At 37.9% G+C, this 72,089-nt stretch overlaps 2 protein-coding genes across 7 annotated transcripts; both read right to left on the reverse strand.

Moving 5' to 3' along the window:
• Nucleotides 1–28,283: 28,283 nt before the first annotated feature.
• On the reverse strand, nt 28,284–35,537 carry LOC107830592 (serine/threonine protein phosphatase 2A 55 kDa regulatory subunit B beta isoform). 3 transcript variants are annotated; one of them, XM_016658209.2, is made up of 14 exons: nt 35,032–35,537; nt 33,321–33,424; nt 33,084–33,191; nt 32,845–32,964; nt 32,161–32,334; nt 31,955–32,046; nt 31,614–31,732; nt 30,670–30,793; nt 30,424–30,547; nt 29,620–29,688; nt 29,373–29,464; nt 29,170–29,247; nt 29,007–29,083; nt 28,284–28,673 (listed from the first exon to the last, which is right to left on the reverse strand). In XM_016658209.2, exons 1-14 carry the CDS (start codon nt 35,102–35,104, stop codon nt 28,546–28,548), a joined length of 1,482 nt encoding a protein of 493 aa, XP_016513695.1. In that variant the 5' UTR covers nt 35,105–35,537; the 3' UTR covers nt 28,284–28,545. The 3 variants fall into 3 exon arrangements, with proteins under 3 accessions (XP_016513695.1, XP_075079070.1, XP_016513696.1); XM_075222969.1 differs by having other exon boundaries at nt 32,845–33,011; nt 33,329–33,424; nt 35,032–35,221; XM_016658210.2 differs by lacking the exon at nt 35,032–35,537 and having other exon boundaries at nt 32,845–33,011; nt 33,321–33,337.
• Nucleotides 35,538–39,104: 3,567 nt separating this feature from the next.
• LOC107830591 (anthranilate phosphoribosyltransferase, chloroplastic) lies at nt 39,105–42,447 on the reverse strand. Of its 4 annotated transcripts, none has more exons than XM_075222973.1 (10): nt 42,095–42,446; nt 41,857–41,995; nt 41,422–41,583; nt 41,245–41,328; nt 40,780–40,968; nt 40,476–40,544; nt 40,309–40,368; nt 39,847–39,967; nt 39,539–39,660; nt 39,105–39,456 (listed from the first exon to the last, which is right to left on the reverse strand). In XM_075222973.1, the coding sequence occupies exons 3-6, from the start codon at nt 41,560–41,562 to the stop codon at nt 40,527–40,529; spliced, it is 432 nt and encodes a 143-aa protein (XP_075079074.1). In that variant the 5' UTR covers nt 41,563–41,583; nt 41,857–41,995; nt 42,095–42,446; the 3' UTR covers nt 39,105–39,456; nt 39,539–39,660; nt 39,847–39,967; nt 40,309–40,368; nt 40,476–40,526. The 4 variants fall into 4 exon arrangements, with proteins under 4 accessions (XP_075079074.1, XP_075079073.1, XP_075079072.1 ...); XM_075222972.1 differs by having other exon boundaries at nt 40,476–40,547; XM_075222971.1 differs by having other exon boundaries at nt 39,539–39,645; nt 40,476–40,968; nt 42,095–42,447.
• Nucleotides 42,448–72,089: the final 29,642 nt, after the last annotated feature.

The following is a 72,089-nucleotide window of genomic DNA, read 5'->3' on the forward strand; positions in this document are numbered from 1 at the left end:
TATTACTGTGCATGCCCAAACTTGGTCCCTACCTAAGGATATATGCTCCTTGCAATGTATTTCCCAAACCCCTGACCCCTTCGTGCAATTGCTGATTCTGTGATTTTACCTCTACTGTTACTGTTTTCAACTCACCCCTCTCCCCTCTCCATTCTCCACTCATTTCTAAATCTCTACTCATGCACTTCTACCATATTCTTAGATTTAAGTTTTGCCCCTCTTGTGTGAGCCTTGCCTTGGGATCCATGAGCTCTCTCTGAACTTGGACACATAAGGGTTGGCCCTTCCATACTGCACTCATCTCTATTTGGTGATGCAACTTGGGTGTGAGCACTTCCCGGGGTCCTCTTGAGACCCTTAGGGAACTTTGACACACTCAAGTCTGAGAAAGGCTTTGAAACAATGGCATTTGAGGTGGTTTATTCCATAACTCAAGAGGAAGTCAAGAATCAGGCTTCCTCTGGTTGTAACTTTTCTTTTGTGCTTCCTTGATGTAATTCATTATCTAGTCTATAATAATTTTGTAATAAATATTTGGGGGCTTGGCTAGTGAAAGGGGCTGGGTAATTATGTATGCTCAAGGGTAGATATCACGTCTATAGGATCTAAAGCTCTGCATGTTCAATTCTGCAATTTAAATATCATCTGTTGTTCTGCATGTTTAATTCGACATCTAGATGTCATGCCTATAAGATCCAATTTCATTAAATTCCTGAATGCTCTACATTTAGAGAATATGGCTATAGGACCTAAATTCTGCATATTGAATTCCGCATTTAGAGAACATGTCTATAGGACTTGTGTTAGTTTCTGCATTTTCACACTTAAACACCATGCTTAGGAACTAACGGGCTAAAAATCAGATATCATTTTACGTACCCCCTTTCATAGAAATCATGCCTATAGGGATACTGCATGCTTGAATTCACGCTCGACTAGATATCATGTCTATAGGAATTAAAATGAGCAACACTAGATATCCTGCCTATAGGATCTGAAACCAATTTAAAATCAGTTTGACTCTGAATCAGTTTTAAACAACCTTACTCTTTACTTTAACGCGGTTTAGAAAGCATGCCTATAGGATCCAAATCGTTCGTCTTCAATTGTTACTGTTTCGCTTCATTCTGAATAGATACCATGTCTATATGATCTCTCCTAAATGCTTAGGCAAGCCTTAGGTGATAACAACCAAAGAATTGAATCTGCCTTTGTTAATTGCTACAACCAGCGCACAGGTCAGTTCTTCTTCTCTATTTCCACAATTTTTTCACTCGTTCTATGTGTTTTGTGCTTAAGTTCTGTGATCTCTACCTACACAAGAAAATATGATCCTAGGATTGTTAGCTTTTGAGAACCTGTTGTTTTGTGTTCAGATCATACTATATTTACAGGAGTATTGTCGAATTCTATGCATTTGAACATCTCCTATTATATCTAGATCTCATGTTTACTCTAAAGCTGCACTAGTCTACTAAGGCTCCAGTCACAAAGAAGTAGTTCATAAGTTCTGCCTAAAACAATACATGCTGCCTTCTATGTCTTTGATTGCTTGAAATTGCTGCTATACTCAATCACTTAGGCACCACGCTCCAGGATTGACGAACGTTGATATTCTGTTTGTCTATCCGCCTATGTCTAAAATGTTCCTCACCTAGTTGTTGTGTTTACAACAACAACAACAACAACATCCCAGTATAATCCCACAAGTGGGGTCTGGGGAGGGTAATATGTACGCAGACCTTACCCCTACCCCGAGAGTCAGAGAGACTGTTTCCAGGTGACCCTCGGCTCAAGAGAGCAACAAGAGACAATATATTAGTACTATCAATAGACTCATAGTAAATAACATAAAATATATAACATAAAATAACAAAATAACAACAATATAAGAAATATAGGAAATACGAAAATGATGGAAAAAAGGATGTAAGGTATACTAATATCCAACAGATACAGCCCTGCATCAGTAGATGATCAGTAGCATCCTAAGTCTAACTCCTAAATGGCTAGTCTCCCTCTAGTGCGCTGTTGTTGTGTTTACAACTGACTAAATATCGCATGTATATGAAGTCGTGTTAAATCTATTTAGTCACGTTATGCTCATTCTAAGCCTACTTGATTTAACAGAACATTATTAATGTTATAGAGCATGTCCCTATATTATAGCACAATTTGTATTATTAATCTAGTAATCCCAAACTTTCTGCACTTATATGTTTGTAAGGGTCGACATGAGAAATTCATGTGTAAAAGTTATAATGTGCTTGAGGAAACGATCCAAACATGTGCTTGTGTGATTTGTGAAAGTTGTAGGGATTCAAATCTATTTTAGCGCCAGAACTTGGGTCGTGGGTAGGGGCAAGGCTCAAAAGAGTCTATGAGAAGTCTGCCAAAGTTTGAAGTTCAATTAGTTGATTTCCTAGGCTCTAGTTATAAGCTCTATTCAGATAGCATGTAATAACTGATTGTAATAGTGAAATGGGGCTGCTAGGATTAGGGACTTGCTGACTACTTCTCTTTTAAGCTTGTTTATGTGTTGGGTGAGAATTTTTATATTTATAATTGGTAAAAGTATTTCGACCACCACTAACATGTTTCAGTAGTTTAATAATTTTAATATAACTGAATCAGATTTTTGCCTTGCATACCTCTATTTATTTTTCTAATAATAATTTCGTGTAGTATCATCGGCTCTGAAAAGTATGTTAAACCTTCTAAATATAGTGCTATATCAGCCACGTTTCTTTTCAATATTTTTATCGTTTCTCTACTAGCAATGCTTTGCTCAAACGTGTTTCTTTTCAAATTTTTATCCTTTCTCTATTTATAATGTTTTGCTCAAACCTTTGGACTTTTGCCTATTCCAGAAGACACTCTTCTATTTTCCTATTTTGGCTAACTTCAAATGAAAGAATCCAAGCATGCTAACTTATAATACCTCTCTCTTGCAAGAGTTAGGGAATAAATCGGAAGTCTAGTCCTTTGACCATTTCTACATTGGTTTCTTTCACAACTTTTATTTAGTTCTCTCATCTTGTTCGGGTATTGTATCAAGAAATTTAAAATATCGACTTCTTAATTAATTCGGAGGTCAACATGAGCCCTTACTTGCCTTATGTGTTACTTGTTTAAGTCCTAATGTGCTTCCTTTTATGTGACGCTAATAAGAATAGAAATAGAAACTTGAGATTTTCTTTAAGTCTAGAACCATCCCTTTAGAATAGTGTCCAAAGCCTCCTGGACTATAGGAAGGGACGGGTAGTTTTGAATTGAGACGTGATTTAGAATTAATTAGTGCGCTCTTAGGTTAACAACTCAAAGATAGTAATGAAAGTAGCGGACATGATACACAAATTGCCCTAATATCCTTAGCACTATTGGCTATAAAAGTCTTAGCAGACTTTGCACGAGAGTTGATCCATCAGGCTTAAAAATTTAGGTCCCCCTTTTATGTAACTAAGTAGGCTTTCTACGATTTACAATTCTTATATTTTTTCCATGACTAGTTTTAACTAATTGCTTTGAATTGATGTATATACTTGACCACTTAGGATTAATTCACAACTTAGCAACCTACAACCTAGTTTAATTCAATAATCCCACATAGTTTAAATTCGTTCGGGAACCATAGTTGTGGACCTCAGAGAGTGCTTAACACCTTCTTTTTGAGGTAATTTGAGCCCTTACCCGATCTTTGGCGACATTGACTAGTTAAAACAGAGTTATTTGTAAATAGGTGCCCTAACACACCTTAAAAAAAGGGTGTGATAGGGACTGCACTAGGTACATTCCCCCAGTACCGAATATTTATATTTGGGACTATGGATCGGTATTCCGGGAGATCCACGCGCATTATGAGTTGAACAACGGGACGACACCCGGGAGATCTACTAGATATTTATATTTGAGACTACACGACGGTATCCTGGGAGATCCCGGATGTTATCTCTGTGTTGAGCTGTATTCCTTTTGTGAATATTTTGTCTCTTTTGTAGTTGTTGTTGTTCTTACTATCCTGTGTTACTTCTTACTATCTGCACTTAATTATACTGTCTTATTCTGTATTGTTATACCTTGTTTTTCATCTAAACTTAGTAGGGCCCTGACTTTTCTCATCACTACCCGACCTAGGTTAGGCTTGGCACTTATTGAGTACTGTTATGGTGTACTCATGCCCTTTCTGTGCATGTTTTTCATGTGCAGATCCAAGTACTTCGACTCAGCCCTACTACCCTTGAGGCGAGGCGATTCTCTAGAGACTTTGAGGTATATCTACCGCGTCCGCAGACCGAGGAGTTCCTTTCCATTCTCCCTTATAGTATCAGCCCTTCTGTATTTAATTTTGTTTAGACATTCTGGAGTTAGTCACTTGTAGTTATCCAATAGCTTGTGATTTCATGAGATTCCGGGTTTGGGAAATATTGTTTCAGTTCGAGAGTTTGTATTGCATATGCCTAGCGGCATCTTAAACGCTTCATTATGTTACTTCTGCAATTTTTGGCTAGTTTTATTCTGTTGTTTTCTGTTTCCGCAATTTGTTAGGCTTACCTAGTCGTAGAGACTAGGTGCCGTCACGATAGTTCACGGAGGGCAAACTGGGGTCGTGACACTACAAGTCATAAAACATCAAACGAACACACAGTAAGAATCAAATAGGGGAACAGGGTTCTAATGCTTAAACCAATAGGTCGGTTGCTGCATTCTTGCCAATTATTTTGAATTTCAACATCATAACACATATTTAAATATTCAACATAAAATAAAAAGAATACACAATCAGAATAAAACTTGGGTTGCCTCTCAAGTTGCGCTTGATGTAACGTCGTGGCACGGCAATTATTACCAATTTCAGCAAGGCTCTTGCAAAGAGTGCTCCTCCTCCAACTCCCCATCATCAGTGAAACCCAAGAATCAAACCCTTTTCTAATTCACCTTAACAATCTTGTTATCCTCGGGTTTGATTTCAAATGCTTCAGCCCTTGCCCTTTTCAAGAACTTTTTGTCATGACTATACATCATCCGCTTTATAAGAATCACTCTATTTTTTTTACATCAAGAGGCAATTTTTTAGGGTGGTAGATATAGGAACTTTTATCCTCAAGTGCATCTACGTCATCCTTGTACCCCTATACCTTTTCTCCATTGCAATCAACTATCACACTTTGGTCCACAGTTTCAGCTATCAGCTGAACTACCGATATCACCTCCATGTCACTTGGTTACCTCATGGACTCACAAACATTGAAAGTTAAGAACCTCTTCACTTTTCAACATCACAAATTGATATCTTTGTAGCTAGGAATGGCCTTCCTAAGATGATAAGAACCTCTTTGTCTATCTCATAATTAAGAATCACAATGTTGGTAGGGTAGATAAAGCGATCTACTTTCACTAGCACATTATAGATGATTCCTATTTGCCTTTTCATGGTTTGATTAGCCATTAGTAACCTTATAGTTGTGAGTTGAGGAGTCCCCAAATCCAACTTTTTAAAATAGCATATAGCATTGATGCTTGCTCCAAGGTCATAAAGTGCCTGGGTGAATTTGTGGCTACCAATGGTATAAGGAATAAAGAAAGCGCTGGGATTTTCTCTTTTCTGAACCAAGGTGCTTGTGACAATGGCACTACATTGATGAGTAACATCCATTTTCCCCAAGGTCACCCTGCTCTTTCTTGTAACAATATCCTTCATGAACTTTTCATAACCCGGCATTTGCTCAAGAACTTCTGCCAAAGAAATGTTCACCGTCAATTTTCATGACATTTCAAGAATTTTTTGAACTTGCCTTCTTCCATCTTCTTTTCAAGTCTTCGGGAAAATGGAGGAGGTGGACTTGGAATTGGCTTCAAATCTTGGGGGACCCGCTCATCCTTTTCCTTCTCTTTAAAATTTTCCTTCCTTTGAATAGATGGAGATTTTGAACTTTCGAGCTCCTCCTCAATCACAATAGGAGCATCAACACACATTTTTCTCTTCTCGGAACTCTTTTCTTGTTGCATATTCTCATCAACCACATCTTCTTCTAACACTTTCTTTTTCACTAGAACCTTTCCACTTCGGGTAGTGATAACCAAACAATGGGATGTCCCACTTCCATCATTATTTAGGTTCGAGATGGTCACTTAGAAGATCTATTTTTTTGTAGTAGGTTAAATGAAGTTGCAATTTGAATCAATTGAGTCTCAAGTTGCTTGATTGATTTTGAGTGAGAGCTCACACGTTGGTGAATATCTTTCAATAAAGCAACAGATCGGTCTTGGTTCTTCAATACCCTTGACAACATATCCCCAAGTTTTGAACTAATGGGATTACTAGTTGATTGATCACGGCTATGGTAGGGAGGAAGTTGACTCTATTGTTGATACATGGGGCCTGTTGGTGGAACATAGGGATTTGAAATCCTTTTTAGGTAGTTGTTGTCCCTCCAATACCTTGATTTCTATCTCTCTAATGCGAATTTTCTTGCCCATTGTCCAATATTTTTTCCCTGGACCTTGTGCATTTGACCTCCATGGATGGTAGGACCCTTGGAAATTAAGTCGGAACCCCCACCTTGATAGTTGTTTAAAAACTTAGCCTCTTTGTCTTGAATTTTATAGCATTCTTGATCATATGACGAGTTCCGTTGAAAACCTTGCTCGAAATTTGTGGCATCAACTATATTAACCTTTTTGGTCCCCTTCTCCATGAGATACTTGGTAAGAATTGACATTTGTGTTGCCAAGTTGCTCCATCCCTTTCTTCTTTTTTCTTGATTGCTTCACGAGACCTTTGGATCCACTTCCTCTCCTAACCTTACTAGCTGTAGTGTACCAAACATGGTTGTTTTTTGTTATTTTATCAAAAAACTTGCAAGCCTTCGAAAAAGTCTTCTCTATGATAGACTCATTCGCCGTATTATTTGCTACTGAATGATTGATCGAATCAAGTGAGCGAAATAATATTTGCAATAGGATCACATCGCTCAACCCCTGATTTGGACATTGCCTCAACTTCTTCTTAAATCTAACTTATGTCTCATGCAAAGCCTCATCTGATAGTTATCAAAAATATATAATTTTATCACGGAGTTAAAGTGTACGCACCGGTGGAAAGAACTTATCAATAAATTTACACACCAACTCTTCCCATGTTGTTATGGATTGAGCCAGCATATCATCCAACCACGTAGTGGCCTCACCTGTAAGTGAAAATAGGAAAAGCCTTAACTTTAGTATTTCTTCAGAAAAAATTGTGTTACTTATGCATATACACACCATAATGAAATTTCTCAAATGCATATTTGGGTTCTCATTTGCTAAAGCCGTAAATTTAACCCTTATTTTGAAGCATGTGGAGGATAGTGATGTTGGCATGAAATTTTGCAGTACCAGCTATCCTTGGCAGAACAATGGCATTAGCAGAACACATATTTGTTGCATTTTGATTCTCCCACGTCATCCTCCGCATCATGTCGTACCTATACCAAAACAAATAATAATTCATGATAAATAGAAATACATACCAGAAGTGAAGCTCGCACTGATTTGTAATTTCTAGACCGTATTTTCCGATATTGACAGTAAAATTTGATATGCCCAAATTATACCCTTTTAAATGGCACAAGCAGTCATTGTCAAATATATAATCCAATAGGTTTGGGGCAGAATCTCAGAGAGAATGCTGCTTAGGATGAATTACTTGTTAAGTGTGAAACCCAACTAGAAGTCTAATATTTTTATGGTGACAAGTAAAAAGATTGGGTTTTATGACTACAATTAAAAATTGATTAATAGTTTAAAACTAAGTAAGAAAAGATTATGATGCTATTTTATAACAAGATGATAAAAGAACTAGGGTTAAGTCCCTAAGTGAGGTAATGCCAATGGGTATATAATTTAGCTAATTTACTGAAGCGAAGTAATGAATACTGATATTTAAACTTCGATTAAAGATCACTCAACTCATTCAATATTTATCACTCCTAGTTTTCGAATATGAAGTGTGTGAATGTGAGCAATAAATAATTTCCAAGCTAAACTCTTCTTATCTCTAGGTTGCATTTATTATATGAGGCTCAAAGCTCCAATCCTTGTTGTTCATATTTTCCAAAACCCTAACTCTCGTTCTCTAAAAAAGTTAAAGTAATGATAGTTGTATTTGATGTTTGCAACCACCAAATAAACTTTAAAGCATGAAGAGTAAATATATAATACCCACTTTAATAAAAATAAGCTTTTGTATTCATACTCATTCACATAACCAAACAGATGTCTCACAATCCTAGCTAAAGTATTTAGCTAGATAATAAAGAACAATACAAAATATAAAGGCTAAAATGAATCATTCTTACAAAGTAATAAGGAAGAAGGAGATAAAATATGAAATATTCTTGTCTTTCAAGCTTCCAACAACTTAGAGAGAATAATATTGAACGTGGGAGGCAAAATCTAAATATGGATGATCTACAAAATCTTAAATAATCTATTTATAAAGTCCCAAAACTGTGCCAAGAACTAATAAATATGTCTTCTAGGGAACATTTGGGATCGCATAATAGATTACAGAATGGATCTGTGGTCCGCATATCTTCCATCTTCACCACAAAACGACTTTTCACATCTAGAACATGAATTCGAAGAATGTTTACAAATCGCACAATGGACCACAGAATAGACATGCAACCGTAAAATGAATGATCCTTGGTCAATCGCAGATTGAATTTTTTTATTTTTTTACTTTCTTTGCGTTTGCAGCTCGCAAAGAGGTTACGCGGATTGCAGAGAGGACCGCAGAATGATCCTTTAGATTTTAAAAAAATTTCTATTTTGTTTTTCTTCTACTTGCTAGACTTTTGTATCTCTGTTTTGCTATTTGCAGAATTGCTCGTAGACTTGACTTCAAGAACTGGTAGCATCTGTCTCTTTTGTGGTTCCCATCTCTACTTATGCGGCCTGCATTTTAGTTTTGTTGTCTGCACAGTTTATCACAAAATGAACGCTAAGCTTATTTTGACACTTTTGCTTGTTTTTTATACTTCGGCTCCAAGTTTTTATAAAACAGTAGAATAACATAAGAAAGACAAAAAAATATGCTTGATAGCGAAAGCTTATGCAAATGGCATAGAAAGTGCCGCATTTCCACGGCACATCATTTGGTGAAGGGTGGTGAAATCAGGATGGTGGGTGATGATTTTTGGTGGTGGCAATGGTAGTAGGGTGATTTTGGTGGGGAGCAGTGATGGTAATGTGATTTTGGTGATGGATTTAGTGATGAGTGATGAAATCTATCGTGGTGGTTGTAATTTTTTATGGTGAAATATATGAGTTTGGTAATGAGAGTAAAATTAGTGGTGGCCGCATGGCGATTTTGGAGGTGATAATCTGGCAGATTTGGTGGTGGCTAAAGAAGGAGTTGGTAAAATAGAAATAACATACCAATTTTTTTATTTTTTAATTTGATATAGAGTTATGTGACGGGAAGACATAGGAATACTGTGGAACAGATATAGAGCGAGTATAAAATGTCTTTCGTTAAGAAACTGATTATATTTGTTCAGTGGAGGTATTAGTTCCACCAGAAATAAGAATAAGGGGCTTATCAAGTCTTCCGTAAAAATTAGGTGTGAAACTAATTGTTTTGGATAATTACAGGGTGCAACTTATATATTTTTCTTTATATTGCGTTTACACATCAAGTATGTAGTGGCTATGTAATATGTGAGACCCAAACGGAGAAAGCGATGATGAAACTCACACTCATATGGTTTTTGTCACACTCTGACATCGGGAGCGCGATCGATACTTAACTAAGATATTCTGATCAAGCAAGCCTACTTGATGCTTTCTACCTGACCTTACCCATGCATACAGTGAAGATGCATTCCATTTATTAGACAATGAGAAGGTTACATGAACAATAGCCGTTTCATTACTTTTAGAACTTCATTAAAGATTACCCAAATTATTGCATTACACATTCATAGTTTGAAGTGGAACATGTGATACAATTACAACAATTCTAATTTGACTTTCCGAACACCAATGTATAACCCACACTATATCTATGAAGCCTCTAACCAATACAAAAAAGTACTATGATAGTGCCGGCAACAAGACCCCGGCTATGCCTCAAAACATTAAACATAAAGAACAAAAGGTACAAGATACCAAAATAAAGTGGGGCTCACCAAGTCAGTTGGGAAGAGGGTGTACCACTATCACTGGTCGATGCCGCATGTCGTGAAACCACCTACATCCATTAAAGATGCAGCTCCCCCGACAAAAGGGACGTTAGCACATATTGAATAGTACTAGTATGTAATACTAAATACCCTCTCAATAGAACGAGTAACAATTCAATAAGAAAGAAATATGAAAACCAATGAGAACCTCAAACCATATAACAATGTCAAGTTAAGAGAAAGATAAATTTCAAGTAAATAATAATGTTTTAGGTTGGGATATCTTTAGTACCGATATGCCGCCGTGTTTTTAGCATAGAGTCTGATCACGACCCGATTGGCTAAGCCATCTCACCCAAAGACGTTCAATCATAACACCACCGTGTGCGCGGCATGGCGTTTGTTCTCAGCCCGATCAGCTAAATCGTCTCACCATAATGTTGTATGGGTCGACATTACATCACATTTCGCTAGCAATTATTTCATCCTAAATAAGGGAAATAATCTCAATACACCAATCTCATCCCATTTAAGGGGAATAATCTCAACACATCATTACGGAGATTTACCCCTCAATCACTCCTACATCAGCACGTGTAATTTCGAGATTAGGTTATTTCAACCTACCCATCCTCAGTGACTTAACGATACTCCAAAAATATTTATATAAATAATTTTCAGCTCATTTCATAATCTTTCACACGTTTTTTAATTTTATTTGCACTAGTGTCACGACCCGAAAATCCCACCCTCAGAACCGTGATTGTGCCTAACGTTTCACTTGCTAGGCAATCTAACGTTAGAATAATTTATCTATTTTTAGCAGTTCATATTAAATGATAATAAAGAAGCTGAAATAACTACAATAAACCTGAGGTAAAGTACAGAAAACCCATAACAACTGAAATATCTAATACAACCTCGAATCCGGTGTCACAAGTGCACGAGCTACTAGAACAGTACAAATAAAGGTCTGAACAAAAATATAAATCTGTCTCAGGGATAGTACACAGCTAAGATAAGGAGGAAGGGGACTTTAGGGTTGTGGATGCCGAGTTGTTGTACCTCAAGTCTCCACTCAATAGCCGACCAAGCAATCTATGAACCGCCGCAGGGATCAACTCCAAAATTTGCACAAGAAGTACAGAGTATATTATGAGTATAATGTACTCTGTAAGTGCCGAGCTAACCTTGATGAAGTAGTTACGAGGCTAAGGCGGTCAATTACAATAACCTTACGCAGTATAAAATAACAGCAGAAAAGAAAATGTGGAAACGAATTAAAATAGTTAACACATGAAGATAACTCAGCCTTCGAAGGAAAACTAGTAAATGCCAGAAATACCAATCCTTGCAGTCTCATATGAAAATACCGAAGCCAACATAACACAATAAGGAAATAGAAACATATAGACTGTTGCGGCACACAACCCGATCCCACCATACAACATAATTCTCCCTTATTCCACCACAATAATATCAACAATAATAAATAATATATGTTGCAGCGTACAACCCGATCCTACCATATAATGAGAATCAATATCATAATTTACCCTTATTTTACCACATTAATACAACCTTATTTTACCTGTTGTGGCATGCAATCCGATCCTACCGTGTCAATATAAATTCACCCTTATTTTCCCATATCAATCCGACCTTATTTCACCTGTTGCGGATCGCAACCCGATCCTACCGTATCAATATAAATTCACCCTTATTTCGCCAGACCAATCCACCCTTATTTTACCTTTTGTGGTACGCAACCCGATCCCACCATATACATATACATAAATAAATTAGTGTATTTAACTTAACAACTAAATTTACAAGAGTCCCTACGATTAAGGGATATGAAGCGGAACTAGAAAGGAAATCTCATCACAAATTAAGAATCCACTATAATGAATACTAAACAGCAAGACAATTCAAATAAATGGCAACTAATGGTACAAGTAAGTCATTTAAGGCAAGTAGCAGTAAGTCATGAAAGCATGGGAGAAATCTACATTTTTAACACGAGAATAATAAGTGACAAGTAGCAAATAAAGGCATGGGGAGCATTTAAAGCACATAACAGCTAAGGCATGGAAGGAAATAATTAATGAAATACAGAAAATCAGGGAAACAAGTAATTTGGCCGTATAAGCACTCGTCACCTTGCATATACGCCGCAAAACATGAATTTCACATAGCACATAGTTCAAGGGTTCCTAATTCCCTCAAATCAAGGTTAAACCTAACACTTACCTCACTCCGCAATCAACTCAAAGTTTAACCATGACCTTGCCTTTCAAACAAGTCTCCAAATCAACCAAATCCAATAAATTATTGACCAAACGATTCAGAATAAGCTTTAGAAACTACTCACGAATGATAGAGATTAACTTAGATCATTATTGAAAAAAGTCAACAAAAGCCAACCCCCGGGACCGCTTGGTCAAAACTCGAAATTCGGACCAAAACCCGATTACCCATTCACCCCAAGCCCGGTTATGTAATTTGTTTTGAAATTCGATGTCTAAATTCTAATTTTTTAAAAATCCCTAATTCTACCAAATCCCCAATTTCTTCCATGAAAATACTATATTTAATGATGAAAACTTAGGAAATGTAATGGGTAATTAAAAGAAAGTAGATTAAAGTCACTTACCAAAGATATTAGGAAGAATAGCTCTTAGGAAAATTGCATCTAAGGTGTTTAAAGTTGAGAATTTGAAAGAATGGGCTAAAATCCCATCTATCTCAGCTTTTGACCAGGCGCAGATGTCGCAATTGCGACCTGGGGTTCGCAATTGTGAACCCCACAAATGCAAGACATGCTTTGCAAATGCGAAGAAGCTCCATCTCTGCTATCATTGCATTTGCGTTGATTTGTTCGCAAATGCGAACTATGGTCCTCCGCAAATGCGACATTTTTTATCGCAAATGCGATCTCAGCTGATCCACCCCCTCTTCGCAAACGCAAATATTTTCTTCGCAATTGTGATCATGACAACAAATTTTATTCTTCGCAAATGCAAATACTGACCTCATAATTGCGAGGTCAAAGACCTGCACTAGAACAGATTTTTCACCAGCTATTTCCTAAGTCCAGAATCACTTTGAAGCCAATCCGAAACTCACTCGAGCCCTCAGGGCTCCAAACCAAACATGCACATAAGTTCATAATCATCATACGAACATGCTCGTGCGATCAAAATACAAAAATAACACCTAGAACTACGAATCGGAGACCAAAACAAATGAAATTTTCAATGATAGTTAAGAACTTTCATTTTAACAACCGAATGTACGAATCACGTCAAATCAACTCCGTTTTGCACCAAATTTTGCAGACAAGTCATAAATACAGTAATGAACCTATAACAAGCTCTGGAACAAAAATCCGGACCCGGTAGCAATAAAGGCAAACTTCGGTCAAACTTTAAATTTCTTTAAACCTTTAAACTTCTAATTTTCAACAAATTGTGATAAATCAAGCTAGGGACCTCCAAATTTGATTCCGTGTATACACCCACGTACCAAATCACGATACGGCCCACCGTTACCGTTAAAATACGAATGTGATTCTGTTTGCTCAAAACGTTGACCGAAGTCAACTCAAATGAGTTTTAAGACATGATTTCACGTATTTATAGATTTTTTCACATAAAATCTTTTCAGAAAAAGTCACCGACTATGCATTGATCATGTCCAACTCTAGTCCTAAAAAAAAATAAGCGGTCGCTGCAAATATAATCCGGTCTATAAGTCCGAAGTCGAATCCTACAGAGAACTAAGGCTTAACTGCAGTTGTTCAATATTGCTAAGAACCACAAGTTTAAATAATTTTCTAATTATAGAGATTATAATATTTATTTCTAACTAATTAACTAACACTATTATGAAGCAGTAAAATTATCAACTAACAATGATGAAATTTGAGACAAAACTAAGGAGGTCTAAAGTTATGATTTCCCCAAATGTTGGAATCCTTCCCGCTATGTTCCCAACAGTTTCGCCTATGTATTCTTTACTGATCGTGAGCACATTAGGTGCCGTAATTCTCTCTTGAGCAACTACAACAATTTACTAGACATATTCTTTTGAACTATGCTAGTTGGCTTTATCTAACAACTTATTATGACCACGTCAAGGCTTTGTTACTTCTAAACCTACCTTTAAACCCGCTGAATTGATTTTTCACATACGTTAGGAGTGATGTTGTTCAACAACCACCTAAATATATATCCTTTCTCAAGCAACACATCACAGTCAATCGATGGCCATTCAATCAACAACAATAAACACGTAGTTGAACAAATAGAGAAATCCAACGGCTCAATTATATAAAAACATAACAAGAGTTTATCCTACAAAAGGTTCCATCAAAACCCTAGATAACAAATTAGCTATTCATAATAGTATGTAAAATTACAATACTAAGATTCATAACCAACAATGAAAAAATAAGAAGAGGAAGGAAAAACTCGTAGAAGAATTCTCCGCCTTGCTCCTATTATGTCTCTGCCTCCTTAGGTCGAATCTGTGTCAAAAGTATATCCTACCTCTTAAAATACCGTTTTCCATGTATATATACCAAGTAGGGTCGGGACCAAACAATTATACCTTCTCATATGCGAAAAAGGACAATTTTTTAGGTCTGGACGCTCGTGGTCGCGGTCTGGGTGCGGTATTTTCCTAGTGCACTGCCTCTCTCCGCGTCCAGGTCCGCTATTACGGTTTCGACCATGCTTTTTACACTTTTCCGTATGGCATTTGGAAACACGTAAAACATGAAAGTTGTAACCATTTAAGTTAGCTTTCCAACCATATATTATATTACCCAAATGGAGTTCGGAGAAAAAGGTTATGTCTATTTTACTAGACAGTGCACAATATGTCTACTCGAGTCTTTGTTTGTTCTTAACTATCAAATTTGACCCCTGAACACGATCCCGACTTAATTTCTTGGGCTTTTACTCAGAATTCAAAGCTCAAACTCACTTGAATTCATTCCATAACATCTATATAGCTCGGAATCACTCCTACAAGGCATAAAACACACAATTAGTGCAAGACACTAGCGATTAAAGCTCAAACTCAACTAAAGTGCAGTAAACAAAATTTATATCCTCAAAGTCCTTGGCTGGCTCTAGTCTCACTTCTTCAACATTGACATCCTCAAATTGTAGTTGGCTAGGTTGTTGATGTTCTACTATGACCTCCCCAATTAACAACTCAAATTCATGCTCTTCTTGGCTACTATCCTCAATATGGCTTGTTGAGCATTAAAAGCTCCAGCCACTTGACTCAATTGAGCCTCCAACTTGCGAATAGTTGCCTCTTGCCTTTTTATCTGCAATTGTTTTTCATTATTTTGTTTCAGAAGGCACTTTAACATATCTTTGATCTCCTTCAGGTCTTCATCCCTAGGTTTTTTGTTCCTGTTAACTTCACAAGAAAAGGTAGAACCATCATAGTAAGGGGTTGGGGGAAGATAAGAAATATAAGCACAACCATAAAAGTGATCATTTTTACCACCACACACATCATACACATTCCACAATTAAGATAGAGTTGGTGCACATAACTCGCTCTCAGGAACGTTTTAAAATTTTTTCCACGGGTAGCTTCCTTTACAATATGTATGGAGATCAATAGTAGAATTATCTACACCTAAATTCCCATAATTCTAAGATGTCATGTTTCTCAAATCAACAGTTATAAAAAAAATACAAAAAGAACAAAAAAACCAAATAAAAGTTCAAACTTTAACCCTAGCAATATATACAACTACAACTACACCGTTAGTTCCCCGGCAACGGCGCCAAAATTTGATCACGCCCAACTGTAGTCCTATAAAGGATAAGTGATCGTTGTAAATATAATCTGGTCTATAAGTCCGAAGTTGAATTCCATAGAGAACTAAGGCTTAGCTGCAGTTGTTCAATATTGCTAAGACCACAAGTCCAAACAATTTCCTAATTATAGAGATTAAAATATTTATTTCTAACTAATTTACTAACACTATTGTAAAGCAGTAAAATTATCAACTAACAATGATGAAATTTGAGACAAAACTAAGGAGGCCTAGAGTTATGATTTTCCCAAATGTTGGAATCCTTCCCGCTTTGTTCCCAACAATTTTGCCTATGTATTCTTTATTGATCATGAGCACTTTAGGTGTCGTAATTCTCTCTCGAGCAACTACAACAATTTACTAGACATATTCTTTCAAACTGCGCTAGTTGGCTTTATCTAACCGCTCATTATTACCACGTCAAGGCTTTGTTATTTCTAAACCTACCTTTAAACCTGTTGTATTGATTTCTCACATACGTTAGGAGTGACGTTGTTCAACAACCACCTAAATATGTATCCTTTCTCAAGCAACACATAATAAATAGGCACAGTCAATTGATGGCCATTCAATCAACAACAATAAACACGTAGTTGAACAAATAGAGAAATCCAACGGCTCAATTATATAAAAAACATAACAAGAATTTATCCTACAAAAGGTTCTATCAAAACCCTAGATAACAAATTAGCTATTCATAATAGTATGTAAAACTAGAATACTAAGAATCATAACTAATAATGAAAAAATAGGAAGAGGAAGGAAAAACTCGTAGAAGAATTCCCCGCCTTGCTCCTATTGTGTCTCTGCCTCCTTAGGTCGAATCTGTGTCAAAAGTATGTCCTACCTCTTAAAATACCATTTTCCATGTATACATACAAATTAGGGTCGGATCAAAACAAGTATACCTTCTCCTACGCTAAAAAAGACAATTTTTCAGGTCTGGATGCTCGCGGTCACGGTTCGGACGCGGTATTTTCCCAGTGCACTGCCTCAGTCCGCGTCCAGGTCCGCTGCTGCGGTTTCGACTGCGGTTTCACCCTGTTTAGTTTGGAATTTGGAAAAGCATAAAAAATGAAAGTTCTATTCCTTTGAGTTATCTTTCCAACCATATATTATATATCCCAAATGGAGTTCGGAGTAAAGTGTTATGTCTATTTTACTAGACAGTGCGCAATATGCCTACTCGAGTTTTTGTTTGTTCTTAACTATCAAAATTGACCCCTGAACACGATCCCGCTTAATTTCTTGGGCTTTTACTTAGACTTCAAAGCTCCAAATCACTTGAATTCATTCCACAACATCTATATAGCTTGGAATCACTCCTACAAGGCATAAAACACACAATTAATGCAAGACACTAGCGATTAAAGCTCAAACTCAATTAAAGTGCAGTAAATTTGAGTGTAATAAGTGATTAAAATATGTAATTATAGCCTGTCATCAATGCAAATCGAGAAAGGCTAAAAGGAGCTACTTGGGATTTTGAAACACAGAATTAAGGGTTAAAGCTTTAGATGACCTATCGGGTTATCACAACTAGTGGTCACAGTGGTAATCCTCATTCTTGGCACGATGGCCACATTTTACATCTCATATTCACTTCTTTCACTTTAAAGCATCATCATAGATTATCAACAACAAGGAATTTCTAGTCAAAATTTTAAGTATACATATGAGCAAATAATGAGCTTATCTCCACAATTTGGCATGATAACTTGCAATTGAAACATGATTGAACTCATAATATTTAGACACATTGGTCACCTTCAAGTACATTCTCGAAGGAGAACATAATATGATTGGAGCATTTGGCACACATCTTTAGTATATATCTTTCAACACAAGCTTATTCAGAATGGTCAAATTTATAAGGAGTAACTCGGAACATAAGGACAAAAGCTTGGCCCATCATACTTGAAACTTACGAAAACATCGTGGGATTTGATTCTAAGAGAGAAGTTCAGCCAACATACCTCGCTTGAGCTTTTCTTAATTTACTACAACATCCAAATAATCCTAGCAATTTCAATCTATAGGAAGATGATAATAATTGAATCAAAATTAGAAGGATTCTCAAGATATAAGTCTCTTGGGAATTTCGTCGAACACATATTATGCAAAATTGAATACAAGGCTTCTACAATGGTAATTCTTTCCTCCCTCAACCAATTTCAACAAAAATCTACCCGGAATAGTTCGACAACCCCACATACTACCCCCTAATGGAACATGCATGGTCTATCTACAACTTACTTTAACTCATAACAATTGCATGAAGGTTTTAGAACAAGGTCTTACCCAGATAGTTGATGGTCTAGTGAGTTATTCTCTTGAATCTTCAAGATTGGGACAAGATTTGATGAGCAAAAGGGTTGGGGCTTCCTTCTCTCATTCTAAGATACTCCCCTCTCTCTAAAATAGTCGTTTAAACCAGACCAAATGATCCCCCAAGTCATTTTATAAAAATGGCATCAGGTGAAACTTTTCCAAATTTAAGCCTACGAAACCAGGTCTACAGTCGCAAATCGGACCATAAAACGAATATGCGGCCTGCGAAAGACCACAAAAATAGTCCCGAAACTGGACAGGTGTGGTCAGGTCTGCGGTCGTTATGCGGCCCACAGAACAGTTATGTGGTCGCATAACGCACCGCGAAATGTCCCTCCGAAAATCTTCATTGTTGTTCTGCGACGGATGTGCGGTCGACTAAATGAATATGCGGCCGCATAATTGACCACAAAATGTACTTTAATTTTGGCTTAGGTTCTATTGTATTCTGCGGGTGATCTATGGTCCGCGAAAGGGTTCTATAAAACCCAAAAATTTTGTACCACAGTTCTACAATCCTCAAACACATTAGCTTACCTCGGTATCACGAAACCCCGAGTTATAAGTAAAATTCTACGGGGCCTTATAGTTTTCATCATTGTTAGTAGGGGGGGGAATAGGGAGAGTGTCATCATGTATCTTCTCCCCCTTCCATTAAATCTACTCATATCGAATTCTGCCATCATCTCCATCCCTACTCATCAGAAAAATACAAATTTATTTTTGGTCGCCACTTTATTTTTCATAAAATCCAAAGCCTAATATAAAAACAAACAAGAGAAGACAACTTAAAGATTATTCCATTTTGAAGTAGGTCAACAAGATTTTTTGCAATGAGATTTCCGATTGAAATTCTGAAGGTCGAAAGTGAGGCAGATAGGGGACTATCTCGAACAAGACAGAGAAAAAAAAGTCAACCATCTAAAATTTCTGATTTTTGAGACCTAAATATCTATTTAAGGCAGTTTAACAAAATATTACACAAAATTTTCTTCTTTATGTTTTATTCCAACAAAACTATATCATCATCGACAAATAAAATAGATAATTTTATCATTGTTTGACCAAAAAGGTATGAGACCTTTTTGTTAAACTAATTAAATAAGAATATAGAGGGTAAATCCTAGCTAAGGATAATTAATTCTAGATTTGAGATAAAAAAAAAACATGAATTGAAAAATATAATTGAGTATAAATGCTGGCAGTAATTATGGCCAGATTTAATAGTAGGAAAAAAGATGCATTAAGTAACATTTAATGGCAATAAAGTGTAAATAAAGGAAAAAATTCACCAATCTTGAGTGAGGTGGATCCTCTTTCATTTGATAAAGAAGAATGATAGACAGATACAAGAACCTTAGGACCCTTTTCGGATCTGGTGGAGGGTATGGGATAACAGATCTTCTAATCCCTTTAGAGAGATGTGTTTATATATTTTCTATATATATATATATATAGAGAGAGAGAGAGAGAGAGAGCCCCTCTTTTTAGAAATCCCCTCTTCCTATTTATAAGGGATATCCCTAGAAAACCCTAAAAAAGTAAAATTTAGAGGGAATATCCAGTAGAATATTCCCTTTGAAGATTCCAAAGTAAAACTAGCTATTACATCTATCTACATTGCTCGACCTCGGCCTTATTGATCATTGCTCGACCTTGGCCTTATAGATCACTGCTCGGCCTTGGCCTTATTGATCACATCTCGACCTCGGCCTTATAGATCACTGCTCGGGCTTGACCTTATTGATCAATTCGACTTGCAGGTTATTCATGACAATTGTCTCCGCATGTCGAATTTCTCTAATTTGATTTTGGCCCATACAATTAGTCCCTTTGCTTATCGAGGTCGTCTTTTGGTCGAGATCGGTGATCAGACTTCATTATTCGAAGTTCGAGAAATTTGGATGGGGAGGTCGACTAGTGAGGATCACAGCTGAGGGTGCCGATCTTCAGGTCAAAGTGGTATCCTCGCTGGCTGAGGAGAGTTCGATTAGGGCCAATGACTTGAGTGATGAGTTGATCAAGAAAATGGTAGAGTTGAGGAAGGCCGACGAGGCCAGGATGGAGACTTTGGTAGGGATGGCGGTGGCGGAGTAGGTCATCCGCATCCTTAGATCTGGACGGGCGGTTCGGCCCTTATAAGATGCCTTTTCTGATACTTCTTTTGATTTGAAATTCTACTTGTGTTGCTTATTCCTGATTCTATTTTTCTTTTTCTTGAATGTTTTCATCGATTGATGATTTCAAAGGAATTGTTGGTAGGTGTTAATTCGAACGTGATCGAGTGTCTTTGATTAGTCTGAGCGAAGTCAAATGTTGCCATATTTAACTCGAACGAATCTTAATTCAGGCGAGGAGGATGAATGTTAATTCGAGCGAGGTCAAATGAGAGTTAATTCAAGCGAGGTCGAATATTAGTTAATTCGGCGAGGAGGCCAAATGTTAATTCGAGCAAGGTCGAATGAGAGTTAATTCTAGTGAGGTCGAATATTAGTTAATTCGGGGAGGAGGCTGAATGTTAATTCGGGCGAGGAGACCGAATGTTAATTCGAGCCAGGTTGAATGTGATTCAAGAAAGAAGGCCGAATGTTAATTCGAGTGAGGTCGAATGAGAGTTAATTCGAGCGAGGTCGAATATTAGTTAATTTGGGTGAGGAGGCCAAATGTTAATTCCAAAGAGGTTGAATGTGATTCGAGCGAGGAGGCCGAATATTAATTTGGGCGAAGAGGCCGAATGTTAATTCGGGTGATGAGGCCGAATGTCAATTCGGGCGAGGAGGCCGAATGTTAGTTTGAGCGAGGTCTAATGAGAGTTAATTCGAGCGAGGTCAAATATTAGTTAATTCGGGCGAGGAGGTCGAATGTTAATTCGAGAGAGGTCGAATGTTGATTCGGGCTAGGCCGAGTGTTAATATTCGGGCGAAGCCGGGCGTTAATTAGGGAAAGGCCAGGTGTTAATTCGAGCGAGGCCGAATGTTGGTTCGGGCGAGGCTGAATATTGGTTCGGGCGAGGCCGAGTGTTAGTTCGAGCGAGGTCGAATGTTAATTCCGGTGAGGAGGACGAATGTTGATTCCGGCGAGGAGGACGAATGTTGATTCCGGCGAGGAGGCCGAATGTTAATTCGGGCATGGAGACAGAATATGAATTTGGGCGAGGTGACCGAATGTTAATTCGGGAGTAGAGATTAAACGTGAATTCAGGTGAGGCCGAGTGTTAATATTCAGGCGAGGAGGCCGAATGTGAATTTAGGCGAGGAGGCCGGATGTTAATTCGGGCGTGGAGATCGAATGTGAATTCAGGTGAGGAGGCCAAATTTTGATTCGGGCGAGGAGGCCGAATGTGGATTCGGGAGAGGAGGTCGAAAGTGGATTCAGGCGAGGAAGCCGAATGTTAATTCAGGCGTGGAGACTAAATTAATGTTTTTAGGGTGTGGAGACTGAATGTGAATTCAGGCGAGGCCGAATTTTGATTTGGGTGAGGCTGAATGTTGATTCCGGCGAGGCCGAATGTAACTTGTGAATTGATGCAGCGTCGCTTTGGCGAAAATACAGATGAGCTCAATGCCTTTATGCATTGCTTACACATATCAGAGTGATTTACATGTTTTCCGGGCTGGCAATCCAGTCTCAGTCTATATATCAGCCAGTGATAAAATATTCACATAGTTGTATGTTATTTGATTTTCTGATAAAGAGATAAGGTCACTTTTTTTGTAACGGGGCTCGTTATAGTCTCACTAGCTCTCTCTCTCTACTTGTCTCTAACTTAAAATTGACCAGTTTGTGCCTATAATGTAAAACAGAATTAAAGATATCTTTAAAGAGATAACAGGAAGTGTAAAAACATAATGGGTTAAATTGTTTACTACCAACCTAACAACCCCATTCTATCTCAAGAGAAAGTAACAGATAGTGTATGATTGGTGGTTGGAATTTGGAAAGAAATAAGATGGTACAGATCAAGTGGTTTCCTTTGCCAATAACCCAAGAAAGGGAGAACAAAGAATATCATAGTTCCTGGGCCAAATCCTTTATATGTTTTTTCTGTCTTCATATCCGACGAATGACAATTCATGGTGGTCCCTTTTCCCTTTGTTTCTCCCTCCAGTACTAGAATTGAATTTTAGATCTAGAGGAAATTAAAATTTTAATTAGAAAATCTCCACTGATAGCGCCAAATTGTTTGACCAAAAAAGTATGGGACCTTTTTGTTAAACTAATTAAATAAGAAGATAGATGGTAAATCCTAGTTAAGGATAATTAATTCTAGATCTGAGATGAATAACATGAATAGAAAAATATAGTTGAGTATAAATGCTGACAGTGATTATAGCCAGATTTAATAGTATGAAAAAAGATGCATTAAGTAACATTAAATGACAATAAAATGTAAATAAAAGAAAAGATTCACTCAATCTTGAGTGAGGCGGATCCTCTTTCATTTGATAAAGAAGAATAATAGACAGATACAAGAATCTTAGGACCCTTTTTAGATCTGGTGCAGGGTATAGGATAACAGATCTTCTAATCTCTTTAGAGAGATGTGTTTATATATTTTCTAGAGAGAGAGAGAGATCCCCCCCTTTTCAGAAGTCCCCTCTTCCTATTTATAAGGGATATCCCTAGAAAACCATAAAAAAGTACAATTTAGAGGGAATATCCAGTAGAATATTCCCTTTGAAAATCCCAAAGCAAAACTGGATGTTACATCTATCTGCACTGCTCGACCTCGGCCTTATTGATCATTGCTTGACCTCGGCCTTATAGATCACTACTCAGTCTCGGCCTAATAGATCACTGCTCGGCCTCGGCCTTATTGATCATTGCTTGACCTCGGCCTTATAGATCACTGCTCGGCCTCAGCCTTATTGATCAATTCGATTCGCAAGTTACTCATGACAATTTGTGTCCGCATGTCGAATTTCTTCGATTTGATTTTGACTCATACAATTAGTCCCCCCACTTATCGAGGTCGTCTTTTGGTCGAGCTCGATGAGCGGACTTCATTAATTGTAGTTGGAGAAATTCGGATGGGGAGGTCGACTAGTGAGGATCGCGGCTGAGGGTGTCGATTTTTAGGTCAAAGTGGTATCCCAGCGGGCTAAACTTGAGCAGAGTTTGATCAGGGTCAATGCCTTGAGTGATGAGTTCATCGAGAAGACGGTAGATTTGGAGAATGCCAACGAGGCCAGGATGGCAACTTTGGAAAGGATGGCAATAACAGAGGAGGTCATTTGCGTCTTCAGATCCGGACAGGCGGTTCGGCCCTTATAAGATGCCTTTTCTGATACTTCTTTTGATTTGGAATGCTACTTTTGCTGCTTATTCCTGATTCTATTTTTCTTTTCCTTGAACGTTTTCCTCGATTGTGGTCTCAAAGGAATAGTTGGTAGGTGTTAATTCGAACGTGATCGAGTATCTTTGATTAGTCCGAGTGAAGTCAAACGTTGCCATATTTAACTCGAACGAATGTTAATTCGGGTGAGGAGGCCGAATGTCAATTCGGGTTTAGGCCGAATATTAATTCGAGCGAGGTCGAATGAGAGTTAATTCGAGCGAGGTAGAATATTAGTTAATTCGGGCGAGGAGGCCGAATGTTAATTCGGGTAAGGTCGAATGTGATTCGAGCGAGGAGGCTAAAAGTTAATTCGAGCGATGAGGCCGAATGTCAATTCGGGCGAGGAGGTCGAATGTCAATTCGGGCGAGGAGGCCAAATGTTAATTCGAGTGAGGTTGAATGAGAGTTAATTTGAGCGAGGTCGAATATTAGTTAATTCAGGCAAGGAGGCCGAATGTCAATTCAGGTGACGAGGCCGAATGTTAATTCGTGCATGGAGGACGAATGTTAATTCGAGCAAGGGCGAATGTTGATTCGATCTAGGCCGAGTGTTAGTATTCGGGCGAGGCCGGTGAGGCTAGTGAGGCCGGGTGTTTGTTCGGGCGAGGCCGAATGCTGGTTCGGGAAAAGCCGAATGTTGTTTCGGGCGAAGCCGAATGTTGTTTCGGGCGAGGCCGAATGTTGTTTCGGGCGAGGTCGAATGTTGGTTCGAGTGAGGCCGAAATTTGATTTGAGCGAGGTCGAATATTAATTCTAGCGAGGAGGCTGAATGTTAATTCGGGCTAGGTCGATTGTTGATTTAGGTGAGGAGGCCGAATTTTAATTCAGGCGTGGAGACTGAATGTGAATTCAGGCGAGGCTGAGTGTTAATATTCAGGCGAGGAGGCTGAATGTTAATTCGGGCGAGGCAAAATGTCAATTCGGGAGAGGCGACCAAATGTTAATTCGGGCGTGGAGACCAAATGTGAATTCGGGCGAGGAGGCGAGTGTTGATTCGTGCGAGGGGGCCGAATGTTAATTTGAGCAAGGACGAATGTGAATTCGGGCGAGGAGGCCGAATGTTAATTCGGGCGTGGAGACTCAATGTGAATTTGGCATGGAGGTCGAATGTTAATTCGGGCGTGGAGACTGAATGTGAATCCGGGAGAGGCCGAAATTTGATTCGGGCGTGGTTGAATGTTGATTCGGGCGAGGCCAAATTTTGATTTGGGAGAGGCCAAATGTTGATTCGGGTGAGGCCAATGTAACTTGTGTAATTGATGCAACATCGCTTTGGCAAAAATGCGGATGAGCTCCATGCACTTATGCATTTCTTACACATATCGGAGGGATTTACATGTTTTCCGGGCTGGCAATCCAGTCGTAGTCTATATATCCACCAATGAAAACATATCCACATAGCTTTCTGTTATTTGATTATATGATAAAGAGATAAGGTCGCTTTGTTTTGTAGCGGGGCTCGTCTATCGTCTCTCTAGCTCTCTCTCTACTCGTCTCTAACTTAAAATTGACCAGTTTGTGCCTATAATGTAAAACATAATTAAAGATATCTTCAAAGAGATAATAGGAAGTACAAAAACATAATGGGTTAAATTGTTTTCAACCAACCTAACAACCCCATTCTATCTCAAGAGAAAGTAACAGATAGTGCATGATTGGTGGTTGGAATTTGGAAAGAAACAAAAAGGTACAGATCAAGTGGATTCCTTTGCCAATAGCCCAAGAAAGGGAGAAGAAAGAATATCAAAGTGCCTGGGCCAAATCCTTTGTATGATTTTTCTGTCTTCATATCCGACGAATGACAATTCATGGTGGTCCTTTTTTTCATTGTTTCTCCCTCCAGTACTAAAAATGAATTTTTGATCCAGAGGAAACTAAAATTTTAACTAGAAAATTCCAACAGACGGCGCCCAATTGTTTGACCAAAAAAATATGAGACATTTTTGTTAAACTAATTAAATAAGAAGATAGGTGGTAAATCCTAGTTAAGGATTATTAATTCTAGATCTGAGATGAATAACATGAATAGAAAAATATAGTTGAGTATAAATGCTGGCAGTGATTATGGCCAGATTAAATAGTATGAAAAAAGATGCATTAAGTAACATTAAATGACAATAAAATATAAATAAAGGAAAAGATTCATCCAATCTTGAGTGAGGCGAATCCTCTTTCATTTGATAAAGAAGAATGATAGGCAGATACAAGAATCTTAGGATCCTTGTCGGATCTGGTGTAGGGTATGGGATAACAGATCTTCTAATCTCTTTAGAGAGATGTGTTTATATATTTTCTAGAGAGAGTGTGTGAGTCCCTCTTTTCAGAAGTCCCCTCTTCCTATTTACAAGGGATATCCCTAGAAAATCCTAAAAAAGTACAATTTAGAGGCCTCGGCCTTATAGATCGTTGCTCGACTTCGGCCTTATAGATCACTGCTCGGTCTCAGCCTTATTGATCAATTCGATTCGCAGGTTACTCATGACAATTGTCTCCGCTTGTCGAACTCCGATTTGATTTTGACCCATACAATCATAGTTTTATCATTGGACGCTGCTAAATTTAGTTCTTTCTTGACATTCAACTTGTCTAAATTATATCCTTAAATAAACAAATGTTAAAAAAATAAAACGTGACCAACCGCAAAGAAATGAAAAGTTTTTCTCTATCCCTCTTAAAGCATTCCCCTTATTTAAATGTCTTTTACTTATGGTTATATTTTCATTCGTAATTTCTTTTTTAAGTATGCAAAAGTATCTGAACAATTTAAATAAAAGAAAGTAGGATTACATTAACGATATTAATTGAATCGGCAACATGAATCTTCTAATCTAAGCATAGGCGAATTTAGGAGATTTCAACTGCCTCACTACTTGCTCCAAGTGCCATTCTATATATTTCTGCCTCAATACGTTTTCCCTTTGCACAAGCTTCAGCCTGTTTTAATTCCTCTACCCAATCCAATGGCATCCTGCTCATCTCTTGCCAAGCAGGAATCTTAGCTCCAAATACATGCTAGGAGGCTATCTTTATATCAAATTTGAATCTATATAAAGTTTAAGAAAATGAAAAATCAAACTTTTGCATATACACATACTACCTAGAAAAGTTTGTTTTTTATTTTTTAACTTCGATCTATCCTATTATTTCCTAATATTATCTTTGGCATTCTAACAAGTAAACAATATTTTGAAATATATATTTGCTTCTGTACAACGACGACAAACCCAGTATACTTATTTTTGAGATTATCTTTATTGTTCTAGGCTTAAAATCATACAGAATAAAGAACGAAGTTTTGGTTCTTAATGAGTGCTTAGCATAAATATTCCGTAGGAAACCATAAGAGAATAGAAAAACATATCAGGAAACACATTAATGAGCACAAGACAAAGAAATAGCACATACTAACTCATATTGGTGAGCCCATGCTTAGCATAGGCTGAAGGTAATCTAGCATTCTCCCTGATTTCTATGCTAATCATGGTAACTAATTATTTTCACGTAATCAGCAAATGTGAGTAAATTTTTTCCATAATGTTTCTTTCAAATGATAGAGCAGGCTGAATGGGACTCCATTTGTTTACCTATTGAACGAAGATGAGAGTCCTCATCTGAAGGGTTGACGTAAGATAGTCTTAAGCGTAAGCGGTTTTAAGTGAGTGAAAACTAATTCTAACAGAGGATTGCTTGTGAATGACAGTCCTTGTGATGTTATCTTGTTGTGACTGATAATCTAAGAGATTTCTTTGCTTTTCGTCCTTCACAAAGAAGCAAAAGATTCCGTATTATGGGAGATAAAACTACGTAATAATCTTCTTTGTCAGAGACCTTTTAAAGCTGTGTGATTGAATCACCTACATATGCAGGCTGCCCCTGCCCCCTGCAATTGCTAATTTTTTCAGTTTCCTCACTATGTATAGCAGCATGAACAGCAAATACAAGTAACACATAGATTGTTCATTATAGAGGCTTGAGAAAGACCAAGTTTGTGTATGGTAACATGTTTTTCTATTCATTCTTTGAAGGATACCATGCTATGATGGAACTGACTGTCAATTGCTGCGGAGTATAATGAAAATGAGCAAATTGCATTTGGTCCTTAATGCCCTAGAAAGATAGCAATAGATCACCGATGACTTTGACACTCTTCGGCTTAACTGATCAAAAGTACCTTACAGGCATCAATTGTTGAAAAACACTTTTGACCAATTTTATAAATTAGTCATGAGTTTTGATAGTGTTGAAACTCATATTAAACATATAGCTTCTTTAAGCTCCGCTTCTTTGTTTTAGTATTGCAATCACTAAAACAGTTGTAGCCAAGGTCGGAGCTAGAGTGATGGGAGCGGGTTCGGCAGAATCCAGTAGCTTGGGTTCAAACCCTATATTTATCTTAAAAATCCATTGAATATATATATATATATATATAAATTATTAATTTAGAACCCAGTAACTCAAAACGATTAGAATCTCAAACACATAAGCTTGAAATCCTAGCTCCGCCTCTGGTTGTAGTTCTGTCCAAAACACGTACTAGTATCAAATACAAGGAGAAACAGGAAATGAAAAAAATTGCAGAAACAAGCGAACTTCAGATGTGCATAAAATATATTTATGCAAGCGTCAAATTTCTGTATATTTTTTAACAAAAAAATTGTTAATTGTTAACAAAAAAATTTCTGTCCATAAAATATATTTATGGGAACTTGTAATGGCAGACTGCTACCTGTGAGATTAGATCAAGATGACTACCCAACGTGAGAAATGCTGTTACTATATGGACAGAGACAAAATACAATTTACAGGGGGCAAAGCCCATGAACAGGAGGGTTACTACTCTCAGTCCTCTTCATAGCACTTTATGCATGGTACATGAACAAGCTGCTTCCAACAGAACACGCAATCAAATTGTGCGTTGGATGCCAAGCCAGATGCAGCAACTTGGACTTAAGATTACAGGAAGTCTCATTCTCTGAGCTATCTTGTCCTGAAATTATCAACAAAAAGCAATGTAAATGAGATGACAAAATATGCCAGGTTTCAAAGCCGGGAGGTTAGATCTGCCACCAATTGATTGATGAATTATGGACCCTTACAAGGGTAAAAACCTTGCCCATATCGGTGACCGGGGTTTAAACCAAACCAATGAATGCAAGACATGTATCTTGTATTCACACATTTATCACTTAATTATGGTTAACTGATATGTATTCTCATTTAAAATTTTAATTACTAGGGTAAAGTTCTTTGCTTGGTGTAAACATTAGGTGTAAAATTCACTTCATCATGCACAAGGACATGCATGGCTGTTACTAACTACCTTGACGATAAAATCCTCGAGTCAAGTTGCTCAATGACGACCTTCGAGGCCTTGTAGTAGCTTGAGACGTTGGTTTCCTACAAATTCAAGGAATAATGAAGCATCAATTCAAGAATATAATAGAAGAAAGACAATAGTAAGATCATTTTAGTACAAGGGTTACCTATTTGGACTTTTTCTAACTTCCAGTGTGATGCCATCTTCATTCTCAGCTCCACAAGAAAATATACGAAGATGATTGCTAAATCAACAAAAGATTACCAAAATCCATCATATGTATAAAAGATCAACAAAATGAAAGCACAACATGTATACAACATCAGTACAACATTTTATATGTTGACATAAGTTAGAGCTGTGATAAACCTGTAAGATCCAGTTGCAAATTGAAGTCCATCTCCATTCAGGCAGCAATCAAACTTATCGAAAATGGCGTCATTTGTATACAGCTTGGAAAGCTGCCACACAACATGGATTATGTCAATTATACTGCAAATCAGAAAATACTATCAATCTATTTGAATAAATAGCATATTCACACGTTACACCATATCACCAACTGTTTATTTCTCAGTACAACTCTGACAAATGTCTGTGATGAATACTCTCATACCTTAGGGCGGAGGTGTTCATGAATCTTATACGTTGCAACTGGGGAAGTCTCCATGTGAGTGTCCCATAACTATCAAATAGTTAACAATTAAGATATAATTACAGATCCAGCTTATGATAGCGAATGTAAAACGCCAAAAGAAGGGGTCAAGGATCACAGGAAATAATAACCAAGCAAAGCCATAGCTTATTTGTATGTCACTCAGGGACGAAGAGAACAAAGAAGATTCCACTAACGAGAGATGAAAGAATCAAAATGAAGTGGCATAAAAACAGGCAAAAAAAAAAAAAAAAAAAACAAAGGTAGAAGCAGAAATCAATAAGATGAATACACTTTTAAGGACCCTTAAAATGAAATCGCGCAAATGTCAGAAACACAGAATTCCCAGATAAATAGTGCATGAATCACCTAACCGAGGAGTAAAACATGTGTGAGAAGCACATATCAATACAACTTCCATCCTTTTTCAATCACTCGTTTTTGTTTCTTGCATGTTAAATTGAAAGTTTTACATTTGATTCGGAATTGATTTATTTTTTGAGGAATGTAATTAAAGATCAATAAACTGCATAGGATATATGGTTAAAAATAAGGGTCAGATTACAGATTCTAAAAACATAATTGAGAAAACTCAAAGAAAAGTTTGTTTTAACCACTCAAACAAAAACGGGACTGAAGGAATAAGAAATACTTGACTTCTTTTCTTTTCTTGACAGATAGCACCAAGTTCAAAGAAATGCAGGTATGGCAACAAATCATAGCTTAGGGTGCGTTATCCAGTAAAAGAATCATCGAGAGGAAGACCTTCAGAGTCATGTAATCACGACTTAGGATATGCCTTCCATCCATTGCATACTTCACATCAGATATGGAAGCTATGATTTCACTGAAAAGTGTTTTAGGGCCACGGCTCCCCCCATCTTGCAATCTGTAAAAGTCAGTAGCAGGTTGTTAAAATAAGTACTGGTAGTTGTGTCAGGGCAGCAGATTAGAAGCTGAAATGCATCATGCAGATGAGAGAAATAAAATAGAGATGGGAATAAAACTCACATTTTCACACTGTGATCACATAGTGCAGATTTCCTCATGTCAACAAGTCGGATGAAACCTCGTGAACTACTATAAGCCAACAAATTGCAGTGAAATGGATGGAACTCTGCTGATGTAATCACCTCTACACAAAAGAATGGCGCAATGAGCATTTTTATCCTTTATTAGGTGGCAGCCTGGTCAAATGTTTTATGCAAAAAAGAAGCATAGGGTAATGAAACTAATTTAGCCTAATGACTTTATTCTACCCATGTCATAAGGTAGATCATCATCCTCAAATTTATTGGTCAAGTCCTCTTCGGGGAGAGGAGTAAAGTCGGCTTCAGATTCCTTCCAAGCATTCTTTTTATAGAGTTAATTCGTTTTTTTCCACATGCATCTTTGGAATTACAGGATAAACCTAATAAAATAATGGCCAGGCTATTAATCTTTGATTGCTTGCGTCCACAAATCTTTTGAGAAGATGAGTAATGCAGTGCCAGTTGTTCCAAACTTTTTCTGAAATCCTAAATAAGCATGTGGCAACACAACCGACTCCCCCCCCCCCTCCCCAAACACAAGTCTGGGGCTAAAACTGTACTCTTCCATATCAACCAGACAGGCCCACAAAGCTTCCCGACCCTCACCAAACTAAACTCATCCCTAGCATGAATACGAGGTTTATGTAGATTTTGGGTACATAAATGTATAATCTACAGATATCCTTCAGTTATGTTGCTAAGTTTACCTATGAGGCCTAAAGCTACTATCTGAATCCATATTATGCCTCCCATAAACTCTCGAAGTGCTTTGGCATCATATCATTAGTTGGTAAAATTTATAACATATACCTCCATACTTTTGGAGACTAAACTGGAAACTTCAAATAATGGTTAACAGAGAGTAGCACGGATGCATGAGAAAATACAGCATATGAAATGCTTCAAGAAGACATCTGGGATCACCTGTAAGATCTTCCATATCTTTTGGCTTCATGTCAATGATGTTGAAACACTGGTCTCTGACATCAAGGTTCCATACGTTTATCCTAAGGTCATCCCCAGAAAGGAATGTCTCACCATCGCTGTAAAAGTATTAAAACCAGAGAATTATCTAACGCTTGGCACTCCTTCAACCGGTAAACAACATTCACACTATTGAGTTTCTATGGTACTGCTACTTATAGAAGGATGCCTCTAGTCTGATCAATCAAGCTCAGTCAGAAACACAAACAATAGGGCTGGTCAAATTTCATTTCACGTGAGCAAGTTTAAAATTCATAATATTCGCAAGAACAGAAGAATACCTATTGTTTGAGATGGAATTGATGTTGAAATCATGAGCATGTGCATACACTCTTCTGCATCTTCTAGAAGCCACATTTGTGATATCTGCAAGCTATTTACAACAGTAGCTGGAATCACAAGCTATAATAGCATGTCAAATGCATATAATTTGGGGAGGTAAATGTATTAACGAATGCGTGAATATTAACACTCTTCCATGTCCTACATGTGAGGGCAATGTGCCATTCATTTTGTCAGTCCATTCTAGCCTGGTACCATTAGCATGAGATGGTTCACTTTGTCCACTCATGAAACTTTTATCAGCTAAAAGAGAATTCTCTGAAGTCACAAATGGATTGATGTCCATTTGTTTAACTTTCTTTACTTTCTGTTCCTTGATCTGCAAAAGAAACAAATGATGAAAACAGTAAATTGATTTGTACAGCTTAGTAAGGTTACAGTAGATGGAAATCGACAAGTGGATCTAAGTTCATCAAGAAAGAACACGCCATCCGGGTTTTTTTCCGTAATGCACAGACAAAAAATCAATCTTTACAGACTCTGAACATGCAATGCAGCTAATACTTAACTTTAACCACAGAGAAATCTTCTTTTATTTTCCCACTGTTTTTATTTTTCATGTGTGGTGTATGTCACAAATAGATGAACAATTAGATGTAGTTCTTAGTTCAGAAAGCTGCATCTAACCAAGTTAAGTATCTTAGTCAGAAATATCTTAAAAGATAAAAAATGATAGTACTAGTTCACATGCATTTCTAATTATCAATCTTTTGATCCTGAAAGAAAAGGCTCCCGATATAGAATCTTTTATTTGGAGGGGCACCAGAACCCTTTCTTTCTTCAATTTAAACTCATCTGAAGATTATCGAATGCCACAGGAATTTCATACCTTCCAAAGTTTTATCGTCCTGTCATTTGCTGTAAGAAGAAACAATGATCTATTGAGTTTCGTACACCATCTGATTTTATTAATCTTCTCTTCAATTTCCACGCTCTTCAAATAATCAAACTGAAGAAGATGTAACATGATCAGCATCCAAAGTTCACAACTATCACCTACAGATGCAAAATTTAAGTAGCCTTAAAAGATGTATGCAGAACTAGATAAGATGAAAACCTAAATCATACCTCGGGTTCATGACTTTGGAATTCCGTCTTATATTTAAATTCAGGATGCTGCCAAAGTGGAAGGTTGAACTGACCAGAGTCACGTCGAGAACTTCTGTCAAATAGACCCTACAAGACCATAAAGGTGAAAAGATTACATGAGATACAAAGTTTGAGTATGACACTCAAGAAAGTACAGAATATTGCCGGCTGAATTCATATTTACACAAATGATATTTATGAAAATTGTGTCCGCACTTCTTTACCAGTCTGCCGCTCAAAAATTATGACACGTCCACCTTGATCTCCAACAGCAAGATGATCGCCATTCTTGTCAAATTCCATTGCAGATAAAATATCACCTAACATAGAATCATGTTATGTGCAGGCCATCAAGAAATATTAAAGCAGAAATAAAAGTAACACCAATTTCCTTCTTGCTCCATTATTTCTTTGGTTCATAATAGCTCCTTTTCAGGTGAGAGGGTAAAATAAGGAAACAAAAGCTAAACATCTCTTTGCTGTTTCATTTTTAATAGCTGAAATGCAATGAAAAGTTGGCTTTTCCTTTTTCTAGTTTTCACTATAAAAATATGAGAAATCCTTTTCTATGTAACTGCTCTCCTACCCCAAGGAAACTTCTTTAAGTGAAGTTAACCAAGTTAATGCATAAGATGTTATAAATGTATAAAGTCCTGCACCAGCAGTCACATGCAAGGGTACAAAAAATTCAATGGTAACCAATCTTCTTTTTTCCAGCTATAACAGAATTTCAACGTAAATCTAGTATTAGATAAAGTAAAATGTGTGTGAATGTGGTCCAACATATTCAATGAAATGTAAGAATTATTTTCCATAATATAACCAGTTTGGCCTCAACAAGCCTTCCTGCTTTTTAGCAATCCTCATATCCATTCAACCCCCTTCTCATTCAAAGGATGGAAAAGCCTTCGTCTTGCCACATATACAATGAGTGGATTTAATGGATTGTTTTGTGGACAGTATTCCTTCTTTTTGACTATGCTATTGATTCTCCTCACATTCTCCACCAGCTTCATATAACCAACATAAGCAGACATGGCTAACAAAAAAGACTAAACCAAATATCCCTTGCGTTGTGAGAGAGCTTCATCAACTTAATCCCCCATTGAACTTCTAAAGCATAACCTTATTGAATTCAATGATTGACATATCTAAGCATAACAGAAGAAAACGAAGTTCCCAATGGCCCTCCGTTAAAGGTGCCTTTTTCTCAACTTCATATTCAAAACCTGCTTCTCATTCTTAATCTTAACAACCTCTCTACCCTTTTCGGGTAGGGGTAAGGTCTGCGTACGCTCTACTCTCCCCAGACCCCAGTAGTGGGATTTTACTGGGTATGCTGTTGTTGTTGTCTTCTCATTCTTAATCTTAGTACTAATGAAGCAGATTGGAAAATCCTATAGAATTATTTCTGTAGCATCAGCCAGTCTCTTGTCTCAACTGAACACTGGACGTTCAAAATTCAAGAAATATCCTTATTCCACAATCAACAACAATAACAACTGCTGGTGCTGCTGCTGCTGCTGCTGCTACTACTACTACTGCTGAGACACAAATCTCCAACTGCTAGTTGGGATCAGCTAAAATATGTCACCTGCTGGAACTGAACCTCCATCCCAGTTTCTAAATCTTCATTTTGCTATAGAAATCAAACAAGTTTACCCTATTAGGCTTCAAGATTTCATGTATAAAACTACAGCATCCAATTAAGGGAAGCAACAGATTTCCTTCCGGTCCTAGACTCGCCTCATAAAGAAAAGACTAGTTCAAATAAGAATATTTCCACTCATATTTTTATTTTTTATAAGCTGTTCATACTTATGATATATTAGAAACAAATGTTACACATTTCATTCCAAAGCATGAAATACACAAATTACTGGATTTCATTGACATAAAATTTCACTAAAAGTAAAAGAGAGTTTACAATCTTGAATATCTTCACCGGGAGTTTGTTCACCAAAAACTTGAGAGAACTTCCATTCAGAGCCCAAAGTCATAGCTCCAGTCAAGATACACCCAAGATTAATTTGAGGAATCTCTTGCGATTCTAACAGTTGAAGGTTTGAATTCAGAGACAAGAAGAAGGGAATCTTTCTTTCAATTTCTGTTTTGCTACTGAGTTTTTAATGGGGGGCTCTTTTCTTGTTATCCACTCGATGTTTCCCGGGAAAAAGGAGTTTATGCAATAACTGTTTTTTGTCCTTTTTGTGAGTAACCAAAGGTCGTTGGTAGCTTTTACACGGTGAGAGCCAATGCCATGTGATGGGTAACGGCTCATCCTGTTGGATACTGGGCTGCACCTTTTACGCCGTCAGCTCAAGTCCCCTTTCTGCGTAAAAATTGCAGTCATCTTCATTTAATCTCTATCCAATTTTTAAACAACTTGGGGTTTTTTTCTCATCTTTCTCCTTCTCCTTTTCCTCTTCTTCTTCTTCTTTTATAAGATAGTTTATAATATTTTATAGTGGTGCGTTGGTATGACGCTTTATTCTATCCGTTGTTAGATTTATTGTTGTTTTGACAAATTGATGATTGAGATTTTTTCCTCATTATATTTGGAGGTTATGTTTCAAATTTGAGCTCATTTAAAATAGATTTAGGTATTAAATCGTATATTGGATTATTAAAATTCGAAGAACAAATTTATGTTTTTCGGCAATTTTCACTTCAGACTTATTGGCCTTAAGTGCATGAAACCATTGGTTGCATTCCAGACCTTTTTGGCCTTAAGTACATCTAAGTACAATTTTTCACTTCAGACTTATTGGCAAGTTTAGGAAAACGTTTGTTGCACTTCACAATTGGTCTTAAGTGTATCTGAAGTGTTATTTTTCAATTCAGACTTATTGGCCTTAAGTGCATGAAACCATTGGTTGCACTTCAGACCTATTTGGCTTTAAGTGCATTTGAAATTCAATTTTTTCACTTCAAACTTATTTTTCTTTAACTTCAGACCCAATAAATCTGAAGTTGATCGTAGAGTGGGTAGGTTTGCAATTTTTTTGCAAAATAGGTATAGGTTCAATTATGAACCCAAAATCGAGTATATATGCAAAAGCTCCACTTTCTGTTGACACCGGCGCAAAGTAATTTCAAAAAAAAAAAAAGTTGTTTTTGTGTTTATTGCATGAAAAAATCACAAGGAAGAAATTTACAATCCTCACTCTTGAGCGGTCATTACTATTTCAACTCTTAATTTCATATCGTCATTCCAATCAGAACTATTATCAATATTTAATATTAAAAAATTTCATTAAACAATAGTATCTGATTTGCTAATATTATTATCAACTAGTTAATTGATCCACGCTTCGCGCGGTAAAATAATTCATTTTGTAAATTTAACTGATATAAAATAGATAAAAAAAAATTAGCACAAAATATTTTTCTAAAAAAGGTTTAATCTTAGTCAAACATGCAAATACAATAAACAAAACAGATGTATAAGGAAAAATACATATGAAAAGATGAATTAGAAAAATAAATTCAAATAAATAAAACGGCATATTGGAAGGGAAGCTAGCACTTATTTTGTAGAGAAAAAATATGCAAAGTATGTCTTCTCGCCCTTCGTTCCTAATTAAATGTTATTCATAAATGTTTTTAAGAATCTCATCTTTAGAAAATAGCAATTTTATTAATGCATATTAGTAATTAAATAAATACATTAAATTTGATTCTTACATGAAAATAATACGATTAAGATTTTAATTAAATGCCCTAAGCAATTGAGAGTCGGAGATTTTATAATCAATTGTGCGGTCAAATCACCACGAAGTGTTCCCCCAAATTAATCATGTAAAGGGCCGATCTCTTGAATGTTGGTTATAAAAGCAATTACTTAATAAATTAATAGAATATCACACAAATGCATTATAGCATTTCCTCAACCATCTAAAAAAAATCACAAGTTAGAAAACAACACAAAGAATATTGAAAATCGTACAAAAGATGGCATATACAGTTGGTCGAATTTGAGAGAATAATATAGCAAGTAGGTATTACAACATTTCCTCGAAACTGTAGAAAAATGAAAAAAAAGATGCACTATTTCCCTATTGCAACAGAGATAATTACCTTATTGAAAAAAACTATGAAAAATAATATTTAGTTCACAGTAAGTTATCCGGAAAACATCAATTTTGTCAATTAATTTTTGCACAAGTGACACTGGAACCAAGCAAAATACCTTCGCTTTTTGTACATCAATCTTTCCCTATTATTTCTGAGTGAAAAGAATTATTACTATGAGAAATGGAGGATTGGAGCTGAAAGCCTCATAGAGGACTGAAGTTCTAAATCTCGCCTTGAAAAGTTTTTATAGAGTTGAAAGTCTCGAGGAGGGCTGAAACTATCATATTAGAAAATAAAAAGGTGTCAGAAATAAAACATAATGATACTAATTTAAGCGTCTCAGAAATTGAATTTGTAAAATAAGATATTTCTAATACTTTAATCTTGTAATAACTTAATTAGACGTTTTCAATTAGGATATCTTTAAGCTTTTTTTCATGGTATAACATCAAGGTACTTTAGTAAACAAAAAATTTCACTAACTAAGCGAAAAAGTCTAACCAAAATATAACTTAAGTGAAATAAAAAGAAGTTGATGCGATGACACAGCACAAAAGGTCAAAAACAAAAACGTCAAACCAAAAGTTTTTGTTTTCCACATTAATCAATTTGAAAACAAAAATTTATTTATTAGGAACACCACAAAGATAATTGAGCAGGAAAAATGCACAATCTTCATACCTTATCCATGAAGTGGTTTCAAGAAAATTACTGGCCAAAAACATCATGAAAAAACTATAGTATTGACAAAATATTAATAGAAACAGACAGAATTACCGTAAATAAACTAAAATACCAATGAAATATCTTGTATTCTTGCTCCAAAATCAAAAGCAAACTTTAATAAAACTACTAACAGACAATCATATTCTCATTAAGTATTTCTCTATAATAATATTTTATATATTCCAAAAGTAATTAAGCCAACTATCAAAGCTAATGAAATCTTCAAAATTAGTAAATTAAAGCATTAATAACAGCAATATAAATTTCAACTTCATAAAGAAAATTATTAACCTCAAAGGAAAAATGGATTGTTGAAGAACTTTCGTAAACATTTTCTTTTTTAGTGATCCGGATAATTATTCACACCAATCTGGCCTAAGAAAGCAAAACTATAAAACTAATATGGATAACACAAAGAGATGAAAATGGCATGCAACTTAATAACATAAGGCTGGTCACCATGGCCAATAAAGAAATTTGGAAGAAAGAATTGGTCAGTAAAGGATTTGAGAGGAGATAAGCAAAAAGGGAAGATGACTCAGGATAAAAGAAGATTGGTTTGTAACTGAAAGTTTATGCAAGAAATTTGAATAGGAAATGGAAATTAAAGGGAATATGGAACTGTAACTGAAATACTGTGCTAAAATTGAAAGAAGTTTAACGATAATCTATTCTAATCCAATCGTTGTAACTGAACTCTGTATGTTTTCAGTAGCTGAATTGTTGGAAGTTGGAACGGTTACAATGAAGGTAACAAAATAGATATTTAAAGTAGATAACTGAGAGAAAAGAGCAAAAAATTAACAAAAAAGATAAATACCATTCCAGGCATTCCTATTCCCTCCTTTATATTAATATATAGATCTTTAATAATACTTCCTACCACCGCTCCACAGGTCTTTATGCCTTCTTTTCTAGGCACTTGGTGGAAGCTACTTACCCACACTCTTTTACATCAACCTACAATTATCTATTATGTTAAGTTTACTGAAACAATTGTTGAGTAATAAATAGTATGTAAAAGACACGTGTATTTATTGGCTTACGCAACAACCGTCGTTTTAATGTTTTTTTCCGCTTTTCACAGCTGCTCTTCCACATTTTCGAATACATGGTGCCAAATGTCACCCCTTTCCTTATTTCTTTGATAATAGAATCTTTGTAGTGATTGTACAAGTTCGTGAAGAGGGAACATCAAATGTGGAACATCTTTCTGCACTTGGTTATTCTTTTGCTTGGTCATTGTCACTAATGAGTATTACAAGCAATGGGTACATAAATCTACAGCTGCTTTACAAATTTCAGTAGCCAAAGCTACAGTTTTTTTAAACCCTTTCCTCTGATCCTTCTCCGAGCTAAAATTGAAAGTTGAGTAGTGCCTTCCATTCTTTCTCTGATTTTGAATCTGTTAACGATAACTTAGCAGCGAAGTTGAGCCGTAAGAATATATCTGTCTGGTCAAATGCACTTAACATGGTCAGTTTGGCATTTTAAATGAGTTCATGCAGAAGATCAATCAAGCGACCTGAGGTACTGCTTCCTTCACCTCCTGGAATTTAGTAAACAAGACATAGTATGAATTTATGTGATCAAGCCTCTATCTAAAGAAATTACTGTGAAATTCTCCTTACATTCGAAACCTCTACCCATAGATCAAGTGTCTTCAGCGCTTTGCCGGAGACTAGTGTCTTACGAGCTAATGCAACTCCTTCAGCCAGATTCTTAACATGTCCACTTACTAGGAGAGCAGTTGCTGCATTTAGTGCTTGTGAATTTGTTTGATAGATAATGTAAGAACTTTCAAGGTGAAATGACATTATTGAAAATGGAAACAAGTGCTCTGTCAATCTTTTTATAAGGAGAAGCCTTAAATCTGACAAGCTAATCAATTAGATAAGTTTATAAGGATATTTGAAGCATAACAGACAAAGAAACTTACAAATGCATCAGCAATCGGCCCTTTTTCTCCGGACAGCACGCGTTTGAGCATCTCGGCATTGTAATCTGGACCCCTCCACCTCGCAAGCTTTCTAGAGTACAACGCGGGATGGCAAAGTCCGCTATTGAAGAATAATCTTGTCAGGTTAATTTTTTCATAGAGACAATGTTGTATATAAAAATAAAAAAAATAAAAAAAATAAAAAGGGGCAGCCCGGTGCACGAAGCATCCCGCGTTCACGCAGGGTCCGGAGAAAGGCCGCATCCCAAGGGGGTGTGATGTAGGCAGCCTACCCCAAAGAGACAATGTTATATGACTAGTGAAAAACACATTAATCATATTGCATCATTCTTTACTGCAGAGTTCACCAAATACTTAGGGCGGCATTCACTTGTTATCAGTGTGAAGCAATAAATACATCCGGCTCTGGGCTGCCTTTTTCTGATTTCATGAGTTACTTACATGGATCAAAGGAGAACTTCTCAATATTGTCTAGTGTGATATCAAGGACTAATCCAGGGCCTGCGAAGTGAATTGTCATACTAAAAGATATACAAGCAAAGTCAAACTAAAAAGGACAATGTTACCAAAGACAACATATTTACTAGTATCGTGGAAGGGGACCATACCAAGAGGACTCATCTCATCTGGGCCTTCTGAGTGAACAACCAATACTTTTTTCATGCCAAATCTCTGGACTGCTTTAGCCATTTTGTGGACCGACAACAAGAGATGTTTCATTCACCAAATGAATGTACACAACACATAAAGAATAACATTGAAACATGTCAGAAAGCTATGAACCAAAGGGCAGAATGAAGATAAGACCAGAAAATTTAGCACCTCAATTCACATAATTTAAGACTACAAGATTCTTAAAGCTACATTCATAGAACAAGTGATATTAGTGTAATTCAACAGTTGAAAATGTACCAGGTCTTCTTTGTAAACTCCAACTACAGCAAATGGCACTCTTGATGGGTTCAACATAGGGCCCAAGATATTGAACACTGTCTTTACTTTAAGCTTTTTCCTGATAGGTCTGACAATCTTCATCGCTGGATGATATATTGGAGCCATCATCAAACCTATTCCAGCTCGAGTTACACACTCTTTCACCCCCTGAAGCCAGTAACAAAGAATAAATGCATGGTTGTTAGATGGCTCAGTAATAAAATTACGTTAATAATTTGATTTGGTGAACGCCAAATCTAGTGTTTCTCCTTATAAAGCAAATATTAACTAATGCGATAGCAAACTTCATTTTTAAACCTTCATTTCATAAAACTACAGCATATTTTTCTCTTTTCATAAATAAAAAAATCATAGAACTACAATACAATATTAAAAGTCCTCAACTACCAACATTTTTCAGCCAAGAACAGCAATATCACCAACCTCAGGGTCCAGCTCAATGGCAATGCCTAGTGCTTCCAATACATCTGCACTCCCACAAGCGGATGAACTCGACCTATTACCTTGCTGCAATTTAATCCCACAAATTTTTAGCCTCAAATGTCCACAGTTTTTAGTGAAATTAAATAACTTTGGACAACAAAAAAGAGCTCTGTTAACCTTGGCTACTTTTGCACCACAAGCTGCAGCAAGTATTGAAGCACCTGTTGAGATATTCACCGTGTTTGCACCATCCCCTCCTGTTCCAACAATATCAACCACGTCGCTTAAGCCTTCCACTTGTCTGCAATGCTTTATCATTGCCCTTGCCAATCCGACTACCTAATTATTATCACTAGCTCGATTAATGAATGAGCGAATAAAGACATTCTGGTTCTGTGAAATCAGATTCATAGGCAGAGGATTGTACATCTAAATGGAAGCTTTACAGTATATTTTAAATTAGGGCCTGTTCTTCAAAAAGCATAGAATTTTCTGGAAAAAAATTCATCAAAAAGGAAATACTATAATAAAATATTTATTTCACCTAAGTTATGATTCAAAGGGTATACATAAACCTTTACTAATATGAAAATAGTTAAAGAAGGAACTTACTTCTTCAAAGGTTTCACCTTTAGTTCTTAAAAGAACAAAAAAAGCACTAATTAAAGCTTCATCAGCACCATCCAACAAATAATCAAGAGATTCTTCTGCTTCATATTCCGTCAAGTCTTTCCCACTAATTAAAGATCAACTGAACCAATCAAAAAAAGGAACAAACTTTAATCACAATAAGAAAAACCCAATTCACCATTGTATTTAAAAAAAAAAAAAAAGCATCCTTGTTTATTACCTCGCTAAAGGTGGATATGGATGACTGCTTATTGGAGGAATTGGTCAAAGCATAATGAAGAGTTGAAAACTTTTTTTTGGGTGATATTGGCAAGTGGGTTACTTCCAAGAAACAATTTAGTAAGGTCTCTTTTTGCAGAAAGAGATGCAGATGCTGAAAATGGAATGCGGTTATGAAACAGAGCTATGTCTTCACAGTTTGCCAGATGAAAGGAGGCAGCTTCTGTTATCCAATTTAATTTAATGAACTGAAACTGAAGAAACTAGACTGTGGAGTAATAAATATGGGGAAGGAAATTGAGTTCGGTAACAGAAGGATCATATGAAATTAAACTGCCTTGTGGATATGATGTAGTAGTGCTCGTTTCTTGGTATTTTAATTTATAGTCAACTTCAGGAGGGCCCAGATTCATAAATTAGGGTTTCTGGCATATAAAGTATAAGACATTTCTATGCCACGTAACAAATCTTATTACCCTTAATATTTAAGGTTTAACTTAATTATATTTAGTATACCAAATTATTAATTCTATACCATAATTAATTAAGGGTATAATTAATTGTACGTTTTTTACTCCTTAATTAAAGGAATCTGAAAATTCTTCTTTGTTTATATGAGAACAGAATTTGAAGTGCTTAATCCAGGCATTCTTGGATGCAGATTCCTCCAATATTCATTCTTTGATGCAATAAGTGTCTCGTTGAAGCCTAATCCAAAATATTGCTTTTGGTTCTTCCATATATTCCAGATGATGCTATTAGTTGTGATGGAAAATCAGTAGCAACTTTTGGTGAATAAATATTGCATTTCTTGGGAATGTTCGGTAATATTAACTGGAAATCTTACCTTAACATTTCCCAATTCAAACATCCATCAGAACCATTCCAGTTAGAGATAAGATGAAAACAGAATCAATTAGCAACAGAGAATATGCTAGATATATATTGAAAGAACATATCTTTCAATATATGTTCTACAAAAATTCTACAAATATACAACAAATCAGTTTAAGTATGTATAAAGCAGTATTATTTGTAAGGGTATCTACATAATTACTACATTTATACTAAATTGTAGACTATTTTTTGCAGAAGATTTGTAGAAGTTTTAGTCGTTTTTTATTTGTGAAAACAGAAAACAAAACATCTACAATCAGAATGTAAATAATCTACAATTTATCTACAAGATATTTACAGACTGGGTATATTGAATTTTAATATCCCAATTCCCATTCAATTGTAGCTTAATTGGTATTTTCGACATAATTGCGTTTTTTGCAGAAGATTTTGTAGAAATTTTAGTCGTTTTGGATTTGTGAAAACAGAAAACAAAGCATCTACAATTAGAATACAATCTACAATTTATCTACAAAATATCTACAAACTGGGTGCATTGAATTTTTATATACCAATTCTCATTCAATTGTAGCATTGTAAGCACATGATTTTTGCTTTACGAGCAATCGCTCCAAAAGAAAATAAAAATAGTAACAAATGGTTTCGCTGTACAATTGTTCGAGTTTTCGTGACATGTGTTGTTAGTCATTTGTGGATCTGTCCATTTTTGCATTTAATCATTAACAAACAAAAATACAAAATATGTATGTTAGGATGATTAAACCATAATTCGGTCAGTAAAAGAAAATTCAAAAAAATATATATATGTGTGCATCGTTCGTTCTAGGCTTTTAGTTAACTTACTTAAATAATTTTTGTGATAATTGTGTTAAAATGTTGCATTGTTGTTTAGTTTTAATTTCGTTATTTTTATTATTTATTATTTTTATTTTTGTTTTAAAAGAAAAATGAAATTAGAAAACAAAGAGTGAAGGAAATCGGTTGGGCCAAAAGAAGTGAAACAAAAACAGGCCCAAAACCAGCATTCAAATCCGGTCCAAGTCCAGGCCTGCCCAAACACCTCCTGAAACGACACCGTTTCAGGCCAATCCATCTCAGCCGTTCCAATCAATCCAATCCAACGGTCCAGGATCACTTTCAATAACCCGTTTCAAAGCCCGACCCAGGAACCAATCCGATCCAACCCTCACTTAAACCAAACGACCCCGTTTAACTACCAAACGACTCCGTCTCATTTCTCACCCTCAGATCCAAGCCGTTGAGATCATATGATCTAACGGCTCAGATCCAATCCCATAGACCATATATAAGCCTTCCCTTACACCCACGCCCCCTATACCAACACCCCACCCCTTCGTCCCCAAGCTCAAACCCGGACCTCCCATTAGAAACCCTAGCCGCCCCCGTCTCCCTCGCCATTAAAGCCGGCGGCACGAACGCCGGTGACCACCCCCTGAACACCCTAAGACCCCCTCACTCCCCTGAACACGAATCCACTAACCACGAACCTCGAATCATCTCCTATCGTCTCGAATCTGGATTTGAAGATTCGAGGCAAAACTCGATCTACACCAAACCTCGCCATTTTTGTACCAGCCACTCCCCTGACCTTCCTCGTGACCAAACCAAGCTTGGTTTGGTCCGAATCTACCCACAACTCCTTAAAAATCAGATCTGGAAATCCAGACCTTAGAACACATGCACCTGGGGAATCCGCCCGGTCTTGAAAGGGGTTTTGAGGTTCAATGGATCTTAACCAAGGTGTTCTCATGTGAGAACACCCTGGTTAAAATTTGTTCGGCCTCAAATGGGCAGAGTTAAGTCGGATTTGGGTCTGTTTGATTTAAACATTTTTCGGTAAGTTTTCTTTCCCTTTTCGTTTATATTAATTGCTGATTAAGTCATTAGCATTGCTGTGTGGTAATTGTTTTTTTTATTATTTTTTGATAGTTTCTTAATTTCTTTCTTCTCTGTAAAGGCCTTTTTATTTGGTCGATTTTGTTATGTGTATGACTCTGAATGTACTCTGTGATAAACATGATCGTCGATTAGTTTAATCGTCAGATAAGTTGACTCATATAGGCCCCAGTAATTGAACAAAAATTGTCCGATGCCCTTTAGGTCCCTAAATGTATTGTTTATGTGAGCGATCGATTATTACCTGCTATAATTAGTATAGTCGACTCGATAAATGTCGTCGATTAGTTTTCTATAACTAATGAACCGAACGAGCTAATAATGTCGCATGACTAATTGAGCTTTGCCACTGACTGTATGATCCAGGATTGTTTGAAATGGATCGTTTGCACTGTAAAACTGACTGAAAAGGTACAGCCCAGGCAGTCTTAAGTTCGAACTTTCATCAGATAAAAAATGCCCTGATGCTGCAATAGGCAGGGGCAGTAATAATCAAGGTTGACAGGGGTATTCTGGGGTGTTAAAAAGAACAGAAGTAATTAGTTTAAGTGAGCTGACAAATGGGGTACTAAATTAGGATTAAACTAATGCCAATGGGGGAACAAGACACAGGGGTATGGGGCTTAAATTGAATAATAAAATGATGCCCATAACTCCTGATTAAACAAAACCAGGCGTGGGGAATAAAGGGGGCTGACACCAAAAGATGCTTAGGCATGGGGCTTAAAGGGGTATGGGCAGGCTGCAAGTTGCAGCATGAGGGCAGCCTAGCTGCACCGAGTCATTTGGCTTATAAATAGGCCATTTGAGAACTTAAAAGGGGCTGGACTTTTAGTCTTCAGAAGAAAAAAAAGAGAGAAAAGGCTGGAATTTTTAGTTGGAAAGCTGAAACTTTTAGTCTAAAAAAGTTTTACTGAGTTTACAGAAAGCTGAATAACATAAGTTAGTTTCCAAATAGATTGTAACCAAACACTGCCTGAAAGCTGTATAAGAGTGCATATTGGTCAAGCTGTCTTGGCCAAGTTCTGTCGCTTGCATTGACTGAGTTGTCTATGGTTGTTTGAATTGGTGGTTTTGCTGCATCTGAACCCTCAGTTGTTGCTGCTATTTCTTTACTTTTTCCTGGGACTACTGGCTTGGCACTCGGCTATTTGTTAGTCTTTGTATTCTGGGAGATCACTGTTGGTTGTCTGTGGCTGTGGAAGACACTTGGTTCAGTTGGTTGTTGCTGTGTTTGTTGTGTATCTGTTTGTTGCTATGTTTACTGCATACTGCCTAGCTGACCATTCCTTCCTTCTTTGTCCTCCATACCAGGTACACAATTAATACCACAAATGTAACTGAAAGTTTGAGCATGAATGCAAAAGAGAGGACCTGCAGATTGTTTTTTATATATGTACATGAACTGTTACTCTAAATGTCATGAAATAGTTACATTTTTGTTTGGACAATAGAAGCAGCCTACATACTAAGTATATCAATGTAGGTTAACGAATGCTAGCCTTGTATGTATACTGCTAGGTGAGAATATGCCCAGTGTAATAAGTTGTATTTCAGACTTAGTCTGATGGTATAGTATATTCTCTAATGTAGGCCAAATAGGAAAGCTATCCGTTTTAGTTAAAGTTCTTTCTCCTTCTGCCATATTGTCCCATAAATTGATAAACTCATTTCACAAAATAAAGAATCAGTTCAGGGCCTCAACCTCATGAAGGTCGAGCCCAAATCGAAGCAAACCAAGTAGGCTCGCGTAGAACAGGCAGAGGCCCAGGTCTGGCCTATCACGCATGGGCTGGATTTGGGCCTATAATTGTTTGTTCGGCTGACTGCACATACAGCCCCATTTCTGAATTTTTTTTTTTAGCTTTTCTGAATGTCATTACAAATAACTTGCAAGCATTTAATTAATTAGGACTATCTACCGTCTTCAATTGATAAGGACAAACGCGATAAGAAACGTAGTTGCTATAGGATATCCTTTTAAAATAAGAACAAGATGAGCCTCGATGAAAATAAACACAACATGCAAATGCGGGGACCTTGTTAAATGTATATTGTTGAAGCATTTAGTTTCCAGGATGGGTTGCTTAGCAAATCTCACAACCCTCCCTAAATAACAACACGTTAGTCTCTTTAGGATACGCTTTAATAAACCTTACCTTCTTAAACTCGGGTGCACATTTATGTGACCCAAATCCAAATCTCGACGGATTCGAAACGTGTTTCTAATCGCGGGTACATTGATTGTGACGTGGTTCGAGATGCGTGGCCATGACGTTGCGAATTCATTTTAAAAAAAAAAAAAATAATAATAATAAGAATGAGATGAGCCTCGCTAAATAAAAATACAAATTGCGGGGCCCTCAGTAAATATTTGCTTTAAAAATTGTTTAGACTTCGGGATGGACCGTTTAGTAAAATTCCACGGTCCTACCCAAAACAAATACGCTAGTCGCTTTAGGCGCGCCTTTAATAAGTTAATTTCCTTAAACTCGGGTACATATTGATGTGACCCAAATCCAAATCTCAACGGAGTCAAAGTGTGTCGACGACCACGGGTACATTGATCGTGACGTGGTTCGAGATACATTTTTATAACGTTGCAATTCTTGATAAAAAATAACAGTAAATGATAAAAGCGGCTAAAAGTTAAATTTTGCACATAAGTTCACACTTGTATAAAATCAGATAATCAAGCCGAATATAACAGTTGAGCGACCGTGCTAGAACCACGGAACTCGGGAATGCCTAACACCTTCTCCCGGGTTAACAGAATTCCTTATCCGGATTTCTGGTATGCAGACTGTAATATGGAGTCATTCTTTTCCTCGATTTGGGATTAAAATTGGTGACTTGGGACACCCTAAATCTCCCAAGTGGCGACTCTGAAATAAATAAACCAATCCCGTTTCGATTGTCCTTTAATTGAAAAAACTACCCTGCACCCTCGTGGGTGCGTAAAAAGGAGGTGTGACAAGCATAATTGGGATTTTTGACATAATTGCGTTTTTTCAGAAGATTTGTGGAAGTTTTTATTTGTGAAAACAAAAAATAAAGCATCTACAATCAGAATACAAATAATCTACAATTTATCTACAATTTATGCAATATGTCTTCTTCTTCTTCTTCTTCTTCTTCTTCTTCTTCTTCTTCTTCTTCTTCTTCTTCTTCTTCTTCTTCTTCTTCTTCTTCTTCTTCGAGTTTCAATCTGAAATTCAGTCAAAATCAAGTCTAATCTTCACCAAAACCCCTCAAAATTGAGATATAAACTCCAAACCATATTCCCGATTATTTTCAACAACACCCAATCCAAACAAATAATGATTTTTGAAAACCAAAATTTGAATTCAAAGCTTTCAAGCTTTTTAATGGCTGTCAATGGTGGAATTGCTACTCTCTTTTCATTTGCTTTGTATTACTGAAATTTGCGATTGAGAAATAGAGAGAGATGTAGAGAGAATTTATGGAAATAGAGTGTATCGCAAAAACAGAGTATGGAAAATCTTGTTCTGCGTTGTGGAAGATCAGAGTGAAGCCGACGATAATTATGGAATGTGTGTGATTTGCATTGGGGAAGATCTGAAAAATATTTAATTCCCCTTTTTTAGCGCGCAAAATAAGGAATCATAAAGCTACAATGATTTCTTATTTAATGTATAGTATATATTAGGTAGAAATACTATTAACATGAAGGGTAATAAGCAAACTATGAACATACTTGGTAATATAGTTTCATATATGGTATATATACGAAAACGCCTCTAAATTATAAACCCAAGATTTGTATTATGAGGCCAACTAGTGTACTTGTTTGGCACATATTTTTTGTATCTATTAATAAAAAGTGTATAAAATTTAAAATAAGAATGAATTATGTGTATGTAGCAATTGACGCCGAGATAGAAAATGCAACATTCATTTAAATTTAAAATAAACAATTACATTGACAAAATAGCTAAATGCATAGTTATTGAAATCTATTTAAGATAATTGCATAAAGGTACAGTCCACATAGGTGTTTTTCTTCCGCATACCCATTATTTTAAGTTTGATCCATATAGCCCACGAAGCTCTCACAATATGAGATTATCGCCTATGTATAACTTTACATATTTATATGTGATTTTTATTCTTTGCACACAACCAGCTTAAATCGATCATATATGATTAAACTTTTGTAGTGGTTGTAAAATGAGCTCTCTTCTCTCTCATGAAAAAAACCTAAAACTTGACGCCTAAACCTAGTTTCCATGGCTGCTCCGGCCATTGGCCAGCCTCCTCCTGAGGTTGGTCCGTCATCTTTACCTCCTCCACAGCCCTAAACAACAACCACAAACCCTAATCCAAGCCAAACCTACGCAAAGTTATTACAACCGGCTTCATTAAATGCACCTATGCAGATGCAACCCATCGTAACCCTAAAACATATAGAATATCTCCATGGCGAGCACATTATTCGTTGGAAGAAGCATGAGGTTCGTCAATCCATTGCGCAACAAGGTTTAAACATGTCTTGGGGATTTTCATATGGTAAGCCTGGGATTCATGATTTACGTAAAGCAATTCCTATTCAATGTGAGCTTAAAGGGTAGTGTTCAGTTGGGTTAATTGAAGATAGTCATATGTTAATCAGATTTCACTAATGGAGGATTATATTCATCTTTTGTCCAAGCCTGCTTTTTATTTGAAAATATAAAATGAGATGTGGCAGATGCGTTGTACTAAGTGGAATCCATGGTGGAAACCTAGTGAGGAAAATCCTGTTGCCATTGCTTGGATTTCCTTTCAAGATTTACCACCTAACTTATTTGGAAAAGAGTTTGTGTTTTCACTAGCTGGGACAGTAGGAAGGCCACTTAATGTGTGAATTTGGCTACTCAAAATGGAACTCGTCCAAGTTGTGCTAAATTGAAGGTTGAGGTGAATTTATCGTCAAATTTTCCTCAAAGGATCAAATTGTAGAGGAAGAGGATGAATCTGGACCTGAGGAGTATAAATGGATCAAAATTAGATATGATTATATGCCTAAGTATTGTAAATCATGCAAGAAACAAGGTCACAAAGAAGAGGAGTGCTAGGTTATTAACCCAGAATTGAGGTAGTTTGAGGATCAAAGCAATGACAAAATGAAAGAGCAAGAGATAATTAGCACAACTACTGCTTCTACAAAGGTGCTATCTAGTGGTAAAATTATGGGGAAATCAGTTGCTAATCCAACTAAGTAGGAGTGGATATAAGCACAAAAAAATAAATACCAATGTGATAAGAGGGGCTATATTATTGACAACACAAAGGATAAGGAAGTGAGCAATGGAAAGGGGAAGGCCAAAGTTGACGCAGTGATTACAAATAACAAATTTGATGCGTTGGAGGTGGAGGAAAATGCAACTAATTTTGAGTATTACGGATGGAAAGTAAGATGATAATAGCAATAATAATGTGAATGAACAACCAATAAAGGAATCCAAGAAGGTGCAATAACAGGAGAAGATGAACAAGGCTGGGGATTCCACCTTAAATCCTAAGTCTACTGGGATTAAGGTTGGCAACATTGATGTTTTAAGCGTTAATACCACACGGGAGAGGGGGGTGATTTGTATGGTACCTAATTTTCGCTTAACTGAACTATAGAAGGACCTGGTTCTTCTAGGTGTTCCAACTACTACTGTTTGCGGAATAATAAATATAGAAAATAAAGAACACAAAGATTTTTACGTGGAAAACACTTGGCTCAGAAGGTGAAAAAACCACGACCTACTACTCAGTAGGATTTTCCCAAACTTTCACTAAAATCACTGAGCCAAAACAGCATTTACAAAAACTCTTTGTAAACCTAAGGATTAACTCTAATCCCGTTGTGGCACATAACCTCAACTGTTGTGACAACTTCAAGTTAACTCTTAACTTGAACACTCTAGGTACCTAAATTGCTTCTATGAAAGCTGAAAGGTACAATGTAAAATCACCTACTTTAATTGAACTAGAATAAAAGATAGACACATGGAACTGGTTCTTCTATCTCGTTCAAGTAGCTTCAGGATTTCACACTCAAATCACATATAAATTGCTTACAAAATCGACTTACTCTTTTGCTCTCAATTTAAGTTTAACTTCTGCTCATGTGCATTACCTATAAAAGAGAACAACACTGATATTTAATAGGTTAGTAATCAGAGTTTGACTGGGAATCAATTGCTACTCTTCTATCGTAGAAGAGTTCATGATGATCTCAAACTCTAACACTATCTTCTTCTTAACCAATGTTCTCTTCATGTAAGGAGTCTTTCCCTCCTTATCCAATATGCAATCGTTTCGATCAGATCAGGAGATATTGCTTCTTGATCAGTTAGATTTATCTCCTTCACGTGCATCTCACATGTATAGATTGATCATGATTGTGCTTCACAAGATGGACCTGGTCCATGTCTGAGTTCTTTTGTCAATCTTCAAAAACTTCACCTGTTCTTGGGCTAACAAATTTTTCCTTTTGATGATGACAAACTCTGTGCTTTTTACTTATTTGGATCCTGTAAGAACTCAGCTGAACCATCAATTCAAAGTTTAGAAAATTCACTTATCATCAAGGACTAGGTAAATTAGGTTATAAATATCACTTAATTCAGAATGTGTAAAGCACAATATCTCTTCCCCCTTTTGGCATCATCTAAAAGTTGCATATAAAGTGTGATTCCAAGATTTTAATAAGTACTCATGGCCAATGGGGAAACTGCAAATGCAATTATGGTTTAATCATCAATAATCAAGCAAACATATTTAAACTATCAAGGAAAGATTAACATAGAACAAGAGCAAAACAGTATATATCATTGATAGAGGATACATTGCTATCACAATCCACAACCACAAAAACAAAAAACATTTAAACCATGAGCAAAAAGATAGAAAAATCCCTAATCCAGGTCACTGAAGATACTGGAAAGCTAGAATTCCTAAGGCTTGGGGGAGCTAGAGGGTTGGTTTTGGGCTTGGAGAAGATTCAGCATATTATGAAGAATTCCATCATTCTTCTCCTTTTCCTTGGCAAGCTCAGTTCTGAGAGCATCCCTCTCAGATTCCACCTTTGCCACACGATCCTTGAGCCTAGTTATCTCAGCATCCTTGCCTTCATATTCCTGAACAAGAGCCCTGACTTTACTGTTGACAAGAGTCTTCTTGGATGAACCAGGTTCATTTGGGATGGCATTGACCAAATAGTCACAAGAAATCAGAGTGTTAATGCCAGAGTGATCCTTGTTTGAAGCCATTTCCCATTTCTTCAAAGGCACATTACACCTATCCAGAATCGTAGTCAGAATAAAGCCATAGGGGGTAGTATGAGCCTTTGATCCATTGATGACCCTGTCCAGCAGCTTGATGATGAAGACAGGCCAATTAATTTTCTTTCTACTTTCCAAGCACTCCATAAGAACTAGGTCCATATAATTTGCAATATGCCTTCTCTCTTGTCTGGGCAGTAGGCACTTATTGACAAATTCAAACAAGACCTTGTGCTGAGGCCTCGTTTCACTTTTCTGAACAGCCCTAGTCTCATTCATATCTTCATCATCACAGAACCTCCTGGTACTGTCAAGGGCAGTAGGAAGGGAGTCCAGACAAGCCCACATTTGCCTTGTATAGTCATCAACCCTTCAAAGGGTATATCAAGGATCTCTCTCAGTTTTTCTGCATCAAAGGACACTTGAACTCCTTTCACCAGGCTATTGACCTTGACATTCTTAACCTCTAAATTTGCCATGAACTCGATGATCTCATTCCTGGCTAGCATACCATCCATCTGAAGGACCATGTCCTTCCACCCCTAAGCAGCTAAGGCATCCACCAGTCTCATCATTACTAGTTCCACCGGGTTTCAGCAGTCTACCCTTCAAAATCTTTCTTTTGCCAAACATGGCAAGCTTGTCTTGTTCACCATCAAACTCATATTCTTCTTCTTCTCCACTCCATTCTTCATCTTCAAAAATTCTTACTTGTTTACTTTTCACTGCAGACCTTGTCCTCTTGGCTAATGAATGTTTAATAGCCTCAGACATAAAGGAAGCTTTCTTGAATGAAGTCTTGGACTTTTTGGGCTTGGGGGTCTGAATCTCCACTGTTCGAACTTCCTCTTGATGGACCTATTCTATATCCTCAACCTCCATAGCCTCTAAGGACTCTACAATCTTCCCTTTTCCTTTAGCCAGCTTTTTCTTCTTACTCTCAGCTAGAGCCTTTTGAAGATCACTCTCACTCTGCTTCACCCTATTTCTTGTAGCTCTTCCCTTTGGCAATGAAATTTCAGTAGTTGTTGGGGATGAAGCTTTTCTTTTCTTGGAGGGTTTAGGAGCATTGGAGGCTTTTGGTGTGGGAGTTCTTCGTTTCTTAGGATCATAACCTGCCCCAACATTTTTCAACATGTCAGCTAGGGTCTCTTTAGTAGATGAACCAGGTTCATCTTGTGTGCTTAGATGAACTAACCTTTCAGCAGCTTCACCAGAACCACTTCCCCCTGACTTCTTGCCACTCTCTTCTACTTCTTCTTGTTCAACCCCACAGATAACAGGCACAAGCAACTCAGTAGTGGGTAAATGATCAACCACTCTTTTCCTATTTCCCCTATCTTGACCACATGCACCCTCTATTTCTTTTTCTTTTTCAGATTTTTTTACCTCCACTCCTTCGTAAAGATTTTAGGCACTTTTTGTGGTTTAGAGTTCTAAGGTAGACAGAACTGGTTCAAGGCTAACAGATAGAATTTTCTAAGGAATTGAATCAATTGTAGGACTTCTGCTCATGATTTAAATATTTATATTTTTAATTGTGCAGAGTATAGAAAACATTTTGTAGCTTTCAGATGAACCCATACTGATGAACCAAGTTCTTTATTTAGAATTCTCTTGAACATGCCTCAATTTGCCATAATAGAGAAAATTTTGTAAGAGATCAGTGAGTCATATTAACACATGTCACAGGAGTATACTAATTACTGTATGAAGCTGAGTAAAAATTAATCTAGATATTTACACAAGTTCAGGTTTCCTAGCCAAAACTTTTATTTTATTTTTTAATTTTTTTTCATTTTGCATTCTAAGCTGGTCCTATTAGGTAATGTTAATCATCCCTAATTCCAACCTGTTCCTCTCAAAGTTTTCTCTACTCATTGCTTTAGTGAAGATGTCAGCAATTTGTTTATCAGTCGTACAGAATTCTATGGAGATCAATCCTTTTTCATAGTTATCTCTTAAGAAGTGGTGTCTAACATCTATGTGCTTAGTCCTCTTATGATGAACAAGGTTCTTTGTCATACTTATAGCACTAGTGTTATCATAGAAGATAGGAATGCAACCAACTTCAATGCCAAAATTTATCGACTGATGTTTGATCCATAGCAATTGAGCACAACAAGAGGCAGCAACAATATATTCAGCCTCAGCAGTGGATAAGGCTACTGAATTTTTCTTTTTAGTGGCCTATGATACAAGACATGAACCAAGAAAATGAGCCATACCTGAGGTGCTTTTTCCTATCCATAAGGAAACCTGCATAATCAGCATCAGCATACCCTACTAGATTGAAATTACTACCTTTAGGGTACCAAAGACACAGATCAGTAGTGCCTTTCAAATATCTCAGTATCCTCTTGACAACAGTCAAGTGAGATTCCTTTGGATTAGCCTGAAAGCCAGTACAAAGCCCTACACTAAAGACTATGTCAGGTCTGCTGGCAGTTAGATACAAAAGTAAACCAATCATACCCATATACAACTTCTGATCAACTGATGAACGAGGTTCATCTATGTCTAATTTAGTGGTAGTTGCAATGGGGGTGTCTATTTCCTTTGATTCATCCATTTTAAACTTTTTGATCAGCTCCTTTGCATATTTCTGCTGAAGGATCATGGTTCCATTTGGGCTTTGTTTGATCTGTAAGCCTACGAAATAGTTAAGATCACCCATCATACTCATTTCAAACTCACTCCCCATTAATTTGGCAAAATCCTTACTAAGTTTGTTAGTGGTTGCCCCGGAAATTATGTCATCAACATATATTTGTACCACACGAAGATCCTTACCTTTTTCCCTTAAGAATAAAGTACTGTCAATTTTACCTCTTTTGTAGCCATGCTCCAGCAGGAATTTGGACAATCGTTCATACCATGCTCTAGGAGCCTGCTTGAGTCCATAGAGAGTCTTGTCTAATTTGTACACATGTTCAGGACACTCCTTGCTATCAAATCTTAGAGGTTGTTTAACAAACACTTCTTCTTTTAGGTAGCCATTCAGGAAGGCACTCTTGACATCCATCTGATGAAGGGTGAATTCCATGTGTGCTATAAAAGCTATGAGAAGCCTTGTTGCCTCTAGCTTGCAACTGGAGCAAAAGTCTCATCATAATCTATACCCTCTTCTTGGCTGTAACCTTGGACCACCAGTCTTGCCTTGTTTCTTGTAACTGTTCCATCTTCATCAAGCTTGTTTCTGAAGACCCATTTTGTGCCAATCACTAATCTGTCCTTGGATCTTGGAACTAGATGCCAAACTAACTTCTCTCGAACTGATTGAGTTCATCTTGCATTGCATTTACCAGTCTGCATCCTGCAAAGTCTCAACAACCTTTTTAGGTTTAATAAGAGATAGGAAAGCATCAAAAGCACATAGATTCTTTAGTTGTGATCTAGTTCTGACTCCAGAGGTTGGATAAGTAATTATGTTCTCAATAGGATGAGAATTTTGATACTTGTGAGGTTTCACAACCAACTAATTTCTACTTGATGTTTCTCCCATGTTCTACTGCTGAGGAACATGGTCATGAATAGGTTCCTTTAAGGGATTGGTTTCAGTTCCTCTTTGATCAGTTCTCCCTGTCAGGTTGCCCTAGATGGAAAAACCTATTCCATCACCTGTTCCTTCTTTTGGAGCCACTTTAGCTTGAGCTGAGACTTCACTCAAATCTTTTACCAGCCCAATAGCTTCATTTTCATGTTCCTGTCTCTCAGAAAGAATGTTAGTTTCATCAAACACTACATGTACACTTTCTTCTACACACAAAGTTCTTTTATTGAACACTTTATATGCTTTGCTATGTGAAGAATATCCCAAGAATACTCCCTCATCACTTCTGGGATCAAACTTACCTAGGGAGTCTTTTCCATTATTGTGCACAAAGCACTTGCATCCAAATGCCCTAAGATGGGATATATTTGGTTTTCTCCCTTTAAGTAACTCATAGGGAGTCTTCTCTACAAGAGGTCTAGTCATGCATCTATTTATGATATAGCCTGCAGTGTTGACAGCCTCTGCCCAGAAGCTATGAGGCAGTTTACTAGAAAGAAGCATAGTCCTAGCTATATCTTCAAGAGTCATGTTCTTCCTTTCAACTACTCTATTTTGTTGAGGAGTCCTAGGGGCAGAGAAGTTATGATCTATACCATTCTCATCACAAAATTCATCAAACTTAGCATTTTAAAATTCAGTTCCATAATTAGACCTGATGGATGCAAGTTGATTACATAGTTGTTTCTGAGTTTTTCTAACAAAGGCAGTAAAAATGTCAAATGCTTCATCCTTAGATGTTAAGAATAATACCCAGGTAAACCTAGAATAATCATCAACAAGTACCATCACATATTTCTTACCACCTCTGCTCAATGTTCTCATTGGACCATAGAGATCCATATGAACTAGTTCCAACGTCCTGGTCGTGCTTACCAATTTCTTGCTTTTAAAAGATGATCTTACCTGCTTCCCCCTTGCACAGTCCTCACAAACTTTGTCTTCCTTGAACTTGATGTTATGTAACCCTATCACCAAGTCCTTGGAGACTAATTTGTTGAGTTGATTCAGACTTGCATGACCAAGTCTTTTGTGCAACAGGAGGGGATCATTGTCCAACACACTCAAGCAAGTGAGTTCATTTTCAGAATGAGTGGATAAATCTACAATGTAAATATTGTTAACTCCTTTTCCCTGCAAAATAATCTTGTCAGTGGTAAGGTTAATCACAAAGCATTTAGTAGAGGTAAATGCTACAAGGTTACCTCTGTCACACAGTTGTGATACACTGATTAGGCTATATTTTAAGCCATCTATCAAGTAGACATTCTCAATGGAGTGTGAGTCTGTCTTACCTACCTTTCCAACCCTAATAATCTCATCTTTCTTCCCATTTCCAAAGGAGACATTACCTCCTTTTAAGTCCTCAAGTGAAAGGAACTGGTTCTTGCTTCCAGTCATATATTTTGAGCAGCCACTATCCATGTACCATATTTGGCTACTTCCCTTCACTTGGACCTGCAAATAGAAATCAGGGGTTAGTCTTAGGAACCCAAACTAGTTTGGGTCCCTTTCTATAGGCAAAGGGATAAATCAAATTCCTTTTAGCCCACCCATGCAGCCTATATTTTCTTGAACAAAAGCTTTGTTCTTTTGACTGGCTTTTTCTTTTGCATTACATTCATTTTTGAAATGACCAGTCTTGCCACAGTGTGTGCAAATCTTGTTTTCAGGAAGAGTGAGGTACTTGCTCTTGGGGTCTCACATAGGTGCTTGTGCCCTATAGCCAAGTCCTCTCTTATTGCTACCGTGATGTTCTTGTAGCCAGGATAGTGCATCAGAAGCCTTATTCCATTTGCAAGTTCTGTCTAGTTCATGCTTTACCTTCCCTAGGTCTTCTTTTAAGACTCTTATCTGCTCATCCTTCCTGTACAACTCATCCTTTATTTTTCATAGGTTTTCTTCTAAGATGAGATGTGTATGATCAGCTTTCTTCTTACATGTTCCTAATTTTAGTTTTAAATTATCAGACCTAAGTTCTTGGACACTGGTGTCAAGTTCAAGAACCTGGTTCTTCAACTCAACATTTTTACTGTCACTCTCATTAGCCCTAGATTCTAGATTTTTGCACTTGGCTTTTAGGATCACACACTCCCTAGACAGCTCTCCTTCTCATTGTTAATTATTTCAGACTCATCGATGAAGTCCAGCAATAGTTCAGACAACCTTTCTTTAGACAGAAATTTAATCTTGTCTTTGATATGAAGGACACTTACCTCGTGTTCATCATCTGATTCTCCGATGACCATAAATGCTTGTTCATCTCCAGCTTCAGCTTTTGAATCCTCATATGATGTTTCTCCCCAAGCAGCAACCATAGTCTTTATTGATCCTTTGTTCCTTTTAGGTTGAACCTGTTCCTTCTTCCTGTTCTTTCGTTTAGCCCTTCCCTTCTTCCATTCAATTTCCCACTGAGGACAGTTCTTGATCATGTGATCAGTCTTGCCACATTTGTAACAACCCCCGTTGGTCTTTTTCTTAGGAGCACTTGGTTTGTTAAAGGTTATACCTCTTGAAGAACCCTTTCCTCTCATTAGGCACTTTTTGAAATCCCTTGTGATCATGGCCATTTCATCATCCTCCAAATCTGCACCTTCAGCTATTCTGAGAGCCAGACTTCTCTCCTTCTTGGGTGTATCCATTTTCATGGTTTGCCTTCTTATTCTTAGGCAGTGAGGTTTCTAATCAGTTCATCCAACTTGAGAGTAGCAATGTTCTTTAATTCTTGAATAGTAGTGATTTTGCTTTCCCAAGTCACTGGTAAGACCCTTGTCAAGATTTTCTCAACCTTGTCTTCTTCAAGGATAATTCTCCCAAGAGATTTAAGTTCATTTGTTAGTGTTGTGAACCTTGTGTACATCTCCTGGATAGTTTCTCCTTCCTTCATACTGAAATTCTCATATTGAGAATATAACAATGTTCCTCTTGATCTCTTTACTTGAGGAGTTCCTGCATGAGCCACTTGTAAAGTATCCCATATCTCCTTAGCAATGGTACAACTTTGAATCCTGTTGTACTCGTCTGGACCCAGTCCACACACAAGCTATTTCTTGGCCTTAGCATTCTTCACCCATTTCTTCAAGTGTTCAGCAGTGCAGTCAGCTCTTGTCTTTGGAACATCCACTCCTTCAACATTCTTCTTTATAGTCGTCAGAGGACCATCAGTGACTATGTCCCAGAGTTCATAGTCTTCTCCTATGATATGATCTCTCATCCTGTTCTTCCACCAAGAATAGTACTGACCATTAAAGAGTGGAGGCCTAGCAGTGGATTGCCCTTCCTAGTTTCCAGGTGGTGCACTCATCTTGATCTTTTCCTAAGGTGTTAACCTCTTCAAGGATAACCCGCTTTGATACCTAATTTTTTCTTAACTGAACTATAGAAGGACCTGGTTCTTCTAAGTGTTCCAACTACTACTATTTGCTGAATAATAAATACAGAAAATAAAGAACACAGAGAATTTTACGTGGAAAATAGATTGGTGAAAAGGTGAAAAAACCACGACCTACTACTTAGTAGGATTTTCTAAACTTCCACTAAAATTACTGAGCCAAAACATCATTTAAAAAAACTCTTTGTTAACCTAAGGATTAACTCTAACCCCGTTGTGGCACACAACTTCAACTGTTGCGACAACTTCAAGTTAACTCTTAACTTGAACACTCTAGGTACCTAAATTAATTCTATGAAAGCTGAAAGGTACAATGTAAAATCACCTACTACAATTGAACTAGAATAAAAGATAGACACATGGAACTGGTTATTCTATCTCGTTCAAGTAGCTTCAGGATTGCACACTCAAATCACACATAAATTGCTTGCAAAATCGCCTTGCTCTTTTGCTCTCAATTTAAGTTTAACTTCTGCTTATGTGCATTACATGTAAAAGAGAACAACAATGACATTTAATAGGTTAGTAATCAAAGTTTGACTGAGATTCAATTACTACTCTTCTATCGTAGAAGAATTCATGATGATCTCAAACTCTAACACTATCTTCTTCCTAACCAGTGTTTTCTTCATGTAAGGAGTCTTTCCCTCCTTATCCAATATGCAATCTTTTCGATCAGATCAGGAGATATTGCTTCTTGATCAGTTAGATTTATCTCCTTCACGTGCATCTCACATGTATAAGTTGATCATTACTGTACTTCACAAGATGGACCTGGTCCATGTCTGAGTTCTTTTGTCAATTTTCAAAAATTCACCTGTTCTTGGGCCAACAACCGTGAATAAGTTGGAAAGGGTAAATAATTCCAGCTTACTTTATAAGGAGTCTAGGGCTCTCAATGGTGAAAATAATTCCTTAAATAAAGGAGAGGATTATGCTAGATGAGTAAAGAAGGAAGCAGTTGAAGTTGCAAATAAGGAAAAGGGAGGCAGCTCATAAGGGAAACAATTTGAATCCTACTCCAACTAGGATTCATTCAACGACTATAAAAGGTGCTCAAGAATTAGCTAAGGATAGTTCTCCTATTCTTAGTGAGGCAGGGATTGATGAAAGGGCTAGAAAAGAATCCATAATTGAGTGGGTGAATAGAAGGTTTGGTACAAGCAAGGAGGAACTAAAGGAACTCAATGTGACAACAAACCATTCTTGCCATGAGATACCATCTCAAACATATGATGATTATGGGAAACTGGAGGACATTAATAAGGTTAATTCTGGAAAGGCTCTATGGAGTGATGAAGTTGAATATATGGAAGCTCAGTTGGGCACAAAAAATACAGCTGAAGGCAAAAAAAATAAGGACAACAATCAAACACAAAACACTGGCAATTTGGAGGCAGCAACAGTAAACCCTAGCAGTCCGATAACTAGGGTTTATGATAATTCGAGCTCTAAGGTAAAACAATTAGTTACATCAGTAGGAGGTAATAGAGGGACATTAAAAGAACTTGGAATTCATGCGGGATTAGCTACTACACCATTAGCCAAGAATCAGTTCAATGGAACAGTAAACCTTAGCAATTTCGGGGATATTTTCACCATTGTTGATGGGGTTCCGGTGTATGCATTGAGAAGTGAACAAGTTGGTGATGTAAATATGGTGTTAGAGAAGGATACAATGGGATCAAACCACCAAACAGTCGATGGGAAGGTTGGTGATCCCAATGGATCAGTGGTTTTTGGGAATTCTGCTACAGTGAACCCTAGTTTGGGTTCTGTGTATGAGCTTCAATTCAAAATGATGCAGGAGAATCTGGGGATTATGGAGAGAAATTCTGAACTAAATGAGGTATCTTTAAGGCCTTGAGATCAAGAATTGAACATGCTATAGTTTTGAAGAACACTTGAGCTATTAAAGCATTGCCAATGGCATGTGCTTCAGGTACTGGGGAGCTATGCAGATTCAAATCAATGTGTCATTGAAGTCCCCTGATCAGATTTTATATGATATAATCACTCACAAGAAGCTACTAGTTGATATTCAAAATGCCTTTGTGGATAAACAACAACAACATGAAGAAGAGGGTGATGATGAAACCACTAATGGGAATTTTAAAGTAGTGGCAAAGGAAGGGGATTTATAACCTAGGGAAAATCCTATAAGTGGAAAGAAAGGAAAGAAGCAAGCACAAGCAAAGGAGCCACTACGACCTACTAGAATCTTTCCCAAGAGGACAACCTCAATAATTAGATAATGATTAAAACCTTGATATGGGACATAAGGTCTGTTAAGACTCAATATGCATTTCAGAGGGTTATAAATATGCAAAGGGAACATGATTTTTTCATTGTTGCACTCATGGAGTCATTTCAAAGGACAAGGTATATTCTGAGGTATAGAAGGAGACTGGGAATGGAAGCTTCAATATCAAATGTGAATAGGAAGATATTGTTATTCTTTGATGCTGTGAAAGAGTGGGAGTTGCTGATTGATACTGAACAACAGATGACCGTCATGGTGTATCATCAAGAGTTAGGTAAGCACATTATGATGACTATTGTGTATGCAAAGTGTTCCTCATTGGAAAGGCTAGAGTTGTGAGATAATCTTTATTATCTAGCTAGTGATATGGAGTTGTCTTGGTTGGTTGGAGGGGAGGGGAGGGGAGGAGTAGGGGGAGGGGAAGGGAGGGGAGGGATTTCAATGATTCTTAATGAGGGTGAAAAAATAGGAGGATTGCTAGTGTATCCTCCAGAATATGAAGATTTTACTTTTTATATTAATTCTTCTGGACTGCTTGATCTTGGCTATAAAGGAAGTCCTTTCACTTGGTGGAATGAAAGGCCAAATGAAGAATGCATTTTCAAAAGATTGGACAGAATCCTTGTGAACTTGCCTTTCCAAACTTTGTTTCCTAATATAGAGTGGAACATCTAATCAGAACATGCTCAGATCATGCTCCACTCTTGATGAGTTGTGGAGAGGAGGCAATGCAATTTGTTAAACCATTCAAGTTTTTGAATTTTTGGACAAAACATGACACCTTCATGGAGGTTGTGAGGCAGAATTGGATGAATGACTTCATAGGGGATCCATTTTTGGTGTTCAAGCAGAAGCTAAAGAGGGTTAAGATTGCCCTTTCTAAATGGAGTAAACTAACCTATGGTGATATATTCAAGCAGTTGGATATTAGGGAAGATATGGTTAGAATCAAGCAGATGCTGTTTGAAGAAGCACCAACAGTGGAGAATATAATAGTACTTCAACAAGCTCAAGCTGAGTTGAAGAAGTACTTGAGCATTGAAGAGCAGTATTGGAAGCAAAAAAACAAGCATGAAATGGTTTGAAGAAGGGGACATAAATACTACGTTCTTTCATAACCATGTCAATGGTAAGAGGCATAAGCTCCAATTGAAAAGGATCAAGAATAGTGATGGTAGCATGGATTAAATCACAAGATTTGATGGCTGATGTTGCAGTTGATTTTTTCCAGAAATAGTTTACTAAAGAAGATGATACTACAAGCTTTGAACTTCTAAACAATGTGCCTTCAATGGTGACAAGTGAGCAGAATTTAAAACAATGTAGAATTCCTACTAGAGAGGAGGTGAAGGCAGCAATATTTGCATTAAGTGGTGAGAGTACAAGTGTCCAGATGAATTTTCTGGCCTGTTCTTTCAAGCATACTGAGATATTGTAGGGGAAGATATTTGTAATATGCTGACATTGTTATGAGGGAAGCTCTTTGCCTAAGTCAATAATTCACACAAACCTTGTCTTGCTGCCTAAAAAACCAAGGGTCCAAACATTCTTTGATCTTAGACCTATAAGTCTGAGTAATTTTATAAACAAGGTGTTCTCAAAGGTGGTTCATGACAGGCTGGAGAAGATACTGCCTTCCTTGATCTTCAAACCAATCTGGCTTTGTCAAGGAAAGAAGTATTTTTAGAACATTTTGCTAACACAAGAGATTGTTACAAAAATAAGATTGAGGGGAAAGCCTGCTAATATTGTTATAAAGCTGGATATGACAAAGGCATATGATAGGGTGTCATGGAAGTATTTGATGCATGTGTTAAGGAAAATGGGATTTGCATAATGTTTCATTAATATGGTGTGGAATTTGATTGCTAACAATTGGTATTCTATCATGGTAAATATGACAACCCTACCAGTCGTCTCATGAGTTACCACTCCGTTTTCCCTATCTCTGGTTTTTTATGCTTTATTTATCTGTGTTATGTGGTATCGGGTTGGTCGGATCGAGTTCGAAAATGATTTGGTAAGGTTTGTGACACTTAGTCTCTTTAGGTGAGTTTAAGTTGGAAAAGTCAACCGGATGTTGACTTATGTGTTAGAGGGCTCGGATGTGAGTTCCTATGGTTTGGTTAGCTTCGATAGGTAATTTGTGACTTAGGAGTGTGATCGGAATGAGTTTCGGAGGTTCGGAGTAGATTTAGGCTTGAATTGGCGAAGTTGATATTTTAGTGATTTCAAATTGGTAGGCGAGATTTTGATATAGGGGCCAGAATGGAATTCGAAGAGTTGCAGTAGTTCCGTTGATTTATTTGGGATGTGTGTACAAAATTTCAGGTTATTCAGACGTGGTTTGGTCGGGTTTTTGATCAAAAGCGGAATTTAGAAATTTTTAGAAAATTAAACTTGAATCCGATGTGTTTTGATTGATTTGATGTTGTTTGAGGTGTTTTGAAGATTGGTACAAGTTTGAATAAGGTTTTGGGATACGTTGGTGCTTTTGGTTGTGGTCCCGGGGGCCTCGGGGTGATTTCGGATGGTTGATAGAAAGGTTTGAGACTTGTTGCAGCTGCTGAACTTGCTGCTTCTGGTATTTTCGCACCTGCAGATTGGGGACCGCAAGTGCGATGCCGCATATGCGGAAGAGGAGTTGCAGAAGTGGTTATGTGACCACATCTGCGAAGGCGCAAGTGCGGTATAGTTCATCGTAGATGCGAAACCAGGGGACTTAAATGAATTCCGCAGAAGCAGATGAATAACCGCAAATGCGGTACCACAGAAGTAGAAATATAGCCGCAAATGCGAAAATGCTTGGGCAGAGATTGTGGCCTTCGTGAATTTTAGCTAATTGCACCATTTTTATCTCGGCTTTGGAGTTTTTTGGGCGATTTGAAAGAGGGATTTCAAGGGAACTTCATTGAGGTAGGGAATTTAGACTTAAAACTCGTTCCTATGCTATTATTACATGGATTAGAGCTAGAAATCATGGAAATTTAGGGTGAAAAATTGGGGAAACTAGGGCTTGGAAACTTAGGCCTTTAATTGAGGATTTGAAGGACCTTTTAGGGTCAGATTTGAGAACTTGTAATATGTATGAACTGGTGGGGAGATAAGGAACCTATTGATGTAAAAATTATCGAATTCCAAGATGTGGGCATGGGGTCGGGTTTTGGTAATTTCAGGATTTGTGTAGTATTTTGATTATTTTCGCCTGGGCTTCGTTTCCTTAGCCTATTTTGACGTCCTCGTTTTGATTTTGGATAGATTCGACGCGAGTGGAGGCCGATAAGAGGGGCAAAGGCATCGTGAGCTAGAGATTTGACCAGTTCGAGGTGAGTAATGATTGTAAATGATGTTATGAGGGTTTGAAACCTCAGATTGCACATCATAGTGCTATATTGAGGTGAGGCACACGCTTGATGATGAGCGTGGGGTCGTGCACTGTTGGGGATTGTGACTTAGTCCATCCCGAATGATTATTTTACCGCGTATTTGACTGAAATCTATTTGCTATCATCATTATTGGGGTTGAATGCCATATTTGGGCCTTGTGACAACTATCTAAACCCTTCGGGGATTTTTACTGGTATTTCCTCACCGTTTTGATTTTATACTTGAACTCAGTCATGTTATTTTTCACTGTTTTCGTACTCAGCCATGTTTTACTCTTTTTTAACACTTATATGATCTTTTAAATGATACTTTGGGCTGAGAATCATGTTTTACGATTGCCCGAGTGGCTTGTGAGGATTTTAACTGAGTAAGGCCGAGGGCCTATGTTGTGAGGAAACATTTGATACTAATTATGAGGCCGATGGCCTGAGATATGTACACTATGAGGTGGCTTGATTAATATAAGGCCAAGGGCCTAGTGATATGCCATGAGGTGGCTTGATATTACTCTTGGGTCGTAAGGGCCTCCTCCAGGAGTTTGTACACCCCTAGTGAGCACGAGTGCCCATTATTATGTGAGATTGAGCCCGAGGGGCTGGTACTGTTCTATGTGATTGCCCGAAGGGCTGGTACTGTTCTGAGATGATACTTGAGGGGCGGATTTGTTGATACTGTGCCCGAGGGGTGAACCTTTATGTGTTTACTTTTCATAATTGACTGTCAATTACCTGTTAAATTGTTGAAAAAAGGCTTTTCATGAAATTACATTTGAGTTAAAGTATTTTACCTATCTTTCACTGGTTTACTATTTGAAATGGTTTTACTGATTCATTATAGAATGCGTTTTGCCTTACGTGATTTCTTGATTTTAGTATTTATTTACATTTGTTACTCACTGAGTTAAAGTACTCACTTTACTCCCTGCACCCTGTGTGCAGATTCAGGTGTTGTAGATCTTGCCAGTGCGAGTTGAGAGCTCCCGACAGATATCGGAGTCCACGAGGTAGCTGTTGACGTCCGCAGTCCCATGTTCCTCCCTCTTTATCATTTCTATCTCTTATCAAACATTTGTAATAGTTTGTAGACTTTTCAGACTTGTATTAGGTTTTATGGAAGCTCATGACTAGTGCACCCCGGTATCGGGCTGTATTGGGTTGTTCTTCCGCGTATTTATGATATTATCTGCTACATTGGATTATTTTATCATATTTAGACCGTTTCTTAAATGCTTAACTATTAATGATTGGAAAATGGGGAGTGTCAGCTGGCCTTGTCTTCACAAGAGGCACCATCACGACTGGGTCCGGGTTTAGGGTCATGACAAGTTGGTATCAGAGCCTAGGTTACATAGGTCTCACGAGTCATGAGCAGGTTTAGTAGAGTCTCGCGGATCGGTACGGAGATGTCTGTATTTATCCTCGAGAGGCTGCAGAACCTTTAGGAAAAAAACTTCATATTCTTGAAATTCTTATCGTGCGAATTTATTGATCCGAGTAGTAAGCTTCTGTTATTCTATTCTCTCACAGATGGTGAGGATACGCGCTACCTGTCAGGATGGACGACCATAAGTACCACCAACCATGGCCACTAGAGGCTGAGGATGCGGTCGTGGTCGTGGTAGGGGCAGAGCAGCAAGGGCAACACCTGTAGATCCACCAGGTGCCCCAGTTCAGGATCAAGTCCTAGTTATGGGCGCTCCGGCAGCATCAGCTTAGGCATCAGTTGTGCCCATTGTGATTTCGGGTCTTCAGGAGGCCTTGGCTCAGTTCTTATCAGTTTGCACTGGCCTAGCTCAAGCGGTTTCAGCCACTACGACCGCAGATACTTCTCTGGCCGGGAGAGGCAATCAGACTCCTACCGCTCGCACACCTGAGCAGGTCGTGCAGGGACTTTAGACGTTGGGGTCACATCTAGTTCAGCTGATTGCAGCTGCTCAAGACTATGTAATTCCTACTTGCTAGAGGACGAGCATCGTAGGTTGGAGAGGTTTGGTAGACTGCAGCCTCTGACCTTCAGTGGTGCAGAGGGCAAGGATGCCCAGGGTTTCTTAGACAAGTGCCAGAGAATGCTTCGTACAACGGGTATTTTGGAGACCAGCGGGGTTTCTTTCATTACTTATTAGTTTTTTGGAGCTGCCTTCACTTAGTGAGAGGCCTTTGAGAGGCGTAGGCCTGTTGGTGTAACACCCCTTACCTGGTAGCAGTTCTCCGTTCTCTTTCTGGAGAAGTATGTGCCGTAGTCCCACAGAGAGGATCTGCGTAAGGAGTTTGAGTGGTTGCGTCAGGGAGAGATGACTGTGATGCAGTATGAGAAAAGGTTCTCCGATTTAGCTCGTTATGCTATTTGGATGGTTCCGACAGATAGAGAGAGGATTATAAGGTTTGTTGATGGCCTTGCTTATCAGCTTTTTATTCTCATGACCAGGGAGAGGGTGATTGATGCTACCTTTGAGGAGGTTGTAGACATTGCTCGGGAGATTGAGTCTGTTCGTTGCCAGGAGCACGATGAGAGGGAGGCCAAGAGGATCTGGTAGTTACAATGGTACTCCTTCGAGAGGTTAGTTTCAACACGGTAGATGCCGTCCATTCAGGCATGCTCAGCTAGCTCGCCCAAGTTATCTTGGAGCATCATCGGGTCATAGTTCTCACAGTTCTCATCAAGGCCAGTCATCACTTAGTGCCCTTCCAGCTCAGAGTTCATCCCGTGCTCTATCAGTCCAGGGCTCTTCTATGCCGAGTGCATCTGCTGGTCACTCCGGTACGAGGGGTTCCCTTCAGTCCCCTTCTCCAGCACCTAGGAATTGTTATGAGTGTGGTGAGATGGGTTATATGTAGAGGCAGTGCCCTCATCGTCTTGCGAGTTCATCTCAGCAGAGGGGTAAGTCATCGGCTTCAGCGCCAGTTACTTCACCACCACCTGCCCAGCCAGCTAGGGGTGGAGGTCAGTCAGCTAGGGGTCGCCGTAGAGGGGGAGGTCGATCAGGTGGCGGTCAGGCTCGTTTCTATGCTCTTCCAGGCAGACTCGATGCTATTGCTTCAAATGCTGTTATTACAGGTATTGTTTCAGTCTGCCACAGAGATGCCTCTGTATTATTTGATCCCAGTTCCACTTTTTCTTATGTGTCATCATACGTTGCTTGTTATTTTGGTATGCCCCGTGAGTTTCTTGTTTCACCTGTTCATATATCTACCCCGGTGGGTGATATTGTTGTTGTAGACCATGTGTACTAGTCATGTGTGGTGACTATTGGGGGTCTGGAGACCCGTGTGGATCTTTTACTATGTATGGTGGATTTTGATGTCATTTTGGGCATGGATTGGCTATCTCCGTGTCGTGCTATTCTGGACTGTCATGGTAAGACAGTTATATTGGCTATACCGAGTGTGCCACGAATCAAGTGGCTAGGTGTGACTGATTATGTTCCTAGTAGAGTGATCTCATTCTTGAAAGCCCAGTGTATGGTTGGTAAGGGTTGTCTTTTGTTTCTAGCCTTTGTGAGGGATGTCGGTGCTGAGACTCCTAGTATTGATTCTATTCCAGTTGTGAGGGATTTTCCTGATGTGTTTCTTGTAGACCTGCCGGGCATGCCACCAGACAAGGATATTGATTTTGGTATTGACCTGGTGCCGGACACTCAGCCCATTTCTATTCCGTCATATTTTATGGCACCAGCGGAGTTGAAAGAATTAAAAGAGCAGCTTCAGGAACATTTTGATAAAGGGTTCATTCGGCCTAGTGTGTCACCTTGGGGTGCGCCGGTCCTATTTGTGAAGAAGAAGGATGACACTATGAGAATGTGCATTGATTATAGGCAATTGAACAAAGTAACAATTAAGAACAAGTATCCTTTGCCTCACATTGATGATTTATTCGACCAGCTTCAGGGAGCGAGAGTGTTCTCCAAGATTGATCTCCATTCAGGTTACCACCAGTTGATCAGGGACTCGGATATTTTTAAGACATCTTTAAGGACCAGATACGGTTATTATGAGTTCTTGGTGATGTCTTTTGGGCTGACTAATGCCCCAGCAATGTTCATGCATTTGATGAATAGTGTGTTCCAGCCTTATCTTGACTCGTTTGTCATAGTCTTCATTGATGATATTCTGGTATGTTCGTGTAGCCAGGAGGAGCACGTGGAGCATTTGAGAGTTGTGTTGCAGAGATTGAGAAAGGAGAAGCTTTATACAAAATTCTCCAAGTGTGAGTTTTGGCTCAGTTCAGTGTCTTTCTTAGGGCACGTGGTATCCATCGAGGGTATTCAGGTTGATCCGAAGAAGATAGAGGCGGTTCAGAGTTGGCCCAAACCGTCTTTAGCCACAGAGATTCGCAGCTTTCTTGGTTTGGCGGGTTATTATCGCTGTTTTGTTCAGGGATTCTCATCTATCGCGTCCCCCTTGACCAATTTAACTTAGAAGGGTGCTTCATTTGTATGGTCGGACAAGTGTGAGAAGAGCTTTCGGAAGCTCAAGACAGCATTGACCACAACTCTAGTGTTAGTTTTTCCATCAGCTTCATATACCGTGTATTGTGATGCTTCGAGAGTTGGCATTGGTTGTGTATTGATGCAAGAAGGTAGAGTTGTTGCTTATGCTTCTCGTCAGTTGAAGCCCCATGAGAAGAACTACCCTGTTCATGATTTAGAGTTGATTGCCATAGTTCACGCGTTGAAAATTTGGAGGCATTACTTGTATGGTGTGTCTTGTGAGGTGTTTACTGATCATCGCAGCCTCCAGCACTTGTTCAAATAGAAGGATCTTAATTTGAGGCAGCGAAGATGGTTGGAGTTGCTTAAGGATTTTGTTATCACTATATTGTACCATCCGGGAAAGGCCAACGTGGTGGCCGATGCCTTGCGCCGAACGGCAATGAGTATGGGGAGTTTGGCATATATTCTAGTTGGGGATAGTTCTCTTGCAGTTGATGTTCAGGCCTTGGCTAATTGGTTCATGAGGTTAGATATTTCGGAGCCTAATCAGGTATTAGCTTGTGTGGTTTCTCGGTCTTCTTTATATGATCGCATCAGAGAGCGCCAGTATGATGATCTACATTTGCTTGTCCTTAAGGACAAAGTTTAGCACGATGATGCCAGAGATGTAACCATTGGTGATGATGGGGTGTTGAGGATGCAAGGCTGGATTTGTGTTCTCAATGTAGATAGGCTTCAGGAGTTGATTCTGGAGGAGGCCCATAGGTCGCGGTATTCCATTCATCCGGTTGCCACGAAGATGTATCAAGATTTGAGGCAACATTATTGGTGGAGGAGAATGAAGAAAGACATTGTGGGATTTGTAGCTCGGTGTCTCAATTGTCAGTAGCTGAAATATGAGCATTAGAGACCGGGTGGCTTACTTCAGTGGATAGATATTCTAGAGTGGAAGTGGGAGAGGATCACTATGGACTTTGTAGTTGGATTTCCATAGACTTTGAGGAAGTTCGATGCTATTTAGGTGATTGTGGATCGGCTGACCAAGTCCGCGCACTTCATTCCTGTGTGTACTACTTATTATTCAGAGCGGTTGGCAGAGATCTATATTCGGGAGATCGTTCGGTTGCATGGTGTCCCAGTTTCCATCATTTCAGATAGGGGAACTCAGTTTACTTTGCAGTTTTGGAGGTCTGTGCAGCGAGAGTTGGGTACTCAAGTTGAGTTGAGCACAACTTTTCACCCTCAGGCGGACGGGCAGTACGAGCGTACTATTTAGATATTAGAGGACATGTTGCGTGCTTGTGTCATTGATTTCGAAGGGTCATGTGATCAGTTTCTACCGCTTGCAGAGTTTGCTTATAACAACAGCTACCAGTTGGTTGGTTCGAGCCCGGTGAGGCTAGGCTATTGGGGATAGACTTGGTGCAGGATGCCTTGGAAAAAGGTGAAGGTGATTCAGGAGAGGCTTCTTACAGCGCAGTCAAGGAAAAAGAGCTATGCTGATAGGAAGGTTCGGGATATGTCCTACATGATTGGCGAGAAGGTTCTGTTGAAGGTTTCATCGATGAAGGGTGTTATGAGATTTGGGAAGAAAGGTAAATTGAGTCCTCGGTTCATTGGGCCTTTTGAGGTGCTTCGGAGGATTGGGGAGGTAGTTTATGAACTTGCTTTGCCACCCAGCTTGTCGAGTGTGCATCCGATATTTCATGTTTCTATGCTCCGGAAGTATATTGGAGATCCATCCCGTGTTTTGGATTTTAGCACGGTTTAGTTGGAGGATGATTTAACTTATGATGTGGAGCCAATAGCTATTTTGGGTCGTCAGGTTCAAAAGTTGAGGTCAAAGGATATAGCTTCAGTGAAAGTGCAGTAGAGAGGTCGGCCCATGGAGGAGGCTACCTGGGAGACCGAGCGGGAGATGTAGAGCAGATATCCTCACCTGTTTGAGGTTTCAGGTATATTTCTTGACTAATTCGATGACGAACGTTTGTTTAAGTTGGGGAGGGTGTGATGACTCGGCTAGTCGTCTCATGAGTTATCGCTCCATTTTCCCTATCTCTACTTCTTTATGCTTTGTTTATCGGTGTTATATGGCATCGGGTTGGTCGGATCGAGTTCGGAAAGGATTTGGTAAGGTTTGAGACACTTAGTCTCTTTAGAGTGAGTTTAAGTTGGAAAAGTCAACCAGATGTTGACTTATGTGTTAGAGGGCTCGGATATGAGTTTCGATGGTTTGGTTAGCTTCAGGAGGTGATTTGTGACTTAGGAGTGTGATCAGAATGAGTTTCAGAGGTTCGGATGAGATTTAGGCTGAATTGGCGAAGCTGATATTTTGGCGATTTCCGGTTGGTAGGCGAGATTTTGATATATGCGTCGTAATGGAATTCCAAGAGTTGTAGTAGTTCCGTTGAGTCATTTGGGATCTGTGTACAAAATTTTAGGTCATTTGGACGTGGTTTGGTTGGGTTTTTGATCAGAAGTGGAATTTAGAAGTTTTTAGAAAATTAGCCTTGAATCCGATGTGTTTTGGTTGATTTGATATTGTTTGAGGTGTTTTGAAGATTGGTACAAGTTTGAATAAGGTTTTGGGATACGTTGGTGCTTTTGGTTGAGGTCCCGGGGGCTTCGGGGTGATTTCGGAAGGTTGACGGAAAGGTTTGAGACTTGTTGCAGCTGCTAAACTTTGCTGCTTCTGGTATTTCCGCACCTGCGGATTGGGGACCGCAGGTGCGATGCCGCATATGCGGAAGAAGAGTCGCAGAAGCGGAAGGAACTGCAAAAGCGGTTAAGTGACCGCATCTGCGAAGGCACAGGTGCGGTATAGTTCATTGCAGATGCGAAACCTAGGGACTTAAGTGAATTCCGCAGAAGCGGATGAATAACCGCAAATGCGGTACCGCGAAAGCTAAAATATAGCCGCA

This window comes from Nicotiana tabacum, chromosome 10 (genome assembly GCF_000715075.1).
Source record: "Nicotiana tabacum cultivar K326 chromosome 10, ASM71507v2, whole genome shotgun sequence".
Classification (NCBI taxonomy): domain Eukaryota; kingdom Viridiplantae; phylum Streptophyta; class Magnoliopsida; order Solanales; family Solanaceae; genus Nicotiana; species Nicotiana tabacum.

Excerpts from the sequence above, each read along its gene's own strand:
- LOC107830592 (XM_016658209.2), bottom strand. The coding sequence starts at position 35,104 with ATGACTTTGGGCTCTGAATGGAAGTTCTCTCAAGTTTTTGGTGAACAA. Across the intron at positions 32,335-32,844 it reads GGACGATAAAACTTTGGAAG|ATCAAGGAACAGAAAGTAAA; the intron begins GTATGAAATTCC and ends TTTCTTTTGCAG. Across the intron at positions 30,794-31,613 it reads AGATATGGAAGATCTTACAG|AGGTGATTACATCAGCAGAG; the intron begins GTGATCCCAGAT and ends TCTTTTGTGTAG.
- LOC107830591 (XM_075222971.1), bottom strand. The coding sequence starts at position 41,562 with ATGATAAAGCATTGCAGACAAGTGGAAGGCTTAAGCGACGTGGTTGAT. Across the intron at positions 41,329-41,421 it reads GTGGTGCAAAAGTAGCCAAG|CAAGGTAATAGGTCGAGTTC; the intron begins GTTAACAGAGCT and ends ATTAAATTGCAG. Across the intron at positions 40,969-41,244 it reads CCATTGAGCTGGACCCTGAG|GGGGTGAAAGAGTGTGTAAC; the intron begins GTTGGTGATATT and ends TACTGGCTTCAG.